Genomic DNA, 67,619 nt, shown 5'->3' with positions numbered 1-67,619 from the left:
CAGCATTTCTGGCAGCTTCTACCAAAACGTTAGAGTCCCTAAGCTCCCTCCTCGAGCAGATGAGCACCCACTTCCCTGCAGGCCCTACCACTTCCAGGCTCTTCTGGCAGAGCGCACTAGGTGTGCTGCCTCACCAGGCCGAACCAGGTCACCCCGGACCACCTCTGGGTGTTCATGGGATCCCACTGCCCCACGACAGTGAACAGCCATTGTGGTTCCTGCTTCCTTCTCTGAGTCCAATAAAGACTGTCAGTGCCTCCTGCGTGGCCTGGCCTGACCTCCTCCCATCCTGACCCTGGGATGCAGAGGACCCAGGGGTGCCTGTCCAGGTGTGCCAGGCCGCTTGGGACCTAGAAAGCTGGAGGCAGAGGAGGTGCCTTCTTCTGTTTAAGGAGTTCTTTCCATGAGGTCGCTTTAGCAGCCCTTCGCATAGTGCACGTGGAATTTACAACGAGCTGTTCCCACTGTAGGGGAGCCATAGAGTCGCCACACTCCAGCTGTCAGGCGGGAGGAGACACCCACTAACTCGTGCACCCTGGGAGGTGGCAGGCGCTGCCCCAGCTCTGTCCCCTAGTTTGTTACCAGGAACGATCATTTTTCTTGCCTTTTTAGGCCAGGCCTTACTATGTGGCCCAGGCTGGGCTTGCACGTGCTGGGAGCCTCCGGGGCTGGTCTTTCAGGTGTGTGCCATCCCAGCAGCATATTTCAGATATTAAGTAATTGATGATTTGATGTAAGGTTACAAATGGGGAGTGACAGAAAGCAATAGGGGACAGCCAGTGTGTAAAGACCCTGGAGCCCCATGGAGTTAAGTCTGGTGACCCAGGCATTGCAGAATTTGTAACTTCTGAATTATTTCCAGCTAAGTGCTCTGTGACAGGGTGGCTGGTGACTGCGTGCTTTCCTTTTTTTGTCTCATCTCCCCTCCTCTCCCCTCCCCTCCCCTCCTCTGCCCTCTCCCCCTCTCTCCCCTCCTCTTCCTTCTTCCCTCCTCCCCTCCCCTCTCCTCCCCTCCCCTCCCCTTTCTCCCCTCCCCTCTTTTCTTCTCTTGTCTTTTCATGCTTTTGTTCCTGTGCATTGAATCGTATTTGCCCCCAAAGAAATATTGATTCCTAAGACTCCAACTTTCCATACCTGGGAATGCGATTTTGTTTGGAAGTGAGGTTCTTTGCACCTATAAACAAGTTAAGATGGTCCTTCCAGATTAGGGTGGGCCCTGAATCCAATTACTGGTGTCCTAGAAGAAGAGGGACATTCGGATACAGAGGTATACAGAAGTCCAAGTGATGGAAGGGTGTGTCCAAGAAGGACCTGGAATCTGACTCCAGAAGGAGAAGCAAGCACCCCAAGCCCAGTGACATTTATTTGGTGAATCACTTTTGGAAGGTGCTACAAGCCAGAGAAGGACAAGGACGGAAGCACCAGGGCCTGCCAACACCCTGATAGGGGGTTTCTGTCCTCTAGCTGGAGCATAAACCTCTGTTCTTCCAAGCCACGCAACGTGAGGCCTTCGTGATGACCATGAAAACTAACACACTAACACACTCAGCCTCTGGCATTAGTGGCCACCAGAGTTGTACACATTTTCACATTCTTGCTATTTTGTTAAGCAGCCAGGGCTGAAAACCTGGACTTTAAAGGCACACAGATAGCCCGGCATGGCGGCAGACACCTGTAATTCCAGGACGCAGGAGGCTGAGGCAGGAGGATCACCAAAAGTTTGAGGCCAACCAGGGCTACATAGTGAGACTGTTTTAGATAAACAAGCAGAACGAAGAGCATGTATGTTTGATTTTCTCTTTACCCACAGCCTTTGAGGTCCAGCAACTGGGAAGCAAGAGAGAGACCTGGAAACCGTCACAGCCTGCCAAGTATGGCGGCACATGCCTGTAATCCTAGCATCCTGGGGCTAAGGCATGAGGGTCACAATTTAAGCCCCAGCCTGAGCAACTTAGTGTTTCACCAAGACCCTGTCTCAAAATAAAAAATAAGGGCTTGGGATGTAGCTCAGTGTAAAGACCATGGGTTCAATTTCCAGTACTGGAAATGTTTTTATTTTAAATCACACTGTACTTTGTTAGTGCCACCTGCTTGCAGCGCCACCTCCTGCTCCTACCCTGACATAGCAGCTCCAGCTGCCTGACCCCCAACTCATTGCTGCTGCCAACAGTTTTTACCTGTAACACGGCAGGCAGGCTCCGACAGCGAAGTACGGTCTGAACTTGATAGAGATTTGGATGATGCTGAAGTAGACGAAAAAGAAACTGGTGAAGAAACAGAACTCAAAGCGTGTCGGCTAACTATTCAAAGAATGCAGAATCCTCACATTCTTGAAGCCCTCAAGAAAGACTTGATGGTCTGGTGGACACACCAACAGGGCACACTGAAAGGGTCGCCCGGAGAAGAGCGCATGCTCTCGGCACCCTGCAACTTAAGCGTGCATGGAGAGAAGTGCATTCTGTGCGGAGGCTCACAGCCCTGCAACACACTGCTCCCCGTCAGCCTGTTGGTAAGTGACTGGAGGACATGAACGCAATGTATGAGCCCACAGAAGAAGGGTGTGAGTGGAAGCCACAGAGGAAGGTGACATTCTGGAGCTTAAAGAAAAGGCCAAAGTTGAAGTCCAGAAAAAGGACGCAGAAGATTCTTCAAGCAACTCCTGAATGTAGGTTGACTGTTTTTGAGCATGCTCAGTGGCTGGGAATGTAGGAACCGGTCCCATGGCACCAGAAGGACGTTGACGTGAGCTGCAGGCCGGCCTGGGCTCCATCTCGTACTTCGCTGTGAGCCCAGTGACTGTCTCACCAATGAAGCGCTGACAGAGGTGTGCAGGACGCGACCTGAGCCAGGTGATTCTGATTGCTTTCCACGCGATGGGCCAGAAACTGTGGGCTGTACAGAGTGCCAACTAGACTGGAAAAAGGGGAAGACAGTCCTCTGAAAGCCATTAAAAAGAAGCAGAAAGAGACATGGAACAGTTCATACTGTGACCAGAACAGTGGCCAACAATTCCTCTTCAGCGTTCGCTCCGCCTGAAGCTCCTGAAGCTCCTGAGCGTGGAGATGTGGACAGCGGCTGTCCCTGCCGGAGACTTCAGAATCAGCTACTTCGCATGCGCGCGCGTGGTCCCAGTATCGGTGCTAGACCTCGCAGGGGAAGCCACTGGAGAGATGACCACCGTGACTGCGATGAAGAAGGTGAAGAAGCGGGGGAGGAAGGGGAGGAAGGAGCTGAGAAGAACGATGCGGACTGACCATGACCTGAAGAAGGGTCAAGACACAGCGACGTGTGAGCATCCACGCAGGCCGTCCACGAAGCAGGAGGTCTCCTGCAGTCACAGCTTACACATGATGACTGATTACCCACAGCCTTGTTTCTGTTGTTTCTTGGTAGACTGCATAATTTCTTTAAAGGAATTAGTGTTTTAAAGACCAGTTTGCTCTAACTAGCGTTTGAGCTATAGTTTACTGTCAGACACACTGACCAAATCCACAGACGCTCTAAGCATACCCACTCATTGCTGCAATCTGGTTTTTCATATCATATAATTATTGGAGTGTATCTGTGAAAATTGACTAATTTTTTCTTGAAGAGCCAAAATAGTTTTCCTGCTAGTAGTAGAGTGGGTGTAAGTCACTTGCACCATCATGCTTTTCATTTTTTTGTTACAGAAATGCAGTGACTTGTACTAAGACAATTCATCACTTAAAATAAAAAAAAAACCTTGCAGTTAAGAATTTCCAAGAAGACCAAATCTAACTATTAGCTTATTAGTGGATTTTTATATTTTAGATCACAGTTAATTATAAGGAAGCCTACCGCATGTGGTTGTAGTTCCTAGAGGGAGGTGAATAAAATCTAGAATTTTCAGAAGTTAAACTGCTGCACTAATATTTTAGTGCACTTCTAAATTTAACATCTGTTAACTAAGTGTCTTCTCTGTGCTAGGGTCTACCTTCTGCTTTCCTGGAAAAGCCAACCTTACATCGCTTGATGAGCCTGTTTCGCATTTCTTGGTTTTTTATTTGCTTGTGTATGCAAGCTAAAATAAAAACGTTAAATACAAAACAAGTGCAGCCTGTTTCTAGCCACTTAGATTTGCTTGTTTGCTGTCTATCCAACCAGAGGTCGTTGATTTTGGTGAACAGGCAAAAGGTTGCCTCAAGGCCAGCTCTGAGGAGCTGCAAGGGCCCATTTCCCAGAAATCACCTTCTCACTCTGTCCGGGTCATGCGCAGAGCAGCAGAAGGGAGCACAGAGAAAAGACAGAGATGTGCAGGCTAACCCGTCCTCTCCTGGACGCAGACCTCCCTCCCAGTGGAAAGGAAGCTGGGCTTCGACATCCAGTTACCAGTGTACTCTGCCGGGTCTCTGGCTGCCTCCCGCCCCATCCTCTCTGCACTCAGAGCATGCGCAGTCCCTCCCAGAACTCTTGATGCTGCCCTTGATAGAGCCTTGGGCTAAAGCTGCAGCAGCTCCTATATGTGGGTACCTTATCTCCTTGTTCCCTAATATACAGTGGTGACACTGGGACAAGGTGACATCAGTGTAGAAGGGGTGCAATATGTGGACAAAGAAGGCCCTGGCCCAGAGTAACCAACCTCCCAGCCTAATGAGCAAATGTTGAGAGGACCTCACCTGGGTTTAGGGGATGTTCCTGTTATTCCACCCCCCCCCACCAGGTAACTCACTAAATTCTGCTGCAGAAAACCAGTTTCTGACCCACTCAGGGAGAAGGTGGAACTGCAGTGGATTTGCTGTGGCATGTTACTTGCTCAGAGGTAGGTGAGAACCACCTGTAATCTGAGCATTTGGGAGGCCGAGGCAGGAGGATCTCTACAAGTTTAAAGCCAGCACAGGCTACATAATTCAAGGCCAGCTTGGAATACATAGTGAGACCCTGTGTCAAAAAACTGAAAAAGGAAAAAAAGAGAACTCATGAGTGAAAGCCTTCCTTTCTCCCCTACCTGTGAAAGCCACATGCCCAGGCACCTCAGAAGGGGTTTTTGGGCTGAACACCAGAGGCTTCTTGCCCCACCAGTTTGGTAATGTGTCCCTCCAGCCCTGTTTTGACCCCTGGGCTACTTTCTCAACTGCACACTGTGCACAGCCTCTGTCTGCACAGGTGTGGAGGAACCCAACCAAAGCAAGTCCCACGGGCAAGGCCATGGCTCAGGGAGAACTGCGAGCCCACAGCGAAGGCAAGGCTGCCCAGCAACAGAGGCAAGGGGCTGCTGCGGCAGAAAAATGGCTTCTCGTTCTTTTTAGTTTGGCTGGTTTCCACCTCTGGTGAAAGCACAGATCTTTCACACTTGGGAGAGAGGACGTGAGCATCAGGCTGTGCCGTGGTCTCTGGCATCTCACCATGGACTGCTCATTCCAGCAAGCACATCTCCACCCAGTAGCTCCCTCCAGGACCCCTGCCCAGACGCTTCCACCAGGTGATGGCGCCTGAGAGATTAAGATTCCTCACACTACATTGTCCTGACTTTCTCTGTGGCGGCTCAGTTACTCTGAGCATTTACTTGGCCCCAATAAGGTGCCTGCATTTTAATGGCATTGGGGGACACCTGGAAGCTGCCCTGGTCAGCGTCTGTGGCCCCAGGTGGAGAGGATAGGCAAGGTGACTCACGTGTCCTATCATGAAGAAGTAGGCATCTGTCTACTCATGAATTGCTTCTCACCAAATAGTTTCATTGGACCGATCAGACCTTTCCAAGTTAGTGTCTAGCGTTGACACAATCCAACGTGCAAGGACTGAAGTTGACATAAGTATTCAGGAAAGAACAAGATGTGTTCTACATCAGAGACAGCCAGCCTACAGGATGATGGATGGAAAACCTCGAAAATAAAGCTGTCCTCATGAACTGCCCCAACCTTCTAATTATAAGTACCCGGCTGTATTGATGTGCCTGACGGACACATTTGCCTTTGGTTCTTACAGTGAAGAAATTTGGGGAAGGAAATTGTGTACTAGACGCATCGCCTTGTGCTTTGTAAGCATGTCACTTTGATTGGATGGGCCAGAGTTCTGGCGGCCAGGGAGGGGCAGCACACAGAGGGGCACCCGAGCGCTGGGCCTGGAGACTCCACAAATTGGGGCCCCTGCTTTCTGTAGGCGGGAGCCGCGGCTCCCTGCATGGTCAGGCAGCCCACCTCTGCCATTCAGTCACTCAGGCAGGCACCTGGCTTTCGGGGAGTCGGAACTTGCCCTCCTCAGATGCCTGTGTGAATGGCACAGGGCAGGAGAATGGTGCCAAGGCCATAGTGACCTGGAATTCCTAACCAGAGACCTGCTCGGACACTTCTGAGCTTAGAAGTGCAGTGTCCAATGGCAACGCAAGCATGCCTTTTTGCTCACCTGGCTGCTGCTGTGATCCTTTCCCCAGAGGTTCCAATTTTATGTCCAAGAGTTATGTTGACAAGGCGTGGCTACTGAGAGGAGCTCATTTGTAAAACACGTCTTCATCTGTTGGCTCACCCGCCAGTTAGTGGAGGTCTGAGCTGGAGTCTAGTGCTCGTCCTCACGGCGCTGACCAACATTTTAACAGTTTCCTCCAACTCAAGTGCCTGGTTGGCTACTCCTGCGTAAGTATATTTCCGTCTTCAAGGAGGCAGATTCAATTATACTTCTTTCTGGAAGATACAAAGAATGGGAGAAGTGAGACCCGCCTCATCCTAGTGGCTTGTCCACGATCACCTTTGCTGGCAGAGTTAGTGCTGAATTCACCTATCTTTTTGACTTTTCTGATTCATTCTTTAATGTTTCTCACAGGAAAAAGTTTTGATTTCATATGAAATAAGACTAGAAAAGAGGCAAACTCATAACATGAAGCCTCTGGAAGACAGCAGAGTGGTAAGTGGCGGAGAAACAGCCTCGCTGAGATTTCGTGTCCAGACCCTGGAACACAGCAAGGTGCAGAGGAGAAGGAGGGAAGTGCATCCCTGGGACCCCAGAAGGATCTGAAGGGAGAGCTGAAGCCCCCTGGGAGACTGCAGAGAGGGACTTCAGGGGAGCAGGAAGAGGCGGCAGCACTCTCCCTGAGCCCTGACTCACTGCGGGGGGTGGGGGGGACAGTTTCCAAACCCCAGACACAGTGACAGCTGGTGACCTGCACGGAGACACACACCATGGAACAGAGTGGTGGGCACAGCGGGCTGCGGTGACTGGTGTGTTACTCGGTTCAGCTGTCCCACGGGCAGAGGGCAGTCAGCTGGGAGCTGTCCTTGAGAGGGTTCAGCTGAGCTCGGAGCTCAGGTCAACTGCTGGCTTCATCCAGCGGCTGCCAGCCAGGTTCTAGCCCAGAGCAGGCGCACGGCGGCTGCGGCCTGAGCAGCTCTGCCCGGGCGGGCGTCATGGCCAGAAACCAGCCTGAACCTGGGTGGCCACAGAGGGGCGGGCTCTCCTGGCTGGCCTCCCAGCTGCCGTAGCCCCCCCGCGGCTGAGCTGGGCTCCATCCACACGGATCTGGGCTCTGCCCTGCCCATGGCAGCAGATGCGTCCCGGGGTGGACAGTTTTCTCTTTCTTCTTGCTTTTGGTTTTGCTTTGTTTTCTCTTCACTGCTTGATCTTGTTCTTATAGAAGTGTGAACATGATGTCCAGGGGTTTTGCTGTTCTGTTCTCGTTTTTGTTTCTCCTCTTTCCTTCCTCTCTTCCCCAAGTTGTGGAGGCCTCCTTTGTCCTCCAGCCCTGAGTCCAATCTTCTCCTCGTGTACTTCTCTGCTTTTCCCCTTAACAGCTTTTTGTTTTGCTGCCCTGAGGGTAAAACTGCCGTAAATTTCTGATTCATTTTGGATTTTGTTATATCTCAAAAAATATTCACACTACGAAAAGCTATTAGGCCAAAAGCAGTCCAGTGATTTATAATTTTTGTGGCTAATATGCAGTCTTCTTTTGAAACTGATTGAAGTGGAGGAGATATTGGTTAGATCTAAATTCAGAACTTCCTAATTTTAATGTCTTGCATCAGTTTTAATTTTCTGATTTAATTAGTTTCCTAATTAGAAGGGTTAAATTAATTAACCTCATTATTTACTATATATTTAATGATTTCTCCTCTATAGGGAGAGACTGAATTTCAATAATTGGAAAGCGTATGGCAAGAGGGAATTTTGCCACGTTACGCCCTAGCTGTATGGTCAGCAGCCAGCACAGGACGACTGAGGAGGATTACAGGTAAGATCGCAGCAAAGGCTGCTCTCCACTAGCTGTGAGACAGGGTGCTTGTGAGAAAGCAGACAGGTCGACCACTCCTGCCAGATTAGAACTCAGTGGATGTGGCCTTTGTTTAAGTATGTCCTGTAACACAGAACGCTTCTGTTATAAGAAATAACTAATATGCAATCTTAGTTTAGATAATCATCAAGCATTGAAGAGTAATCATGACCAAAGGAGAGTTTCTCAAGTCTAGTTTTCTGTAATCCATTTTGCATAGTACAATGTTTAGTGTTTTGCTCAGATTCTGTCAAGAGATAGAATGGATCACATTTTAGGAAGACATTAAGATAAGCTTAATATCCGTGGTTTCCAGAACTCAGGTTGACCTTGGTACTTCCCATCAATACTCTATAAATCCACATAGGTGACTGGTGGATCCAGTGTCTCAGTGGGGTGAAATGAGGCTGCACCTAGGGAGGCTGCTCCCTCTTCCCCGCCTACCTTGCAATAGCCTGCGTGTGAACTGGAGCAGCTGTTGCCCTGCAGACAAAGCCCCTGAAGCGCCGTGGTCCTGGGGTCGCTTTGGTGGCCATGTCCGTGACTCTGCCTCCTGGGGAGACCTCATCGTGCAGAGGTCACAGGATGAAAGTGTGGGCATAGCCACTGTTCAAAACTCCAGCCTGACATCCTCATTGAAATGAGTGGCCTGGTCATCAGAAGCCCATGTTAGCTGTACAAATGCTCGCGAGCAGACAGGAGCACAGCACGTGGTCCCTGCTTAGCTGTGAGCGGCACCCAGAAGCCACTGAGCTCCAGCCTCTCTGGGTCCCTGCCAATCTAAGTGGAGCAGGGTGGTGGATGTAGGGCTGGGAGATGCCACAGGGGCAGGGATGACCAAGAGGACATCCCACAGGCAAGGACAGCAGAGGACAGGAACAGTGACCTTTCCCATCAGAGGAGCCTCTTAGCAAAGGTATCCTCTCCCGCTGACTAGAGAAGGAGGTTGTGGTGCTCAGTGTGGAAACAGTAAGGTTGAAGCCCTTTAGGGCAGAGCTGGGAGGAAGGGAGCCCCACTGGTCACATTCCTGGTAGATGAAAACCCATACCAGGTGTTGTGGTGCCAACCAGAACTACACAGTAAGACCCTGTCTCAATAAATAAATACATTTATAAATAAATCCTGCACCAAACAATGGTAGCCAGGTGTGGTGATACACTCTTGTAATCCCAACACACAAATTTTAGTCCAGGCTGGACAACTTAGTGAAACTTACGTCAATAAAAAGTGAAAAACAGCTAGGGCTGTCGCTCAGTACCGAGGCCATGGGTTCAATCCCCAGTACTGAAACAAGCAAACAAACACATGTGGACAATATACAAGCTGAAGCTGAGACAGCAGAGACTGGCCTCTCATTGGAAACTGTCCCCATGGGCTTATGGCAGGTAAAAACCCTTTGTTCTGGGATAACATCTGGTGCCAAGGCCCCTCGGCTTCCCCTGCTCGCCTACTCCAGCCACCCTCAGAGAATCCTGTGGCCTCTTGTCTCTCCCCCTGCCTTCCTGCCAGAGAACCCAGGACCCAGTACCCAGCTCTTCTCCCACCAGACCGCGTGGACAGGCTTTGTCTACGACACCCAGTGCTGCCCCTACACATTTCTGACCTTGTCTTCCTATGGTCTCACTCGTGTCCTATTTCCTAACACATCGCCAGTGGCTTGAGACGGGCAGCTTTGGTCCCTTTCTGCTTGTCACCATGCGAAAGCATAAACACTGTCGAGCCAGAGCGCTCTGACACAGACCGAGTCTGAGCATCCACCCAGGGTGAACAGGGGACATGCCAACCCGTGTGGCAGCTGGTGTGTTTTTCTGGGGGTGCTCTGCAGTGCAGGGAGCACACACAAGCCCATAGGGGCCTCTAGGGTGGGAGGCTGCCCTCATCCTGACGCTTAGATTCAGACTACCAAGAGAAGTACTACTCTGGCCCTGTGCCCCTGAAAATGTCCTACACCTCTAACCCGCACTCCTCTGTGTGTGGTGGTGCTGGGTGTCCCGTGGATGACAACACTTGTTAAGGAGAGAATGGCATTTTGAATGAATTGCTGGGGTCACATGGTGGGATGTGAATGCGACCCCAGCACTCACTGGGCTGCAGCAGAAGTACCACCACAAGTTCAGGGCCAGCGGGGCTGCACAGTGAGTCCAGGCCAGCCTGAGCTACATAGCAAGGCACTGCATAGGGAGAACCTGTCCAAAAACAACTGCTAGGGATTTTCCACCTTAGTTTTAATGGAAACAGGTTCAGGAACAGATAGTTTCCAACGGAAAGATTCAGGTTCAAAGATCATTATACACAAATATAAAACTTGGCTCTTCTAATGATGTTGCTCTACTGCTGACTACCGCATTTTACTTTACAGGTGGGAAAATGACTTTAGAGAGGTTAGGTCGGGGGCCTTGGGCCTCCCCTTCTTTGCCCTCCCCTCACTTCTTTTCCTTCAAGGCCTAAACAGAAAATGCTTCGGGCTCTGTGGTCCCTGCCCCCGCCCCACTCTCGGTCTCCATCACCTGTGACAGTGTGCACGAAGCCCCTCAGCGCATGCGCACAGGCTCGCCATTGGTGCACACACAGGCAGGCAGGGAGCAGGCTTAGTGGGCGGACATCGGCTTGCTGACTCTGGGCTGAAGCTTCCAAGGTCAGAATCGGGCAAGGAGAGGAAGCGAAGACCAGCACCCAACAGCTGCTAACTAGCTGCCAGCCAGGGGACCCCAGGCGACGCTCCCCACATCCCCACATCCCCGGATGCGATGGCTGCACACACCTCGGAGGTCTGCCTGAAGGCTTGACCATCCAGAAAACCAGGGAATTCAGGCTAATTAATTAGTCAAGACTTTGAAATCCACGGAGAAAAGGGCCTCATATTAAGTGCAGACTGTCATCCTAAGTAATACATTTGTGGCACTTTCATTAAATTTTCTCTCAAATCTTGAAAAATATGCATCTCTGGTTGCCAAGCCTTCCGTCATAGTATAATTATGCAGCCTCCCCAAATAATCGTTTTTAGTTTACGATGCTCAGTGGGGCTCGGTGCCCGCTGCTGAGACTTGATGGAGCTGTTTAATTTGAGGCGACTAGCAGGGCACAGGTGAAAATGAAGAATCCCGAGATCCGCTGGCAGCGAGCGCGCAGGGTATGGATGCGCGTTGTTTAGGGGAGTGCGCGGGAAGGAGGGGGCGCTGATCTAAGAAGCGCTCAAGAACATGCGGAGATTCTGGGGACAAATATTAGCACAGTTTGTACCACAGAAAGGCAGACATCGCAGTGTGCCACCGCCACATTCATGCCCGGCAGACTAAGAGAAAACAGCCACAAAATTTGGCCATGTGACTCCTTAAAGAAATTGAATAAAAAATTTTAAGTCTTTAAACATAAACAAGAATTAGAGCTGCAAGCTTAGATTGTGTTGTTGCTGTTTGTTTCTTTCAGACAGAGTCTGGCTGTGTAGCTCAGGCTGCCCTTGAACTCCCCGCGCAGCGTCGCCCAGCCTCGGATTGGTGGCGATCCTCCTGCCCCCCAAGAGCTGGGATCACAGGCGTGCGCCCGCACCACAGGCGTGCAATCCGTTTAGGGGCTGTGAAGCTGCAAGGGCGTCTGTGAATCGGTGCTGTGTGGATTCCTGAGACGGCTCCAGCGCCACAAAAGCCCGACTTCTCGCAGGTCCTAGTGCTGTGCTGCGTTTCCTGAAGAAGGCTCAGCACAGTTCCGTCCTCGTGGCGCAGCCGTTCACGTTCATCGCTGAACAGCATGCTCCTTCTCGGAAAGACAAAGACGGGAGACAGCATCCTGCGCCTGCAGGGTGGATGCTGTGGGATGGGCTGAAAAGGAAACCCACCACGCCGGGCACAGTGGCTCGGGAGGCTGAGGCAGGACAGCTCTGTGAGTCTGGGCACACAGTGAACTGACAGGCAGCCAGAACTACCTAGTGAGACTGAAAAAAAGAGAAGCAGAAAGCTCAGCTGGAAACGCAAGCTTGAGAACAGAGTGAGAAAGAGCCAGGCGCCACAATGAGCGCGTCCAGTGAGGCGGGGAGAGTGTTGGCGCCAGGCCCGGCCGCTGCCACCGCGCTTGCAGCGTTGGGCTCCTGGAGGGCGCGTCTGGTCACCGGAAGCCGGCCACTGCCTCTCGATCCAGGCACCCAGGCTGGGCCGGGCTCAGAGCCTGCGCGTGTCTACAGGACGGGCGCCTCCGTTTGTTCCCCAGCACCATCCACAGCGGAAGAAGGTGGTTGTTCCTGACTACCTGAGCTTTGTCTCCAGCAAGAGGAGGGGACCATGGGAGAAAGAGCAGGGCCGATTCCTAGCCCTTCTCCCCTGCCTGCTGCTTCCACACAGGCAGAGCAGGGCGCGGGGGCTTCTGACTCTTCTCTTGCAAGCTGTGCTCAAACAGTTGTGCCCACTCGGGGCTGGGGGCTGCGGACCACTACCTCAAATGACTGTGGGCCCGAGGGAGGCTCCCACCCTGCCCCTGTGGCGGGTCTCTGGGAGCCAGCCGTCCAAGACGTAGCTGCTTAGGCCCAGGTGACCCTCCCCAAAGGAGACACACCCACACGGACATCTCCATGGGCCGGGGGCCTCCTGCTTGGCACACACCCACCTTGGCTAGACGTGCCGAGGAGCATGGTACCCCGATGCGGTGGTGAGCACCTGCGATCACTCTGGGAAGCTGAGGCAGAGGGCTTGCAAGTTCAAGCCCAGCCTGGGCAACTTAATGAGTTAAGTGAGACCTTGTATCAAAGTGAAAAGTTAAAACAGACTCCAGGTGTAGTTCAGTGGGAAGGCCTTGGGCTCTGTGCTCCGTACTAAGAGGATAAAAGATCCCAAGTGCTGGCTTCCCTCTGGCATACGCACATGCCAAGAGAATCATTCTATAAGCAAATATCTGTCCCTGGGACCATTCATTTCTCCAGAAATAAAATTATTTATTTATTTGTTCATTCATTTATTTACTTTTTATTTTATTATGCATTTATTTTTTCTCAGTTTGTGTGTTTTTGAGACAAATAACTCAGGGTGTCCTTGCACTCACAACGTGATCCTGGCTGGCCTCAAACTCTACTGCCTTGGCCTCCTGAGTGCCAGGGCAACAGCCCTGGGCCACCATGTCTGGCCTCTTTTCGTCTTTGATGATTGCGTGTTTGTAGTAGATAGTGTTTCTATTCTCGAGGGCCCCTTGGAATTGTCTGCGTTCCCCGCGTTCCCCACGTTCCCCTGCCCTGTAGCAAAGGGTGTTGAGCTGTGTCAGGGCAGGGGCGGTTGGACAACCACACGCCCATAACTTTCTCCTGCTGTGACTCTCTCCCTTGCACTTTAACAACCTGTATTCCTTTTCTGCTAGTTAGACTGTCCTCAGTTCTTCTCAGTGACCATAATTAATGGAACCGTTAGGCAGGTGTTAGACAGCAGGGAGCCTGTGGCGGGAGGGGCCAGTACCAACAGAACTATGCTTTTTCTTTCTTTTTTTATTTTTGTTTTTATTTTTTATTTATTTTTTAAATAATTTTATTGAGAAACAAATAGCAATGAGACAGATTCAAAACCGATTAATAGGACAGCTTCAATAATCAATACATTGCATATTGTTGTCTTCTTAGTGGTTATTCATAGTACAAGATGCAGACATGATATCCTGCCCAAACACTATTAGTACAAATCTTAAAGGATCTGCAAACTGTGGTGCAGGGTTTCAGGATAAATCCTGAGGGGATCTGACTGACCTTGTCAGATACAAAAGTTACATTTCTTGTTATATAGGTCTTGCTTTATTTTTGTCTTAATCATCCAGCAGAAAAGTACAAAAACAAGTTATAAAAAGTAAAGCCATATTAATATGCTGAGCTGTAAAAGGCTCAAGTCAACAACTTCTGACATTGCCAGTCCTGTGGATATCCCACTACTATTATGGACTACTGGACTATATTGGATTATTTCATTGAATTCATGCGCCTACAATATTTAAATGGCAATGGAATACCCATCTCCGACAAAACTAAACAAAAAAAGGGGAATATAAATGACCATTTTGTATCTGTATATTCAAAATAGTTAGGATAGACATACAGTTACTTTCTCTTAATTCAATGAATACAAAGATTTGTACCATGCTTTTCAAATGGGCTCTGCAGTCCCAAAATTCGGGAGGCTGAGGCAGGAGGATTGCTAAGAATTCAAGGCCATTCTTGGCTACATAGTGAGTTCTTTTTATTTATTTATTTATTTGTGTGTGTGTGGCCAGCTCAGCCCACCAGGGGGCGGGGCGGGCTGGCATGTGGTGCTGGGGGATTGAACGGTGGTCCCTGTGCTTTGCTAAGCTTGTTCTAAGTAGGTGCTTTAGACCACTGAGCCATCTTACCAACCCCTACATAGTGAGTTCAAAGCCAGCCTAAACTACATAGTGAGACCCTGTCACAGGAAAAAAAAAAAAAAAAAGCATGCTTTGCCTATTATGGGTAAGCAAGGACACAAAGGCTTCGATGTATGAGACACTGTCATCACCTGGTAGGTCTCAAGCTCACAGTGACCCCGCAGGGCGCAGCGACACATCAAGGTGGCACCTGTGCTCGTTCTGTTGGCTCCCCGCAGCTGAAGTGAACAAACACTTCTCAGGAGAAGCACAAACGGCAATAAGTCTGTGAGGAACCGGTCAGCCTCACTGGCTATTAGAGAATGCAAATTAGAATGGCCCTGAGACTCCACCTTACTCCTGAAAGAGTGGCCACCACCAAAAAGCTGGATCATAACAAACACTGGTGCGGCTGGGGGTGGGGTGGGACAGCGCTTGGCCGCTGCTGCTGGGAATGGCAACAAGTGCGGCCACCGTGGGAATCTGTGCAGAGAGGCCTTTCCCTGGAAACGCAGTGAGGGTTGGACCTGCAGGTGCCAACTCGCAGCCACAAGGTGGCAAACCAGGCTGCGGAGAAGGTGCAGGCAGAGACAGAGCCCTCCCCAGGGTGTCACCGGCTGCAGCCGCAAACCTTCGTGCGTTCCCCAGCCTGCGGTCAGCTGGGGTGATGTCGCCGGGATCACTGCCCAGCGGCCGCTCTGTGGCTTCCCACCAGCAGCGCTCCTGGTTACAGACTGCTGTAAAATGATACAGAAAGCAGCAGGCAGCTGCCACAGGCAAATGGCTGCTGATTTTAAATTATCGTTGTTATAATTTATGGTCGTATGGTAGCATTTAACATTTTCAGTGCGACTGCAATGTCTGGCATGCTTGGCATTTTCCTGCCTTCTTTTTATTAACTGGAACGTATTTGTGTTAGTACCTGTTTGTGGTACATGTTTACACTCATCGTGTGGAGCAGGCACATAGCCCATCTCTGTCCTTGCACTGCCCCCTCCCTCCTGCCCCCCAGTACTTTTAAATAAACAACTGCAGCGTGATCACAAGGTCTGTTTTGCTAGAGGTAGCTGTTGCCAGAGGAAGCCATTAACCTCAGAGGGTCATGTTTATATAGGAAAACACTGAACTTCATTTGTTTGTTAAAGTCTACTCTATAGCCGAGTGTGGTGGCACATGCCTATAGTAAGCACTTGTGAGGCTGAGGCAGGGGGATCGCTACAAGTTTGAGGCCAGCCTGGACTACATGATGAGCTCAAGGCCAGATGGAAACACATAGCACATAGTAAGGCCCTGTCTCAAAAAAAAAGAAAAGGCATAATCTATAATAGATAAAGCATTCTATTTAAGTCCAAAGCATCGTATATAATAAAATGCACTGGCCCCAATGGGACAAACTTCCTGACCTCTTATCCTATAGAGCTATTTTCCTCTTATTACGCTTGTATGTGTGCACGTGTATATATTAAGTACAACTTAAGCTCATTGAATCGCTAAGAGCATTTTTATAAAAGTATTCCAGCTAGGGCTAGGGAGAGAGCTCAGCAGCATAAGCCCCTGCCTGGTAGGCATAAGGTCCTGAGTTCAAGCCCTGGTACTAGAAAAACAACAACTCCAGCTACTGATTTAAGAGGAAATGTGGGATGTCACCACTTAGCAACCCAAAGTGAAACAAGGGGTCACAGAAATTATTTTTAGCCATTAGGTGAAAACCTGAGGTGAACCATTCTAAGGAGGTGGCAGGCATGCTAGGAGAGCCGGCCCTGATCGCTTTTCGTCCCTTATACAGAGCCTGCCGGGGGGTGCACTGGGTGGAAAGTGCTCCTGCCAGCCGAAACGTCTAGGCTTGACTGTGGCCAAGCTGTCAAACCCTGCTCAGAATTGGTGAGAAATGCATGTGACATATGGGGACTATGTGGCATGCTGCAGTTTGAGATGCAATCCGCTCAATGAAAAATTTAGCTGAGAGTGTAGTTCAGGAGTGCATCTAGCATGCACTAGGCCCTGGGTTCCATTTCAGCACTGAAAGGAAGAAAAACAGAAAGAAGGAAGGAAGGAAGAGAGGGAAGGAGGGAGGGAGAGAGGACAGAAAGGGGAGTATCGTCAGTGGACCCACCTCACAGACATCTTAGGGGAGCCAGGACACTCCCCCATCCCTTCAGTGTTCATTCCAGAGGATCCCAGGGCGACTTGCATCCACTAAAATCGGAGTCATGTGATGTACAAGCAGACCACCCATCCCCTTCAATATGGACAAGAGTAAAACACAAGCGGGGAGAACTCACTAAAAAGAGCTCCGGGACGGGCACCAAGTGCGGCGGGTGCACCTGCCTGGTTCCGGCCAGATCCAGCCCCCAGCCATGAGAAGCTGCCCAGCAGTGAGCAGCGCCCGGAGCTCTGATGCACTGTGGAAACAGGGTTACGCGAGGACCCTTGACGCAGTGTGCGACAGGCAGCGGCCAATATTAAGAAACCGGCACAAGAACACATCGAGGGAGTATCTTAGGCCCACATGACTTGTGGCGAGAGCCCCGACTGGCTTAAGGACAGATTTAAGCCAAGGCCAGAGCTGAGGCTGGCGTCCAGTCTGCAAAGTTCTGGGGCCTCAAAGCAAGAGGACTTGGCAGCTGAGGACCCGACTCGGAATCCTGTCTAGCTCAGTGAGCAGACTGTCAGGTTACCAGCTACCCAGATCTGTGCCGGGGTGCTTTGCCAAAAATGCATTGTTCCTCAACCCTCGAAGCTTGATCAAGCACATCAGCAGTTCACCCCCACTGGTTCTGGCAGCCACCAGCACCCCCTCCCCCTTCAAGCTGTGCACCTACTAAAGGCCAAGGACACTGTGCCTCATGTCCTAGCCTGTCACTGGGCTTCACTGCCTGGTGCCCCTTGTAACTAAAGCATGTTTTGTCTTGTGTTTTATTCTGTCGTCTGTATGTCTGCAAGGAGATCGGTGGTCTGAGGGCGGGCCCCAGTAGGGTTAAATGCTTTAGGTGCAATAATGCATGTGATTATGTTTTTAGTGTCCTTGCTTTGGCAGCATAAGCTAAAATATTTAGTGGATGTAATGCTATTGTGGAATTTGCTTCAAAAGAACCCAGTGAAGGGCCGGGGAGATGGCTCAGTGGAATAAGCACTTCCCTGGCAAGCACAAGGGCCTGAGTTCAATCCCCGGTTCTGCCAAAAAAATAAATAAATAACCCAACGAGCGTGTGGGGCACAGAGAAATAGTGTCTGGAGGCAGAGGTAAGGCAGCAGTGCACGAACTCATGGGTGGAAACCAGGTGGACATGTGTAGTTCTTTGCTTTTGTTTTTGTCTTATTCTTTTCGTACAGGGTCTCGCTACGCAGCTCAGACTCAGAGTGATCCTCCTGTCTCAGCCTCCCCAGCGCCGGGATTACAGGCGTGCGCCACCAGGCCTGGAGACCTGTGGTTTTGATACGTTGGTCGCTTTAGTTTATATAAAAGACATCTGTTTGAATAGTAGGAAGGATAAACAAACACATTGGAATTTCATTGTTAAGGGAGCCTTTTAGCATTTTGCAGATACGGGACCGAGAGCGAGTGGGACCCTTTCTGCCAGCACGTGGCTGTGGTGCCCCCTCAAAGGCCATGTGCTAGAGGCCTGGCCCCCAGGAGCTGCTAGGAGCGGGGGCCCTTTCCAAGGCTGGGCCTGCGGGCGCCTATGGGGCTTGTCCCATGCACTCTCACTTGCGACATGAGCAGCTCCGCCCTGTGTGCACAGCCAGTCAGGGCTGGCACCGCTCCCACTGGGCCGAGACGAGCCTGGCCTCTGTGATGTCTGCCTCCACGCTTGCTGTGGTGGTGGAAGCCACCACACTTGCCCAGAGAAGACGGGGGAAGAGGAAGAAGCTGAGGAAGAACCTGACGGCAGAGACGAGCCTAGGAACACGCATGTGCCCACACGGGGAGAGAGGGAGAACGCAAGTGTTTCTGCCACGGGATCCCGGGTGCTGGCTAATCCATCACGGTGTCTGTAAGAACGAAATGCACACACGGCCAGCTGAGCTGTCGCTTTAACAAGAGAATCCACGTGTAGCAGGCAGAAATCGGACTCCAGTTGCCACGTGGACTTTCAGGTCCCTCACCCGCCTCCCTCACCCTCCAGGACTTCTTCCTGAGGAGCCGGCCAGGTCCCTTCAGGACAGTCCTCGCCACATTGCTGGGCCATACAGGTCGGCCTTCTAGCCTCACTGGAGGCACCTTTGCGGGGGCCAGGACAACAGGGAGACTTTGGGCCTAGCTCCGGCTTCAGCCGCAGCCCTGCTCACGGCTGCCCACAGTGCACTGGGCAATGCAGCCACACTAAGGTCTCTCTGCCCTTTCTTCCAAACTGAGGGGACCTGAGAAGTCTGCCCAGGGAAGGCCCATGATTGCTCAAAAGGTTATGATAGTCCGTGAAGGAATGTCTCAGCTTCGTGTCCTTGCATGAGAAATCTTAAAGCGCACTCACTGCCCTCTTTGCTTACAGCGCTTGCCGGTCGTAAAGCATGCTTTGGATGGACCCTGCCCCTCTCGGTCTCTCTCTGTGCTCCCAGTCCCGCTGCCCAAGGTCTTCTCTCAAATCATCTCCTGTCCCCACGTGTCTGGTCTTTGTGCTGGTGGGGAGGGCAGCCCCTGCATCCGCCAGAGCCCTGAGCAGCGCACCACTGGGGTCCAGCAGTCAGCGTGGGAAGGATGGAGGGCGGAAGGTAAGGCCCCAGCCCATGGGCGGCAGGCACGCGGGCTCCAGCAGATCCTCGGCGCTGTGCTGAGCAGAGATGTTCACGTGTAGGTTGCAGAACATCCGCACGAGAGGTAAGCCCCTCGGGGCAGGGGGATGGGAAGGGAGAGCCGAGGGGGAGCTTGTGCTTTCCTGCTGCTCCGTGCGCATGCGGGGCTGTCAGAGAGTCCAGCTTCAGGGGCTTGTTCCTCTCCCACCGCTGTTTGAAGCCACATGTCCGTCTGGTTCAGAGGTGAAGGTGCGGGTCTCGATAATGAATGTGCGCTCCAGCTGCTGCAGCTCTGGCTCGCGTGTTGAGTTTTTAGTGGAGTGAACTAGCCCACACCCTGGACCTGTGTGAGGACCGGACCGGACTGTGGTGTCTCTTGGTAAAGGACGCCAGAAGCAGCCCCCTTCGCCTTGGCGTGAGCTGCAGCTCACCTGCACCTTCTAGCTTCTGCGCTTTGTCAACCCCGTGGCTCTCTTTATTTCAACTTAAGGAAACCTGGTCCCAGAGGACCCCAGCTGGCCTTGGACAGCAAGCAGCAAGCTGTGTCTGCGGAGCACAGACTACCTAACAGCACAGGGGCCCTAGTAGCTACCTGCCTGTCACATGGTGACAGCCAAAGGCCAACAGAGGAATGTCCCAAGCTCTGGGGTGTATTAGCCTCTACCACATGTGAGAAGAACTGTTTTGGAGAGAATGGCTGTAGAATCTGTTTTTGAGATGTTGTCTCCCTATGCAATCCAGGCTGACCTTGAACTCACAGAGATCCTCCTGCCTCAGCCTCCCGAGTACTGTCCCCAGAAGGAAGCTTTATTGGAGGGGGAGCAGGTTCGCCTGCCCCTGCCCAGCCAGCAGGCCCTTTACTTCTTCCAGATCTTTGCCCCCTTCTCCTTCCTGATTTCTTTGGTGGTCGGCTGGCCTGTCAGTCTCCAGGACTCATTGAACTTGAGGTCCGAGTCATGAATGACACTCAAACTCTTCATCTTATCACCTAGGGATCCCACATCCTTGAGCAGGTGCGGCCACTGCCGGGTGGCCAACTCCCAAAGCTTGTTGACGCTAAGGCTGCCCCTCTGACCCTCCCGTCCTGCAGAGCTAGAGAGAGTGGTGACCACTGTCTCCAGGGCTCTGTCAGTGGCTCCACTGCCATTAGGACCCAGGCAGGGGTTGCAGCTGATGTCCGCACGGGGCTGGCCTCCAGGTCAGGGAGCTTGGGCTCTGGAACACGTCAGTGTCACCTCAGGCTTCTGCAGAGAGGAGGGAGGGCCAGGAGGGAGGCATAGAGGTGGGCAGGGCTCGAGCACTGGGGTTGCGGGCTTGCATGAGCTCACCTGCCCAAGGACATTAGTTTTAAGTGAGGTACAAAAGGAGTGCGCTCACCCCCGGCCCAGGCTGCAGTGCAAGAGCCTCACTGGCCACTGTGAGCAGAGCGGGGGCCTCAGAGGTGGCCTCGAGTGCCGTGTGCACAGCAGCCCCACCGCGCTGAGAGTGGAGGCTGAGGAGATCTGGCACACGTGACTGGAGCTGGGCAGCCTCAGGTCTGACCATCACAGCAAGTCTGGCTGCTCGCCTTTCTGCCATCTCCAGCCTTTGATGGTGGCTCTAGGTCCCATGGGGCCCAGCATGTGCTACCAGCAGTGTCCCAGTCTCCTTCCCCTGGGAGACTGGCCTCTCTCTAGCCAGTAGCCATGGGCCTCCGAGTTGAGCGCCCAGAGAGAGTGGCTCCTTGTCGGACTGATCACCAGCCTCTGTGTCTCTGGCCTAGGCTTTTCTGTGTGGGCTGCAGGTGTTAGCCTCCTTGCTGGCTGCCTGCCTATTTGGTCCCTGGGGCCAGTATGGTCTCCCCACCATGCTGAGGCTCACGCACCCCCAAACACCCCTCCCTGGTCCTAATGGCAATTGTGAGCTTGGGCCTCTGCTGCCCAGGTGGACGCACCCGTGGCTTGGCGCTCTGTCATGCGCAGGGGGCGTGAGCCTTGCTCTGTCGTCTGCCTCTCTTACTGTTACTCCTGGCCTCTGGAGAGAACTTTTTACTAGGTTATTTCTTTTAAAAAAGAAAAGAAAAACCTAATGATTAAATCCAGAGTCTTTGCACTAAGCTGTATCCCCAGCCCTTACTTGATTTTTATTTTTGAGGCAAGATCTCACTAAGTCACTAAGCTGCCCGGCTGAGCTTGGACTTATAGTCCAACCGCCTTCGCCCTCAGAGGACTGGGATTGTAGGTGCGCCCTACCACGCCCGCCCCCACAGCGCCCCCGGGCGGCCCTATGAAGGGGTCTCTCTGAGTCCTGCCTAGACAGCCCCTGCCTGCTCCAGCTTTGCATTGCACGCGTGTATCTTTGTACTAACGCACCCAGGGCAGAGTGCTTTGTGTGGCTAGAGGTCTGAGGAGCGCCTTCCTGCTGGGTGGTCAAATAGAGAGACAGGGCAGTGAGGCCCCATGGCTTCTCTTCTTCTGCTTCTAAAGCCACTGCTGTCATCATGAGGAGCCAGTGTCATGACCTCATCTAACTCTAATTCCCTCCTGAAGTCCTCACCTCCAAATACCACCACCTCGGAATATAGGGAGTCAGTCCCCAAAGCTGGGCATGGTGGTGCACACCTGGAATCCCAGCACTTGGGAGGCTGGGGCAGGAGGGTGGTCCTGACTCAGAGGCCAGCCAGGACTACATAGTAAGTTCAAGGCCAGCTTGAACTCTACAGCCAGCCCCTGCCTCCACAAAGCAGAAAACAAAATAAATTGATAACAATAGCAATAACAACACAAGAGCACCCAGACCATGGTGGCTCCCCGCCCTTCTCCTGGGGGCTGTGTTCTCTTGCATTTGTTCTGGTGTCTGAAGAATGCGAAGGAGAAAAAAGCAAACCAAGAGTAACTGTGACTTTTCTGCCCCTGCCCCAAAAAGGACAACAGCTGTCACTTATCCTGCCAGTAGAAACCTCCAGAGACAATAATATAACGTCACCACCAGTGTAATGGTGACCTGAGGGTTCACAGCTGACCCCCTTACATCATAGAAAATGTCAAGGCAAAGCAAGTGAGAATCAGCCTCTTCTTCTAGTATGAGATCTTTAAATTCTCCACACCTCAATAATCCCACTGGAGTAACCTCATCCAACAGAACTATTACTAAGAGCCAGGGCTTTTCTTCGGGGGAAAGTCAGCTACCCTGGGCCTGGCGCCTCATGGTCATCTCGGCACGCGCATGTGCTGAGTGCTGACAGACACGAGCAGGATGTGAGGGTCCATCTCTCAAAAAGACCTTTATTTGTCCACGTTGGCAGGACATCACCGTCACAGTCCCCGTGGGGAGTCAGTGCACGCACATAACACGTTTTAATCCTTTTTATTTCCCCCTTTGCCTGTCCCTTTCCTATAGCTGAGACACGATGCCCAACACCCACAGCATAAGGAAGGAGGGCTTCCTTTGGGCTCACATTTTGGTTCATGGTCAGCTGACTCTGAGTTAGAGTGGCACAGCAGAAGGGCCTGGCGGAGAAGTGCTGCTCACAGCATGGGGGACAAGGAGCAGGAGAGGAGAGGGCCAGGAGCATGAGACGGACTCCTCCAGGCCAAGCCACCGGTGGCTGCCTCTGCCAGCAGGGCCCCACCTTCTAACAGCAGTCGCTTTCCATCCAGCCACCTCCCTCCACCCCCCAAGCACCTATGAGGACTCAAGGAGGCGGCCATCTAGATACAGTCACTTCAGCCCTTTCCTCCGTCGTTCGGCATAGTTTTGCCCGCTCCACACAGGTGCTGGGCTTGCTGTCTTCGCTCATGTGCTCTGGAAAGGTGCTCTGAGGCAGAGGGTGGTGTGCGGGTGTTCAGGATGCACATCCAAAGTCAAACTCTAACACGAGAACCAACTTCATTACATCCTTCAAGGCACTCTGAAGTGATCCTGCAGCTCTCTTTTTCTCCCGTGAATGCAGGGCAGTGAAGGATGCCAGCATCCACAGCCTGTGTTCATGGCCCTGGCCTGCGTGCGGGCCTCCCCAGGGATGCTCACTGCCACTTTTGCACCATCAGCACAAAGTTGACACAATGAAGAAGCAATCTCTTAGCATGAAGACAATCTCTTAGCATCATTGTGGAAATGACGACCTTTCCCAACCCACAGCAAGGGGCTGGGAGCCTCTGCAGAGCATAGAACCCACTGTGAAGACCTCTGGTCTAAGTGAGCCATTCCTTCTGATTTGACAGCAGAGAGAGAGACAGTGGGCTTAGGATCAGAGCAAGAACACAGTGCTTTCATTGGCTATTCTGAGGAAACTGCATTCATTCTCCTACTGAGAGGCATGTAGTGACTCACAGCCAGGTCAATGGCTGAGCGTCCCACACCGCAGGCAGTAGCAAATGCACTCGAGCAGATGCACCCACCCCCTCATCCTGCTCAGCTGGCCATGTAGCTGTCCTTGGGCTTGTCTGTGGTAGATCACTGTCCCGTTATAACCAGTTTTTGTAAAGACCAACTAAATGACATGCGGCTAGGACAGGAGGCAAAATTCTCTGCCATCAGATGCCCTCCTGAAGGACTGTTGTTACTTACTATCTGAGCTCCAGTAGGGGGAGAAATTCTAGAGACTCCTCCTGGCCTGTCCTTTATAGTAGTTCTCCAAAGGGCAAGGCACAAGCACGGGATTCTGTCAGTGACCACGATGTGCCCTGATGATGCCCCTGGGAAGTGGAGGGAGCACCATGGAGCAGGTGCAGTGGCCCAGTGCATCATCTGCAAGCCGGACCTGGGCCAGGCTCTGCTATTAACTGGCTTCCACCTGCCACTTCTCTGAGGGAGGCTGGCTGTGGCGCGTTCCAAATGTCAAGGTCTCTTCACCCTCTGCCTCCAGCAGCCTGGGTGTCGCCTCTTCCTGGTGCACAGTGACCTGTGCAGATAGCTGCAGGTTGCTGGAGAGGAGGGACGAGGAGATTCCTGAAGACAGTCGCTGTTGCTGCACTGCAGAGCCCTTGCTCACAGCCGCCTGGCCCTGCTTTGGGTCTGAGAGGAAGTGTGGGCCTGGTCACTGGCCTCCTTCGTGGGCTGTCGGCTTCCTGGTCATCCACCCTTGGTTTGTTTTGAGTGATGAATTGAGCAGTCTCTCGGTGACTGCCCACACACTGAGTCTAGGACTGCTCTTCTGTCGGACACCATTCCATTCTTGTTACATATGTCAATAATGAAGGATCACCATCTTGGCCACTGTCTCACAACTTCCAAAATCATGTCCTAATCCTCTCCATAGAAGGCTTCTAAAACAAATTAAAATGTCTCCACTCTCAATGTTTTGCCCTCATAAGAATAGCTATACTTCTAAGAATACAGCGTGTCACTCTGAAGATTAACTTCTCAGCACATTCTAGTGACATTTGTTTTACTCTGTGACAAATAGAATCTTGTAAAACAGTATGTTTCCTATTTTATATATACACATTTAGTCTAGAGTCTCACTACATAGATCAGACTCATAACGATTCTTCTGTTTTCAGCCTCCCAAGCGCTGGGATTACAGGTGTGTGCCACCACACCCAGTCCCAATCGAGTCTCAGTGCGCCCTGGGGATGGGGCCAGCACAGCACATGAGGGATTGAACCCCGTTCCCTGTGTCTGCCTAAGCAGGCACTTTGATCCACTGAGCTATCTGGCCAGCCCTTGTTTCTTATTTTTAAATAATCAAAAATCTTCTGGCCAAATTTACTTGTATGTACAGAACTTAATGATACCCATTGCATGTACTTTTTCAAAAACTAAACTGTACTTTTAACTATATTACCCTACTTTCCTTATTACTTATTTTTTTCCTTATTACCTTATTACCTAATTTACCTAAATATATTACCCTAGTTTTCCTTATTTCAATTTCTTTCATCTTACTCTGTTGTATGTCTCTGTGAGGTGCTATAAACCATGATTTCTGGGGCTGGAGATACAGCTAAATGTTAATGTGGTGCCAGGCATGGTGGCATACATCTCTGCTATAGTTTGGGTCTAGATAGCCCCCCAAGCCTCATGTAGTCATGGGGTGGCCTTCTAGATTTTGTGGTTAATTCATGATCCAATTCTGGGATGATGAGTGTGAGTGCTGCTGGGATTATGGGTGTGCGTGCTACGCCCACCCTGGGGCAGACAGCCTGAATGTAATGTAAGGGAGGGAGAGAGGCTTGCTCTCCATTACTATATGCTGTAGGGGTAGTGATGACTGTGATCGGAGCCTGGAAAATCAGAGTGTGGCTGGAAATCCTACCAATTAAGATGATGCTCATGAAGCTTCAACTGAGAGGAACTGCATTGGCTGCTGGACCAAGGGAGTGCAGTATGCTTTGGCAGAGATTTGATCTGCATTTTGCTTATGTTTAAAGATATTGCCTGGGTGGGTAAAGACAAACTAGAGGGGGAAATGACATGCTGCCTTGTGGAGAAGCTCATCACATTGGCTTTCCTGATAGGAACTCAGCATTCCTCATTGCTGGAGGACCTCAGGGCCTCATGTTGCTGAGGACGGCTGTGGTACCTTTGGGGGAGCTCTGGTGCTTACCTTAAGCATCACTTCCTGGCTCCAGTGCAGATCCCCTCAGCCTGCTAGCCCAGATCCTTCATCCCACTGGCATAGACTTCTAGCTTCCACCACTGACCTTTGGGCCATTCCACTGCAGATCTGTGACACAGGCCTGCATGAGACTTTGCTGTGGGCTCTAGGCCTCCAATTAGACTTGTGGGAGACACTGTTATGAGTTCTAGGTTTTCAGCTGGACTCATGCAGGATATCAGGATCTAGGTCCTCAGCTGGGATTTTTGGTCTTTACTATGTGGGCAGATTTACTGCACTCTTTGTATACGATTCTTTGGGTGATTCATTATAAAATAATCTTATAAAATGTGTATTGGTCCCCTTGCAAAACCCCTAAGTTTGACACCTGTCTTCTATGATCTCTAATCCCAACACTCAGGAAGCTGAGGCAGGAGGATTACCATGTGCTCAAGACAAGTCCTGACTACATAAGTGAGTTCAAGGCCAGCCTGCACTCCATGAGCCCAGTCTCAAAACTCTAATCAATCAATCAATCAATCCAATCAATCAATGTTAGAGGACTTGTCTAGCATGCACAGGCCCTGGCTTGGATCCCAAGCACTAGCTAATAATAGATTAAAACTTCTGGATAGTATCTTTTAATCCATTTTCAATTTATGAGGATGTGTATCTTGTTTCTGTTTTGCTGGATTTAAATAGCCCTCTTCTTTTCATGCCATAGAGCATGTACAACATACCTTGTATCCAACGGTGCCTGTCACAGCAGCAGATTTGCTGTAGTGTGCAGAAAAATGCTGTTGCTTCTTTCTAGGATGTGCCTTCTAGCTCCAATATGTGCACATATTTGAGAATAGAAGGAAATAGCATCAAACCTTTTCACCTGTAGGAAAGCGAACGCTTTAAGGGAAGCAACAAAAAGTCATGTTCAAAGAAACGTTCAGGTACTCTAATCTGGATGAGAATAATCAGCGCAACATCCCAGACTGCAGCTAGGAGAAGTAGAAGATAGGGCTTAAGGTCTCAGGCCACCTTCAGAAGGACAAGTACGGAAAGTTCATTGGCCAACTCGGTCCACGAGAGCACCTATTTCAGGCAAAGCGGCAGGACCTCGGACAGCACCCACGCGGTCGGCAGGCGGTGTCAGCACCGCGGACAGCGACTGACGCAGGGTCTGCCCCTGCATGTTTTGCTGGGTTCTGCGCGGAACGCGGGGAACGCGCGGCACCGCGGACAGCGCCACAGCCGCGCGCGGAGTCAGGCGGGGACGGGCGGCTCTATCAGCTGACACCTTACGTAGGGCTGGGTCCCACTTTGATAAGGCAGGTCTGGTGGGCGCGCCAGCGTCGCCTCCCTGGAGCTGCAGCCCCAGACAGAGAGCGGAAGGGACGTGGCCGGATCAAGAGGCAGTTTCTGGGAGCAGGTCCTACGTGGCTTTCCCCCATGAGAAGCTGAGCTGCGGGCAGCTGCCTGGAGAGGGGCTGGCGGCGGGAGCTACGCGGCGGAGAGTTCGGCTCTGACGCATGGCGATTGCCAGGCACCCGCTCGCCGCAAGGCCAAGCCCAGGATGTTAGACTGTAGAGCTACCGGACAGCCATCTCCGCCGAGGTGAGGAACCCGCGGCATGTGACCCAGCTCTTTGACCCTGCCGTCCTGGCCTCTGGGGGCTCCAGACTTCCTGGCTTGAGCCCAGCGCCCTCCTCCAGGGCACCCCATCTCTCTGGACGTTCAGGTGGGAAGCGGGGGCCACCTTCGTTCCCAAGACGCCCCACCCCTGGCCAGAGACCGGAACAGCCACGCTGCTTCTGAGTGCAAGGGGTCAGCCAGAGTCCTGAGCGCCCTTGCAGCAGGCGTGCGTGCGGCGTGCGTCCGCCGCTGGTGGCCGGCCCCAGCGATGGATCCGCTCGTGAACTTCTCCTTCGCCTTCTCCACCCCATCCTCTCTGGAGCCCAACCGCACCCTGGGCGCTGAGGACCTGCGCCCCGGCCCACCCCTGCTCTCCGTCTTCAGCATGCTTGTTCTGACCTTGCTGGGTCTTCTGGTGGCAGCCACGTTCGCCTGGAACCTGCTGGTGCTGGCCACCATCCTCCGCGTGCGCACCTTCCACCGTGTCCCACACAACCTGGTGGCCTCCATGGCTGTCTCCGATGTGCTAGTGGCCGCACTGGTCATGCCACTGAGCCTGGTGCACGAGCTGTCCGGGCGCCGCTGGCAGCTGGGTCGGCGGCTGTGCCAGCTGTGGGTGGCATGCGACGTGCTGTGCTGCACGGCCAGCATCTGGAACGTGACGGCCATAGCCCTGGACCGCTACTGGTCCCTCGCTCGCCACCTGGATTACACCACCCGCGCCCGCAAGCGCGCGTCCAACGTGATGATCGCGCTCACCTGGGCGCTGTCCGCTATCATCTCGCTGGCTCCGTTGCTGTTCGGTTGGGGTGAGACCTACTCAGAGCACCGAGAGGAGTGCCAGGTGAGCCGCGAGCCCTCCTACGCCGTGTTCTCCACCGTGGGGGCCTTCTACCTGCCACTCTGCGTGGTCCTCTTCGTGTACTGGAAGATCTACAAGGCCGCCAAGCTCCGTGTGGGCGCCAGGAAGACCAACAGTGTCTCGCCCTTGCCTGAAGCCATGGAGGTGGGTGCACAGCGATCCTTATCAGAGCTCCTCTCACATCTTCCCGGGTTGCACCCATGATGGCGGCCACGACGTTGGCAGAAAGCAGAACTCTGGGGCTTAGGGAGGGACAGGCTGGGGGGAAATCAAGGGCCAGAGAGTTCGCTCTGACAAACTTCAGTCACAGAGCTACTCACCTTATGGGCATCTCCAGTGGATTCTTTCCCTAGCTGTGAAGTGAGGAGTTTGCTTTCTGTTCTGCTTCATCTCCTGGGCTACTTGTCACATCCTTTAAGGCATGAGAAGTAGGTGCCTAGCACTCCCAGGGTCACACCTCTGAAATGCCTGCAGCTTTCTACACTGAGAAGCTGGGGCTTCAGGGAGAGGAGGTGCCCAGGTTCCACAGGAGATGGCCACACTTCTGGCCCAGCACCTTAGTGTTTTGTCCCCATCCATTTTTCTTGCAAATTACAGTGGCCAATGTGGTGTCACCTAGGTTACTGTCACTCGGCAGCATCCTTCCCTCCTGATGCCAGGTTGCAAATATTGTTTCCTCGGGTCTCAGTGCCTGTGTTTGTACCCACCATGTGCCTTGTGGTCTTGCTGGCTGTGTTCCCTGTGGCCCCATCGGCCGTGAGCCATCGGAGGACCATCTCTTTGCTCTCCTGACCATGAGGGAAGCTATGGCAGGAAATTAAAGACCCATGATGGACGACTCCCCAGACCCCCATGAGTGGTGGCATTTAATGTGCAACAGCCACTCCAGCAGCCGTAAGGCTCATATCGTATTTCCTCCCCACCTACATTTTCCTGGAGTTAATTCTTAATAACCTGAGCCTATTATGTGAGATTCTGTAGCCTCATCATCGACTCTGCTGGATGCAGGGACCTCTCCCCCACCCTCCCCACTCCTTATCAAGGCTCGTTCCAAATCTCACTCGCATCCTGAAGCCAGTTCAGAAACACACACAGGCCCCAGGGATAGCAAAGCACATCACTTGAGTAGACCGTACCAAATGGACAAGTCTTGGCTGTGACGCTGTCCTGTCCTAGCAGCCCTGGTCTCTGCAGGCTGTGGGCTTGAGGAAAGCAGCAACAGAATGACAGGCTTTGCCCCTGCAGAGCTGGGTCAGGCCAGGGAGGTAGACGCCCTTGTGAGTTCTGCAGCGCACTTGCATTTTCTATAGCTGGTAAGCATACCCCATTGCCAAAGCTGAGAGAGACTAGAGATGTAGCTAGGAAAGTGGGGGGGTTCTAGGAGAAAGGGGAGAAAGGGTTCAGAGGCCTCCTGTCCTTTTCCCTATGGCAGCAGTCCTCAGCTAAGGGTGGCACTGCTTCCCAGGGCTCACTGACACAGTCTGAACACATTTCTGGAAATCCAGACTTGGGAACAGTGTGCTAGTGACATCTAGCATGCAGAGAACAGAGGCACTAGGACAGGACAGTCTCACAGCCAAGACTTGTTCAGACCAAAGTGCCCAGAACAGCAACTGTTGGGAACTCTAAAATGTTAGATTTCTGCACTGACCGAGGGGGGCAATGAGCGGAGATGCCAGGTGTCCCATCAGAGCGTCTGGTGCTGCCTACGGTCGGCGTGCGAGCGAGCATGCACTCGCGTTCCAGGTCACCTCCGGGGCCCTCCTCACAGGAGCCCTGTGCAGCTGGATGCCATCTGGGCACACCAGGTGACAGTCAACTCTAACCCCAACTTCAAGAGCAAAGTCACTCCCAGCTCTCTCTCTGCTTATCGGGAAAGGATGAGGGCACCCCCGTGCCTTTGTCTTGACCTTAGCAGAAGCAAAGTATTAAGAGACCTACACACACGCACATGCACACGCACTGCTTCCTTTCTCTGTCTCTCCCAGCTCACTTTTGAAAACGTGTCCTGTGCCTTTCTGAGACTGCTGCATGATCCAGGGCTCTGTGTGTAAGTGGGGGTGCCTCTGTCCTTCTGTTCTGCTGAGGAATAACTGCAAGCCAGGCTTCCTGACTGCCCTTGATAGTGGGTGTCAGGGTTTCTAAATACAGCCTCCTGCCAGTTGGCTGTTACCTAGGGAAACCACAACGCGTCTTCCCAGCTTCTTTATCTGCTGAGTCTTCCTTGGATGTGTTGCACAGCCCTAACCTACATGGGGCACTGGGATGGGAGCCAGAAGTGGGAGACACAGTGGCCTTGAGCTTGTTTGCCACAGGACCATGAACCACCACAGAAGACCTGCAATGAAATGATGGAGAGAAGGCTGCCACTGCCGGGCGGCCTGAGGAAGCCACACGGGACTGGTCAGGCACTGTCCTGTGCAGAAAGCAAAAAGCTGGTCTCCACAGTACATCTGGAGGGTGTGGTCTGGAGCTCAGACCATGAGATGCAAGCGCGTTGTCTCTGTCTGTGTGAATTAGACATTGCCTGGCTGTTGCCCTGATGGGAATTTATCAGAGCAAGTGCATTGTTGGCGGGCTGACTCTTAGAAGCCAAGGGCCGGCACCAGTAGGTTGGCTTGTGAAGACCACTTCACTAAGATGAGTCGTCCCAACCAAGGAGCTGGTCAGAGCCAGCCATGGGGCCCAGTCTTGCCCTGTATGTGTGGAAGCTTAGTTCTCAGACTCCTGCTTATTGTCCTAATTCAGCCAAAGCTTCAGGGACACTACCAAGGACTCTTGGCCTTCTCACTGCTGTGGTCAGCTCTCGCTAAAGGTGAAATTTCTTCTGTGGAGACCTGAGCTTAAGAGTGCTCACTGAGGCTGAGGTAGCTCTGGTAGAGCCCTTGTCTAGCGTGCGTGAGACCTTAGGTTTGGTCCCCAGCCTGTGGGGGAGAGGGGGAGGGAAAGGGAGGTGTAGTGGATAGCTAACTGGTGGTCGACTTGTTCCACCCAGCTGAACTGAGCCAGCGTGGTGCTGGGTGTGGCGGCCCACCTGAGGGTCATGCCAGCAGCATAAAAGGCAGAACTGGAGAAGCTGCCGAGAGGCTGTTAGGGAAGCTGTTTGCAAAAGCTGTTGGAGCTGCTGGAAGCTGCTGGTTCTCTGGGCCGTTCTTCTGGAGGACCTTGTCATGCTGGCTTTCCTGATGAGCTTGGCTGTTCTCGTCGCTGGAGGAGCTTGGGACCTTCGTTGTTGCTGAGAATGGCTATGGTTCATTTCAGTGGAACTCTGGTCCCCCATCTTGAGCATCACTTCCTGGCTCTGGAGGGGAAACGGATGCACTGCTCAGCTTCATGGGGAAGCTTGTTGCGATGGCTTTCCTGATGGGAACTCAACTGTCCTCATTGCTGGAGGCGCTCGGACCTCACTGCTGCTGCTGATGGCTGTGGTACCTTTTGAGGGCACTCCGGTGCTTACCTTGAGCTTTGCTTCCTGGCTCCAGTTCAGATCCCTCAGCCTGCTGGCAGAGGTCCTTCATCCTCCTGGCAGACTTCCTAGCTTCCACCACTGACCTTTGGTCCTTTCCAGCTCAGATCCATAAAGCAGGCCTGCATAAGACATTGTCGTGGGCTCTAGGCCTCCAACTGGACTTGTGGGAGGTAGTGTTGAGTGCTAGGTCTTGATCTGGACTCATGCAGGGTGTTAGGATCTAGGCCCTCAGGTAGATTCTTTGGTCTTTAGTGTGTGGACAGATTTTTTGCAGTCTTTGTATATGATTCTTTGGGTGATTCATTGTAAAATATTATAAAATGTGTCCTATATTGAATTGTTTCCCTTACAAAAACCCAAAACCATGATAGGAGGGGAGAGAAGGGAAAGGGAGGGAAAGGGAGAGGAGGGGAGAGAGAGATTGCACACTGATTCACATGCTTTTATCCTGCTCTTTCAATCATTCTAAATCATCTCTCTGAATATGTTGCGCATGTAAACTTGTGGGCAACAGACACTGAGCAAGTGTGACACAAACAGGCATAACTTGAAGCAGAGTGTGGGTGACCCCCAAATCATGACCCCGAGTCTCCCAGGTCGGATCAAGAAAGTGAGTCTCAAAGCTTCTGCGTGTCTTTCTTAGGGATCCAAGCGTCACCTTTTCTTCTAGTTCATGTATAACTGTAGCTACAATAGGAAGTATTAACTGTGAGTAGAGTCTTCTGTGGCTGACCAGAGGGGAACTTCAGGCTACGTGGTCAGCCGTGGCTACGTGGGTTGCGGTGTTATTTGGGGCAGAGAGCAGTGACTGTAATTTCCTTGAAAGCCCACGTAGGCATTATTACTGTGACAATCATTAAACAATAAGGAAAACTTCTATTTATCCAGTTATTATGAGTGGAGTCACTGTCCTCAGGAGCTTTTCCCTGAAAGAGTTCTGCCTCTCTGTGCACTGTGACAGGAGGTGATGGCACAGAGATCTCATTGCTGACTTGGCTTCTGTCCTACAGCGTGGAGTGCTGCAGACCATGCTCTTCAACACTTATCTTCTTTTCAGTTGCTCAACACCTCATATTCTCCTGCCTTTCCAATAAATGCTGCCAAGGTTATCATACAAAATCAATAATTCATAAATTGGCTATGCTATCTCAACTCTAGCATCCTTACTACCACCTGGTTGTTGTTGTTGTTGTTGTTTTACAACAAGTCCAATCCACTACTCTAAAGATACAGCTGTCGGCCTATTCCATGGTTTGAATTAACAGGACTTTCCCACCACATCTAGCACCAAGAAGATTGTGTGCTGCTGGCGAGCGAGCTGCGGAGCTCCCTGAGTGATGGGAGGCTGGGGTCAGAGGACCAAGGTGACAGTCAGGGCAGGGTCACCCGTGAGAATGACCTGCCGGTCAGGCAACTGTCCTGGGGCTTGGCTGGATGGGTTCCTCCTCTAACTCAGTTACCACATCCAGTGAAGCTGCTTCCTTCCTATTTAGGCTGTGAATCATCAGCCACCTGTGGCTCCCGGGGTCCTAAGAGCTAAACACAATTCTGGGCTGGCAGGGCACGTTTTTTTCAGGGAGAAGGAAATGCAGGCAGAGGCCACCCTGCAGGAAGCTCTCCCGTGGATGACACAGATGTCGAGAGAAGGTTGTGGTGTGTTGTCCCTGCTTAAGGCGGCAGCAGTGGCCAGTGGGGAGATACCCGACAGGAGCCTAGAGAGACACACCTCCCAACCAGCACACTGCCACGTTAGAAGAGATACACAGCAATCTAGAACACCATAAAGACTAGAAATCTGGTCCTAGGTTTACAGATGACTCAACACACGTTTATTTTTCCAGTATTGGTGACAGGACCTAGAGAGTGCTGAGCTATATCAACAGCCCTTTTAAAAATTATTAGAAAAAAAAATTATTAGAAGTTTGATTTTCCTCGATAGCAGGACCCTCTGTCCTGAGGCTCAGTAGTGGTAGTGTCACTCTGCCATCACAGAGGCCATGTCCTGACCTCTATGGCAGACTCCGCTGCAGAGCCAGCATGCTTGGCAGAGTGTTGAGTGCTTATGCTGTTTTCAGCTTGTGATGGGTCCACTGGGACAGAACCCACCGTGAGTGAGGGCACCTGTGAGCAGTGCCTTTGCTGCTGAACCCCATGTGCCCCAGGCCTTATTGTTGCTGTTGTCCCCTCTGCTGAGCAAACAGGGCTGTTAGCATCACACTCACACGCCCTTGGGGTGCATAGGCACACCCCGGCCTCGTCGACCCCTTTCCTGTCTGTGCTCAAGTCCTGTAGCCCTCGGCTCCTGCACCAGCACAGCCTGCTTTGCCTCAGAGCAGCTGTGCGGGGCCTGGGCCGACAGCACCCGGGCTCCACCTGCAGGTGCAGGAGCTGGGTCTTCACAGTGCTGCTGCTTGTGTCTTGCAGGTGAAGGATTCCACACATCAGTCACAGATGGTGTTCACGGTCCGCCCCACCACGGTGACCTTCCAGACAGAAGGGGACACGTGGCGGGAGCAGAAGGAGCAGAGGGCAGCGCTCATGGTGGGCATCCTCATCGGGGTATTCGTGCTCTGCTGGATCCCCTTCTTTGTCACTGAGCTGGTCGGGCCCCTCTGCTCCTGGGATGTCCCGGCCATCTGGAAGAGCATCTTCCTGTGGCTTGGCTACTCCAACTCCTTTTTCAACCCTCTCATCTACACAGCCTTCAACAAGAACTACAGCAGTGCCTTCAAGAACTTCTTTTCCAGGCAGCACTGACCAGAGCTGAGGGCACACACGCCTTTGTCCTGGGTCTCTGTGGAGACTTGGTGTCATGCGCTTCCACATGCGCTCTGCAGCCCCCCAGGTGGAAGAGCTCTGCAAGCCCCACGTGGCCACCTCAGAGCCCTGCTCGCCACCTCCCCGCTCGCCCACAGGGAGACGTCTCCACAGGGCTCCAGTGGCCTGTGCATCCCAGCTATCTCCTGTCCTCTGCACCAGTGGCCAGAGACTTGGTCCACCGCATCCACTCCAGCAGGGACATTGGCATGGCCTGGAGAAGTCCCAGCATGCAGATAAGAGAAAGGAGTCAGAGCGTAGGGCAAGTGAAGAAGGGTGGAAAGCCCCAAGAAGATTCAAGGAGACCAAAATCCCAGGCCTCCTGGAGTGATGCTCATGTGGTCCTAGTAACTGTATCCTAACTCTTATTGGTTACTTCCAATGTCCCACCACAACATGTTGTCTACAAGAACACTAAAGTACCCAGCCCCACCGATGAAGACAGTGACTATTGGCATAGCGGTTTTGTTTGTCACACCTACACACACACACACACACACACACACACACACACAATGGAAAAGGCAGCTGCTCCAATTGGCTAGTTTACTCCAACACATAACCCATCCACTTCAACCATGTATCAAAAGCCAAATGAAATATATCCTCCTGTTCTAAAGCAACAACTAACAATAGAACAATCTGCTCATTTCATAGACTCTCCCAAACTTGCTTGTTTGCTGTGGGTTTCATGTGTATGGAATTTACTGAAATGTTTCGGGGTGAAAGCCTTTATCCTCAGATCATGGTATTTGGGTAAAATGACTGTTGTGAAGTTGTTGGCTTCTTAAATACAGTCTCATGGCCAGTGACCATAAGGGCGTGCTCACCGGAGCCACGCACTCCGGTAGGGTCGTCGATTGCTCTGCAGTTGCTCGGCTACCAGCATGTGAAGGCCTCCAGAGACAGACACAGCCACGTAACGAGCAAGCAGAGCAAGAGCCAAGCGTGGTCTTAGTCCTCTGCAGACTGGCAGTGCAGTTGGTGAGGTGAGACAGGGGATGACACAGTGTGTATAGCCCCAAGGGACTATCACAGCCCATCTCCAGAGGCCAAGCCATCCTCTGTTCTCAGTGAGAAGTCAGAATGCACAGAATTCTGGAAAGACAGCTGTCTTGTCTCTGGTAATTATTGTTGCATCTTTCTGAGAACAGAGGATGGCCCAGCTCACCCCAAGAATCTTCAGACCAGAAGAGTTCTGTAGCCGTCTCCAAATGCTTGCTTGCTGGCAGAACCCTGATGTGTTGGTTGGTGTCTTTTCTTCACACCATCCATAAGGACCATTACCTTGGGTTGCAGAGATGTATGGGCCAGAGCTGTTTCTTGGGAAGTCACTTGGCAAGTTGCCTTTCTAGTAAACTCGCCTTCAGCAGGAAAGAGACCAGGAAGTGCTGCCAAGATCCTCAGAGCCCTACGCATCCACGGATCCCTTCAGTTGGCTAAGGGTGCAGCTCGTGCCACTGCAAGAGCTCTGGCCTCTGAGTGAAGGCGAATTTCCCCCAAACCCAGGAGCAGCAGCCTCAAGCACCCTGTGTCACCCATCAGGTACTCAGCCGACTGTGGTCTTTGTGTCCACACCAGACTGAGGAGAAACCTGGGGTCACATTTTAACTCTAAGGAGGAACCCACAAAGTCACGAGTGTTTTGTAGAATGCAGTATTGCTGAAGTTAATTAAGAGCTTTTTAAAAACCTTGATCAAATTGATAAATATAAAAAGGTCCCCATCGCCTGAGTCCGAATCTTACGAACACACTTACAAAGTGCTCAGACATGTAGGTTCTGCCTTCCTGCTGATCGTCACCCTGGGGTAGCAGCTCAGGGCGAGGAAGCTTTTTTTATTATTAATTTTATTGAGAAACAAATAGCAATGAGACAGTTTCAAAGCAGGTTATTTAGGGCAGTTTCAATAATTAATACATTGCATATTGTTGTCTTCGTAGTATTCATAGTACAAGGTGCAGACATGATATCCTGTCCAAACACTATTAGTACAAATTTTTCTTCTCATTGAATTAAGAGAAAGTAGCTGTATATCTATCCTATTTTGAATACAAAATGGTCCTTCATTTATATTCCCCTTTTTTGTTTAGTTTTGTCGGAGATGGGTATTCCATTGCCATTTAAATATTGTAGGTGCATGAATTCAGCAAAATAATCCAATATAGTCCAGTAGCCCATAATAGTAGGGGGTTATCTAGAGGACTGGCAATGTCAGAAGTTGTTGACTTGAGCCTTTTACAGCTCAGCATATTAATATGGCTTTACTTTTTGTACCTCATTTTTATACTTTCCTACTGGATGGTTAAGACCAAGATAAAGCAAGACCTATGTACCAAGAAATGAAACTTTTGTATCTGCCAAGGTCAGTCAAATCCCCTCAGGATTTACCCTGAAACCCTGTACTATAGTTTATAGATCGTTTGTCAGTGTCAGCCATGTGGATGAGTCACGGCCATTGCTGGGCCAATGTGCTCTCTGTGGAAGCCTGAGAGAATGTTTTCTCTCCACGTGACTCTCCTTAGGCTCACTCTACATCGTTGATCACTTTCCTCTGTGGCCCCATAATCTCCTTGAGCAGAAAATTTGGAACACCTCTGAGTTACGGGATGTTACAGTCCAGGTTCTCCTATGTCCTGAGTCCTCACCGACTTTGAAAGGCTAGGACCAAAATGTTGGCTGTCCTTGCAGCCCTTCTTTTTCTCAAATTTTTGGTCTGCAAACTTAAGTTGTTAACCCTCCAAAAGAGAAGCTTAATGATATTAATACCCTACAACATAGGCAGTTAAGCTTAACCTCACCATCCGTCTGAATATCAAACATCTTAGACATAACATAGAACAGGTATTTTCCATCAAGTATTGATATGTTAAACTTTAAATCCCTACAGAATGTAAAGAAAAAAGATTAAAAAAATTTTAAAATTTAAAAAATGGGAATAAACAATTACATATTTTTACACCGAAATTTAGAAATCTAACCATATACAGCATTGTAGCAGGACAGTCCTGTGACTTTTTTTTCTTGTCTCTTGTTTTCATTTATTACTTTTTTTTTTTTTTTTAGAAAAACACTTGCTAGGAATCTTTAGAGCAGGAAGAAAGAGAAGAGAGAAAGTGCAGCTACTGCTCTTCTAGTCCTACTTGGCGACTCTGAGTATAAATTAACCCGCCCAGCAGTAAGTGCCTACCAGGGTCCCTGCTACATGTTTACCTGAACTACTATCTTACTCTCTCAGTCACAAAAGCTCCTGGCCCCCCTTCGTACCACTCTTCTCACAAGATTTGGTGACTTTGCTTGTAGACAGCCAGTCAAAAACAACAAAGCAAGAAACCCTGGACATTAATGAGATTTAGGAAGCTCTTAGGCAATAAAACTCCCTGTTTTCTACGAAAGTCTCTCATTCTTTAAACACACACATTTAAAAATTATGTATTATAGTACTATCTAAATGATTGTAATGGATGAAACTATAGATCATAGTGTACATAAGAAATTGTGTCAACTAGGATTTCCAAGTAGGAGACCCGTGGCAGCTTCTCTGTGGCTCCGACTTGAAGGTCGCCTCCTTACGGTCATCTTGCATGCAGCTCGTGGGTGGTAAGGAAGCACAGGACACCAGGAGTCACGGCCGGTGTCCCACGCCGGCTCCTCCGACGTGTGCCCGAGCAGATTCCCTGGAGACTTACTCCCAGACAGCCTTCCATCAAAAGTTCAGGCCCAGCCTGAACAACTTGCTGACTTACTGAGACTTTGTCTCAAATAAAATATATAAAAGGGCTTAGAATACAGCTCAATATGAAAACCTGGCTTTAGTCCAGTACTGAAAAAAAAATCTGTCTGCTCTAACTGCTGTGGGAAGGAAGAACTGTCCTGGGTGGTGCTTTCTCCCTGGTGTAGCCTAGCTACTTTAAAATGATAAGCCGGTCTTGCTCCCTGCCCCAGCCCCCAGCTATGCCTCTGCCCTGCCGGAAGGCTTAGGGCCGCCACAAGTTATTTCCCTCCTTGGAAGGTCAGGAGGCAACTCCACAGGAAAATCTTGTTGTGCCGGACGAATGTCTAGGAGAAGGGGCTGCTTCCCGCGGACCCTCTGCTGCTTCCCTTCCCACTTGCGAGGAAGCCCCACACGGCACTTCCTGCTGCACTGGGTAAGGGAGTGAAGGCAGGATCTGAAAGCGGCCCCCCAAACCAGCAGGGGCTGCTGTGGCTGAGGAAACAGAAACGGCAGGATGGGTGTTACCGGCACGCAGAGGATGGCTCTGTGCAATCTGCTCTGGGGTGAGGGCACCAGGACTTCACACCCCCGCCCCCCGGGGCGGCAACCAGCTAGATGCCCACGCATGCTCACTGATGGAGGCCAGGTTCCCAGTCCCTGTGTTTCCCCCTGTGGATGACCCGACAGACGCTAAGACAGTGGCAGCTTGTTTATTCCGAAAGCACCGGACCTTAGATAATGTTATCCCAAAACCAGAGCGTCCGTGCTGGCGGAGGTCCTCATTAGAGACTGGGACCTGGCGACAGATCTGTTATCCTAACGAACGCTGGCCAGCGGCCTGTTCACCGTGTCTGCAGAACTGCATGAACTCTTAATTAACCAGCAAATTTACCACACTGAGTCTTTGTTTTAAAAATGATGGGTTTGCTGTTTTGAATGAATCACATTTTCATGTGGGTCTTTAGAACAATAAAAAGCAATCTTTTCTTTTTGAAATAGTTGTTTAAAAGCCCTCCATCTAGGAGATTCAACAACGGATTGAAAACTGCTTTCCACGGGGGTCTCAAGTGCTGAGGGCACAGAAAGAACTGAAGGGCACTTGCTGAGGGAAACCCTACCTTACAAGGACAGGAAGAGGTCCCCAAACGTGAAACACACGCAGGCTCGTCTCCGAAAGGACCTGTGCTTTGGATGAAGCAGGACCAGTGGACTCTTGAAGGCGGAGGGGACCCCGTTTTAGGGAAGTCCCATCGGAGGAAGGCTGAGCCTTCTGAACTGTGCCAGGGACCCCACACCTGGGTGGCTGTGACCTGGGAGCAAAGAGCAGGGCAGTCCCTGGAGGACATCAGGTGGACAGAGGAGTTTCCTGGGAGAGACCTGGGTCATAGCGCAGGTCCTGGAGAAAAGCAGGTGACAAAGATGTCCCTGGGGGCCAGCGCGCACGGCCAAAGGACAATGCCTTTGTGGAGGCTCTTCGGGAGCTCTAACACTCCCCTTGTCTTACCTCCCAGAGGGAACAATCTAAATCCCTCCCCTTCCTGCAAGGAAACCCCAGGCTCATTTCACCCTGACATCAAGGGTAGTGGGCGAGGCCCTCTAGCTCCCAAGACCCCAGAAGTGACTGCTCCAGCTCCCTGCAAGCAGGGAGGTGGATTTCCTGACTAACTGCTGCTTCCTGCAGGACTCGGACCTCACAGCAAGAGGGTCTGGGTGTGGCCAGCAGGCCGCCACTTCCTGCTGCCTCTGCCTGGGTTTCAACATGACTGCAGGTGAAGGCTCCAAGCCGCTGCAGCCATTGCCCTGCACGGAGCAGGGGGAGGCGAGGTGATGAGAACGACAAGGCTGTTGGCACTGACCTTTGCCTGGTAAGACAGGAACAGAAGGGGTAGGGAGCAGGAAAGATTTAGATGTCACAGAATAACGGGGACAACAGAGAAGTCATTGCCATGGAGGGGGTGTGTGTGTCTGTGTGTGTGTGTGTGTGCACACATGCACGCATGTGTGAATTTCATAAAAGAGGGCTGCAATGTATCTGTACTGGAAGAACGTTATGGAGCAAGAACTTGAGTCCCACCTTGCTTTTGCTTTTGTATAGCTAGGCATCAGGCCCGCGCCCTGGGCACCTGAGGCAAGCTCGTCCCGAGCCACACCCTGACCCCGATGCCATCCGTGCAAGCGCACACTTCACATGTGTGTGGCCTCATTTATTCTAGAAGTTTATAATGCAACACAGGAATGATGCCTAGCTCTGTGCAAAGTTACAGGTGACTTCGCCTTCAATTTGTAATATTTTCTGACACTTAAAATGCATATAATTTTAATCACAAACAAAAACATCTATAGCAGCTGAAGACAAAGCTGTCTTTGGGAAGCAAAGGGCTTTTTATGTGTTTCAAATGGACTAGCTTAGCAACAAGTTCTAGCCCCACAGTAACAAAAGCAGCCAAACGGCCCCCTTGGAAGTCGCGGAGAGCAGAGCGTCCCGCTGACGAGTCCCCCTGTGGTTTATTAAGGTAATCACGGCTTGTTACAGAAAATTCCAACACAGCGCGCTTTATTATCTTTCACAGGGTGGTGCGACATGGCATGTGGCTGCCCATCTGTCTGGTAAGGGCACGGGGACCTGGGGGGACGTTCCCGTCCCTTGCCTTGCTGGCTTGCAGGCCTTGTTGATGGGTAGACATGAAGGCAAGTGATGAATTATTAATAGAAGAAGCTGCGAGACCATAAATATTCAGGGGGACACATCTGGTTTCCCCGATGTTTCATGTAAGGCAGAATGCGTGCGTTTTTCTTGAATAGAACTCCTTGTCACCCCCGAAGCTCGTGTTTGCCCAGACCGGAGCACTACAAGGACAAGAAGCTCCTGTGACACTTCACATACCCATCCAGCTGAGACACCCCGGCGTGCGAAGCCACGTGCTGAGCTTACCCTGGAGCAGATGACGAGAACCAAGATGTCACCACAGCCCTTCAGGGGAAGGGAGGCTGCCTGTGGGGCCTGGGGTGGGGGCTGGGCAGGAGCAGACTCTTCCCACACGTTTGCACAGGTGAAATGTGACATTTAAGACGGCCATTTGAAGCCTTGTTATCAGACAGAGGAGGAAGCGTTCCTAGGGCGCTCGCAGCGTGAGGAGGCTAAGAGCACGTGGCAGGCGCGGGGACCCACCAGGACACTGACAGGATGACTTCCCGCCACAGTTTCCACCTGTTATTGTTTAAATGTGCGGCAGCCCCCAAGCGCACCCGTGGGAGGGCCTACAGTGCAGCACGCGCAGCACGTCGCGGTGTGAACCTCGCAGAGGGCTTCATCCGCTGGCGGCAGCTGAGCGGGCTGGCAGGAGGCAGGAGACGGAGCCCCTCGCTGGAGGAAACGGACCGCACGGAGCGAGACCCCGGGGCGCGTCTGTCCCTTCCCCCTCCGCGCTGCTTCTTTCCCCTCTCTCCATTTTCCGGCTGCCACATGGTGAGCAGCATTTCTCTACCAGGCCTTCCACCATGACGGCCGTGCCCCAGAGCGGACGGACCGCGCACTGGACTCTCAGAGTCCACGAGGCGCAGGGCACCTCCCCTCCTTTAGGTGCAGCGCCAGGCACCGTGCCCCAGCCGTGCGAGCTGCCCGGGCCATGCTCCCCGGGGCGCTTGCGCAGAGAGGCGCATTTCCTTTCCGGTCTGCTCGCCACGTGGGGGTGGGGGAGAGAGGGGAGTGGGGAGGGGGCTCCAGGGTGCCGGAATTCCTCCAGTTCTGTGATGATGTAGTTGGTATTTTGATTGGGGTTGCGCCGATGTTACAGATTGCTCTGGGCAGTGTGGACATTTTTTTTTTTCTTTTGAGACAGGGTTTAGCTACATAACTCAGTCTGAACTCACTCTGTAGCCCAGGCTAGCTTTGAACTCATGGCCATCGTCCTGCCTCTGCCTCCCAAGGGCTGGGATTACAGACCTGCACCATGCCCACCTGGCAATGTAGACATTTTAATAATTGAGATTTTTCAGTCCCTGAACATGGGATAGTTCATTTCTATGTGTTCTCTTCAGTTTCTTTCATCAAAGAGGAGTATTTCTGAAGCCAGCCTTCTCCAGGAGAGCCCTGGGTACAAGGAGTGCTGGTACATCACGGTTAGGTAACTGTTAGTGTTCTGTAGCCAAGTAGGCTGGGGAGATGCTAAGTGAGGCAATCAATCTTTCTGAGTTTCTAGAAAGATCAGTAGCAATTCATCTTCAGAGCTGGAGACTCTAGGAAGACCCTAAGGGCATCCCCAACCCTTCTAGGGGACACTTGAAATGGCTAGTGAGGCTTGGAGTGGTCAGAGTTGGGGTGGCTGGGAGGGGCAGTGGTGGGGTGATTCATCGGCATTAGGTGGACAGAAACCAGCAACAGTGCTAAACGCAACAGAGACCGTCCCCCTCAGAGGTTAGTGGTGCAGAGCTGACAGATGCTGGACAGGCCTGCGCTCAGGGCCCTTGAGGGGAGTGTGGGCCCTCCCAGCCCTGCTGTCCTGGCTTCTCAGATGTCTTGAGGTGGACGGACCCTGTGCCAGGTGCCCCATCATGATATGCTCTGTCACCACAAGCCCGAAGTGGCAGAGCCAAGCAACCGTGCACCAAAGGCTCTGAAACTGCACCACAAGAATGCTTCTTCCTTTTCTGTGTTGTCACAGCGATGGAAAGCCGGCCGGTGCAACCCGCCACCCTGCCCCGTATCTCCCATGTCCCTGAGGACAAGTTAGTCTCCTGTGGTGACAGGTGAGGCCAGGCTGCGTTCCTGTCCACCTCTACAGGTGACGTGCGTATGCCGGGTGGATGTGAACTCAAGAGGATCCCACACGGAGGGTCCAACTGCCTGCCCAGGCCACGCAGATGGGCGGCGCATCCTGCAAGCCCCTCTCTGGACCTTTCTCGGTCACTCTGGCTGGGGCGCAGCACCCAGCACCCACAGCTTCCTGGGGAGAGGTCTACTTTGGCTCCCGGCTTCAGAGTGGTAGTCTGTCCAGTGTTAGTGCCGAGGGAAAAGCCGTGCAGCGGAAGGGAAGCTGCTCCTGCCATAGCGGCCGGCAGGCAGGGAGAAGGTAGGAGCCAGGAGAAGCGCGCCTCGCACTGCAGGGGAGAGGAGCCGACAGTGAGGGGGCGCGAGGACCAGGTTCAGGGGAGCTTGGCAAGAACACAGGGCAGCCTGGGACAGCAGTCAGTGGACCAGAAGTGACTCTCTTTGGAAGGGAAGCAGAGCCCCGTGGCAGAGAAGTCTGTGCATGGCATTCACTTCATCTTCTGTGAACGAGTTCACTTGGTGACAGCACTGGGAAGGGGCAGGGACAGCAGCATCTTCATTGGTGGCTTGGCCAGGAGAAAAGGGCACTGCACAGAGGCTCCTCTGGGCCCTGCAAGGGGGGCCAGGGCTGGTTGGTGTGGCCTTGACAGTGACCGGAGGCTATGGCCTCATGCCACTGGGGCATGAGAGCTGGGCTTCTCCTGTCACGTCCGTAAGAAGAAATAAGGCAACTTGGGGCAAAACTCCAGGTGTCTGTGGGGAACCCCAGCACCTCTGATGGTGATCATGGGCCGTGAGGTCTGTGACCAACAGACACGCCACAGCTAAGCTGTCATCTCTGGGGAACAGGGAGCTGGGTCCCACAGTGTCCCTGATCACGTTTTGTCACCGAAACGCCTTCTGTTATCCAGGTTTGTTTCCCAGCATTCTTGTAAAGAAGGGTCCGTGATGGAAACTCGTGTGTCAGGTGTCTCTCTTTACTGGGAGCTAAGCGTTCACCTCTAAGTTTACTCTTTGTAGTTGACTTTTGAGCTGGTGTGAGGCAGGGGACCAGCTTGCATGTGAATAGCAGTTGTTCCCACAGCTTGGGAATGGATTTTTTTTCTATACTTTAGAGAAGGGTCTACAGGGTGTTCAGGGTCTCACTACTAGATCAGACTCATAGTGATCTGCCTGTTTACAGGCTCCCAAGAGCTGGGATTACCACCACGCCATCTCAATTGCATCTCAGCATGCCCTGGGGGTGGGCCCCACATGGCATATCTGGGGATAGAACAAACTGACACCCAGTCACCCTCAACTCACTGTTTCAGGGTGTGAGCTCTTCCGCCACGTGTGATGCCAGCCACCACGAAGCCCCCACCAGCCCAAGCCAGTGCTGCTTCCAGGGCCTCAAACCTCCACAACTAAGGAAACTTCTTTTTTTTACAAAGCTAGCCTTCCCCAGGTATGTCATTATAGCAGCACAGAAGGGCCCAATACGCTGATTTCCCACGCTGGGACTGCTAGTCCCTGGAAGAGATAACAGAGGTGAATGCCCCGTAGAGTTGGTCATCTGTTGCTGCCAGCTCAGGAGGAGGACATGCACCTTGGACAAGCAGTCAGTCAGAGGGGACGTTGCAGCAAAAGTGGTGTCACCTGCCGGGACAGCAAAGGAAATGCCTCAAGCATCCGCATCCCTTGCCTCTGCTTACCCCAGGTACCTCAGCGGGTGGAGCAGCAGCGTCGTGTCAGTGTACAGCTGGAAACTTGTTCCAGCAGCCCCTCTTGGTTTCCAGCTTCAGGTGGCAGTGTGGACTCTGTCTCGCTTGCTGCCTGCCAGTGCTTCTTGGGGGCTTCCTCTCATGCAGTGCCTGGAGGGCCTGGGGCCGAGTCCCCAGCCCCTCGGGCTGTTTCCTGACAGGCCGCAGGCCGCAGTGTCCCTCTCCTGTTTGCTGCCTACTTCCTCTTTGGGGTCACTTGCTCTGTGAACCCAATCTATTTCTGCTTTCCCCTAAGTGTAAGAGTCTTGGGCTGCAGGCAGGTGGATGACAGGATCAGTTATTCCTCTGGTCACGCAGCATTCGCTGACATTTCGGGGAGCTGCTGCTCAATCCTGAGGGAGCAATTAAAATTTGAGAGTGTCTTCCTGGGGCTGAGCACCCCACTTTCCTAGAGAAGGTGCTGCTGCCTCCTTGGGGAGAGGCCAAGGAAGGAAGCTCCTGCCACAGAGTCGGTAGGGAGGCCCGGTGTGGGCTCCACGCAGCAGCCCTGACAGAATTCCGGATACCTCAGAGGCGGAGTCTCTGAATTATGACCAGCTTCAGGGCACCACCATTCCTGCTTCCGCGATGGCACCCATCAAGGCAGGTCTGGGAGTGGCGCTGGCACTTAGGAGCCTGGGCCCCTCCCCGGAAAGTGGCTGAGTTGGGGCAGAGCCAGGGACGAGGCAGAAAACGTGCAACAAGGAGGTCCGACCCTGTGTGCTGGCCTTGGCCTTGGTGCCTCGGGGCTCCCTGGCCAAGAGGTACGTGATAAAGCGGGGTAGGCCGCGCACCTGGAGCTGAGGCTGAGGCTGCGAGAGCCCGCGGGCGCAGGAAGTGAGCGCGACCCTGCAGGAGAGACGCGGCAGGAGTTCCAGAGCTCCCCAAGCTGCAATTTGCTGCTTTCTCAACCTTGTCCTAAAGATGCCCTTAAACAGGTTCAACAGCACAGGAATTCGGGGCTCCGATCAGCTACAGTGATTCCATCCTGAGCCTCGCGGGGCCCTGTGACGAGAGAAGGAGGTGCTGACTCCGGTTTTGCCCTTGATGACCCGGGCCTGGGCACGTCCCTTCCCTCCCAGTGGCCCTGACCCTCCTGTGTGCGGTGCAGGAGAAATGTGGTCATGGTGGCTTCCCCAGTGCCCGCCTAGTGTGCGGCGCGGTACACGGAGACGACAGGCACTCCCCCAAAAGCTCCCACTCGCGCAGTATTTGTGCCAGTGGCTCCCCTGGACGCCCGACTCCCCCGGGCACCTGACTCCCCGGGCACCCGACTCCCCCCGGCACCCGACTCCCCGGGCACCCGACTCCCCCGGGCACCCGACTCCCCCTGGCACCCGACTCCCCCCGGCACCCGACTCCCCCCGGCACCCGACTCCCAGGGCACCCAACCGCCCCAGGGACCCGACTCCCCCGGACACCTGACTCACCCTGGCACCCGACACGCTGCACTGTGGCACTTGCTGGCTCCTATGAGTACATAAGGAACGTGACCAAGCCTTCTCATTTGGGAGAAGGGGCATTGGAGGAAGGTGCAAGAACTGGAAATGTAACGTGGGCTCTGTTCCTGTCCCTGCAGGGCCACACGCACCCGCAGCCAGCCTGGGAGCTGAGGATCGGCCCATGAATCCTGAAGGGTCGGGGCTGGCACTACCTCAGGCTTCTTCCTCGTGTTCTGTCACTCATCCATCCCTCCTGTGACCCAGGGTCCCCTCAGTCCCAGAAGTGGGGGTGTGGAGTGTATAAGGACAGAATGCTGGCTGTCACCCATGATTTCCTTTATTCCTGTTTACTGACACGTGTATGTTGCATGTGGCAGATTTTGGCATGAGCTTTTTGTTTTCCTTACAGAGGGGTGGGGTGTGGGGAAGGGCTGGCTGTCCCCCTCACCAAAAATTATGAGAGTCCCACTGACCCATGGGATGCCCGGGTCGTGGCTTCTGTCTCGTGGCCCCTTAAGGCCTCTGTGATCCTAGGCAGTGCTTCTTGAAGGAGGTGGAGGACTATGGGAGTGGGACAGTTGACTCGCTGTTAGGAGGAGAGGTCCAGCGTGAGACGGGTCAGGGGTGTGGCCCTGAAGTCTGCGCCTCCCTCCACAGGTCCTGGGGATCATTCTGCTTCCTGCACCCATGCCAGGAGCCAGGAGCCGTTCCTCCTTCGCGATGCCCCCTGCTGTGCCACCCCCCTTGGAGCCCCCTGCCATGGACTGAAGCCACCACAGACTGGGACCTAATAAACCTCTGCTCCTTGAACTTGTGGGTGTCAGCTATTGTGTTCCAGCAATGAAGAAAGTGACTAAGACCGGCCCTGGCGCCGCAGTCCTGAGTCCCCACCCCTCCTCCCCAGCGTCCTGGAACTGTGTGCTGGAATAAACCTTCCCTCTTGGAGGCTGATTTCCTCCCCTATTTTGTCATGGTAGCAGAAGGCTAAACAGTCCCACAAGAAGTAAAATTTCCATTTTGACACACACAATAAAAATGTCTCAAGCCTGCGGATGGACAACTGACAAAACCTCACAGCACTTTACGTAAATAATTCCAGGACTTTCTACACAGCTGACTCCAGTGTTAAACAGCCCTCCCTGCCTGCACCGGTGCCCCCATCACCCAGGGCGGCGGTGGGCGGGACTGGCCCACGCGGGCCGCTCTATTGTGTGCCCCTCGTGCCAGCTCAGGCTTTGGGGTGGGGGCACCACGGGAAGTCCTCTGGAAATTCTTGACTGGGGTTTCATTTTATTCTATTTTACTTTAAACAATTTATTTAACTGAAATGGACTTACATTTGTTTCTGAAGGGACTTCCATTTATTTTGATAGATCTTTCCCCCATGATGATTTACAGGATCTTCGAGCCAATATAAATATTTTATAAAGATTTTAATATTTGGGTACACACCTGCACAATACCTCAGCAATATCTTTCAGCAAGAAAAACTTTGAAGAGTAAAAGCTAGACACAACTGCCAGGTACAGTGAAAGTCTGCTGCAAATATTTCTGAGGTAAGAAGGCACCACATACCTGTTCAACCAAGAAAAACCACCCTTACAACACAGGATGATTTTATTTTTACGTAGGACCTAGAATACTTAAGCTGCCGATTGGGTGCTGAATGGCAGAGCAACGTCCCCAGTTTATGCCATGAATTCATAGGGAATGGGTTCCAACAGCTCGGGTTCCTTTCCATTGGTCCTCACAGAGTGTGCTTCTCTGGGAGGGGCAGGCTGGCGTTTCGGCTGAACCCAGGTACCTTTCTCTCTGGCTTCCTTCTTTTTCTGATCATTTTCCTTGACACGTTTCAGGAAGCTATCATGACTTTTTGAGTGTTTAATATGCTCAATACGCACGCTAATCCTCTTGGCAAGATCTTGCCCTAACTTGCTTGTTTACAACAATGCCAACAGCATGCTGGGTAACGTTGTAGACTCTTCCCGATTTGCCATGTAACATTTGTGAGGCATTTCTTTTTGCACAGTACCCATTCCCTTGATGTCTACAATATCACCCTTTTTGTAGATTCTCATGTATGTGGCCAAAGGAACAACCCCATGTTTTCTAAAAGGCCTGGAAAACATGTACTGGGTTCCCTTCCTCTTGCCCTTTGTGTTAGTCATTTTGGCAAATTACTGGAAGATGGCGGTTCCGGCTGGAAAGGGTAGGGTTCATTTTTAAATGACTGTCCCTCTTAATTTCCCAAAAAGACCACAGCGACAGCCAGCGTGCCCTTATCTTGCTTACACAGAGGAACCCGGTGGGTGCACGCGGCGCCTTCCTTCCGCCCCTTCAGGGCTGCGCTGCCAGCTCTGTCGCTGCAGCCGAGACCTCGAGGCCTCGTCTCGCACTCCTCCTCAGCAGCAAGGCCTCACAGACCCGCCCAGGTGGTGCTGCTTAGCCAGCAGGGGCGCTCATTCAGCGTTTATTTGGGGACACTTAAGGGATTCTTTCTGTAAGTAATACTGGGATGAAGATCTCACTGCACACTTTTTCAGAAATTCTTCCTGTGTTCTCAGGATCTATGATACGAAGAGAAAATTACTAGGCCAAAGAGCAACTATGTTTAATTCATCTGACTTTATGAAAGGGAAAAATAATTCAAGTAAAAATATTTTGAATTGGGTGTGCAGTTTTAGTAGAAAAAGAAGTTCAACTGTGCTGTAGTAGAACAAAGACAAAATAAATTCTCTCTTTCTGCAGTGAGGTCTTATGCTGTTCAGGCGGGTCTGGAACCCAGGAGCTTAGGCAGTCCTCCTGCCCCAGCCTCCTGGCTAGGAGCCAGGCATGCACCACCACACCCAGCTTTATTTTTCCTAATACCATGAAGATAGATAGATTTTTGCATAGACCTTGAAAACTATTTACAAAAACTTAGGGTTACCCATTTTTTAATTATTATTTAGTTTTTGTTTTTTTTTTTTTTTTTATTTCTTTTTTGGCAGAACTGGGGATTGAACTCAGGCCGTTGCGCTTGTCAGGGAAGTGTTTATTCCACTGAGCCATCTCCCCAGCCCCTTTTTAATTATTATTAACCAGTAATTTTCTTTTTTGGTACTGGGGATTGAGCTCAGGACCTTGCCCTGGCCAGGCAGGCACTCATGCCCCTGATCTATCTCCCCAGCCCAATTTTTAAATCGCCAGTTAATTGAGCATTAACATTAATGCTTAACTTCGTGACATATTAAATATATGAGCCGTATTTTAAGCTAGTGTTCTTTTTTTAAAATATATTTAGTACAGGGTCTATAGGGCCTCACTGCACCAATAGGACCCGTAGTGATCCTCCTGTTTTCAGCCTCCCAAGCACTGGGATTACAGGCGCGCGCCATCATGCGGTCTCATTTGCCATCTCAGCGTGCCCTGGGGGGCGGGGCTGGCATGGCTTGAGCTGCCATCAAACCCCAGCCCCTGCGCTTTGCAGTGAGCCATATTTTAAAATACTTGAAATAACTAAAAGACCTGTGCTCTTCAGCACCTGTAACCAGGAGAATTATTCCTTACTAGAAAAAGCGAAATCAGAGAAGGCTGGTCAGCAAGGGCCCCAACCTCTTGCACCCCCTCCAGCAGGGGACCTGGGGGAGTTCGGGGTGCGGAAAGGCCTCACCCAGACTGGTTGCCGCTCTGAGGGAGGCCGGAGGGAATCCTGGGGATTGTACGGCCAGGCCAGGCAGCCTGTCTCGGGTGCCAGCAGTTAAGGGGCTGCCTGGGCTGACAGCCACTCAGCCCCCGGGCTGGGGCCCAGGGGAGGTGCAGGTCCCCTCCAGGAGGAAGGGCCTGTGGTCAGCTTGGGGAAGCAGAGTGACCCTGGCGCTGGGCTGCAGATACTTCCGCAACATCCCTCTCTCAAGTGAGGAGAGCCGGGCTCCTCACTCCAGCACCCCCTCCACCTGTCCTGTGACTCCTGACACCACACATGGGGAGCCCCTTCCTGAGAAGAAAATGAACCTGCACAGAAGTGGGTGACACCATCTGGCCAGAGCTGCAGGAGCCAACAGATGGGAAAAACGAGAAATAGGCCAGACCCCAGGGAGCCGGGGGAGGCGGCCCTCCCGGGCCAGGCCTTCAGATTTCGGTCAGCTGGTTCGAGACAGCGGGTCACAGCCCCGCCTCTGCGCCCCCTCCCTCGGCGGCCTTGAGCAGGAGATTTCACCTTGGAAGGCATAGCACTTTGTCTGTCAACTATTAACAAAAACACTTTCTTCTCCTAAGGTGGCAAAGGCTCAAAGTCACACAAGAAGCAGGTAGTGCTGTGGCCAGTTCCACTCCAAGCGGGCTGGCCTGTGGTTGTCCCCACTGGGGGGCTCTCAGCCAGGCCGGGAGCCTTTCCCGGTTACAGGGCTGAGTCAACAGAAGCTTGTGTGGCCCACGGCACAGGCTCCTGGGCTTGTGAGGCTGCACCCCCTAACTGCCCTGTAAGTTGGAAAGGCTGGAAGCCAGAAATGTATTTTGTAAGCCAGACATGGAAAGTGGCTTCTCTTACAGGAGAGATAACATATAATCTAACTAAAGAATAACGTAAAGGAGCGGTTGTAAGAGGCGGGGAGGGCAACCTTGTGGAGAGCGGGACGAAGATGGGGACAGGGGACACAGAGGCGTAAAAGGTCAGAAGTTATTTGCATCTGTGTGTACACATCTGTTTGTTCTGCAAAACTGATACGTATCCCAGACATGTACTAGTGACAATGTGCTTCCTGCACACACTGACACCCGGCCTGGAGCGTGGAGAGCAGGCGGGCGCACCAGCCCACAGCTGGAATCCCCCGCCGAGCCGCCTAGCTTACAACGTAGTGCTGAACATCTACTGAGTGCCGCCCTGCCGTGGAGGAAGGGTGGCTGGGGCGGCACTGCAGGCGGTGGGAACCCACAGTCCAACCATGGGACATAAGGCCAGGACCATCTGCCCATGGGAAATCCAGCCGTTTCTAAAGCCTGGCCCCTAACCCTGTGCATGGGAATGCCAGGCAAGGTGCCCACAGGCTTCCTCTGGGCCTGTGATGAGTGCCCTACCAACCCGGGCCCACATGGTATGAAGCCGTGGGCACTCACCTCAGCATCCACTGAGGAGCTCAGCTAGGATGAGTCCACATGCGGAGTTGGGGTACCAAATAGGAAAGTCTCCTTATTAAGGAAAGCTGTCCTCTGCACTCTCCCCCATATATTTCTTAGGCTTTCTTGTGTAAACAATCATACTGGGGCCCTGAAATCTTTTGCATTCCACCTTAAAAGCTCCGTGGGACTTGGGGTGCCCTGTGGCAGGAAGACAAGGGCCTGGCTTTGCCTCTGCTCTCCCAGCACCCCACCCCATAGCATTGGGCCCCTGACCCCCAGTAGACCTGGGTCCACTTCCTTACACAAAATGTACTTAGTCCATCTCGGTCGCCAAAGTCTTAACACTTTTAGATAAGTGCTAAAAAGTCCAAGTCCAAAGTCTCCTCTGAGACTCAAGGCAAACTCTTAGCTGTGAGCCCCGATGAAAATAAAAAAGAAAGTTGAGTACTTCCAATATCAGTGACACAGGGTAGCATTTCCTTTCCTTTCCACAGTGGAGGAACAGGGACTAGAAAGGAATCAGACCAACGCAGGCTGGAAACCAGCAGGGCAAACGCAAGGTCTTGGGGCTCTGCATGCCACACCCGCGTGCAGCGAGCTGTGAACCTCGAAGGGCTTGGGAAGCGCTGCCCCTCAGCCTCGCTGCTTGCCGCCCTCGTGGGGTCTTGCTTGGGCCAGCTCCTCCGACGCCTGCGGCCTTCCTCAGCAGACGCTCCATGTTGCTGGCACCTCCGCTTCCTGACGTGTCTCTGCACCTTTGCTTCCCTCTCGCCGCTTCAGGCGTCGTCCTCCTCAGTCACACATCTGGCCTCTGAGGCCTTCCATTGAAATCTGGGTGGAAGCTTCCATGAGCCCTCAATTCTTACATTTAAAAAGACAACAAACTGAGCTAAATTCAGATCAGATACTTCTAGGAATAGAAAGACAACCTAAGAGTGCAAAGGGAGGCCTCGAGTGAAAGAAGGCCGTGCAATGTGAAAAGACCTGATATCAAACACGTAAGAGATTAGTTAGGGCTCTGTGGAGGAGCAGAATCAGTAGAAAATGTAGGTGTAGCTTCACAAGGGGACAGATGAGGCAGCCTGCGGGGTCAGAGGCTGAAGAGTCCACAATGGCCGTTCCTGAGCCGGAGCATCCAGTAGCAGCTTGGCCCAGGCAGATGGAAGCGGCAGAGCACGAGGGACTGGATGAGGCACAGGCCAAGGCAAGGCTGAAGGCCCGCAGTCTCGCTGTGACGCCACTGCGCAGGACGCTGAAGGAACTGTTAGAGAAAGCCACGAAGGACGCATCCACTCTGGAAGCAGGCCGATTCCCTCTTCTTTCCTTTTTCATCCCATTCAGGCTGCAAGTCTATTGGTGGATGCCACCAGCATTCAGGGCAGATCTCGCCCTCAGTTTGCTGGCCTACCTGTCAATCATCCAGACACGCAGCCCTGTGCCCGCACAGTGATTCTTACGCCAGTGAAGCTGACAAATCACAACAGTCACATGTGTGTATTTACTATGCATTCATAATTAATTAATGTTTATGTATGTATGAATTGGATTCATCTATATGTATGTGCTAGTATATGTACTTTACATTAGTATACATTGGGTATACATAAACATATATTTTAAATATGCATATGTATTTAACAGTCTGTAAATAAACAATGAGCAAACTCAAAAGACAGAATCAGAATGTTCACCAACGGCTACACTCTACTGGCCAATACACCCAGGAGCAAGCATTCCACTTCAGTAGCCAAAAGAGAAACAAAATTAGCAGCCGCCATGAGAAGAAATTCCATACCCAGCAGAGGAACGAAATGAACAGGCAGAATAAGGGTTAGCACAGATGTGAGGAATCAGCACGTTCGCACCCTGCTGGGGCTCTAAGTCAGCACGACCTCCTGGAGCGGCTGCTGAAGCATCCACGCACGCACGCTCTTCCTGGGCAGGAGACCTCCCAGGTATGGGCGGTGCAAAGGCTGACAAGTGTGTGCACGAAGCACATGCCTCAGAGTGTCCCAGTGGCAGCACCTGTGGTCACCTCTGGTGGTGACACACAGAGGAGTCTATTTCACTGGACACGCCACAGGCCAGTGTAGGCCCTGCAGATGGATGACAGCCGGCACACCCCTCAGCATGGATGAACTCACAGAGCCAGTAGGCCGCAGTAGGTTAGGCTGCAGAAAGCCAGGACGGGGTCTGTCTAGGCCAGAGATGACCGGAAGGGCCCCTGTGGCCTTGGAGATGCCGGCAGGGTTCGCTTCCCAGGCCAGGCCGCTGGTGACCGTGTGAAATGCGCCGAGCTCTGAGCTTAGGGCAAATGTATTTCTCCATCCATGTGCTACATGGCCATTAAATTTAGCAGTCTGCTCCCTCTGATACTCTCCACTTTTCACAACCAGTATGAACAGGAGGAGATGGGGACATTGGTGCACGAGGCAAAGAGAAACAGAAAACAATAGAGACTGGTGCGTTCTGTGAATGTAGCGGAACCCTGCAGGACCCGAAAAGAAAGGGGAGACAGGCTGCGGCCCAGCTCCGATCACCATCAATTAAGCTTGTGCAGGCAGGGCTGGGAATGTCTCACGCTCATTGTGTTTCACATTTGGGCCATGAAATTGCCCTTCCAGGACACGGGATGGGAAGTAAATTGGAATTATTTTTAGGCTTCATAATAGCACTAACCTCAAACGGAACAAAATGTCAAGTGTGACGGTTCCTTCAAGCACTAAGTTAGAAATCAATTTTTAACTCATTCCTTGTGTTGTAGCAGGGTCGCCCCAAGACAGCTAGGAGCTCACTTTCCAATTTCCTGTGCAAACTCTACCAGTCTTTTCCCAGAGAAAAGTAACTTCATCCATGAGAAGAAAAATCTGTCCCTAAGAATAAATTGAGAAATTAAGGTGTAAGTAATGTCATGAATCTAAATGGGTTCTTCTGGAGTAAAGGAAAACTGGATTGCTGAAATGACAGGAAAATCTAGGGGCAAGTGCTGGCACTTGGGAGGAATTTCAGAATACCTTTGTGACCTTGGAGGTAGGAAAGGACTTCTTTCACAAAACTTCTAAGTCAAAAGCTGGGAGGCTCGTGAGCTCGCACGCACACCCTCACGCGCGCACGCGCACACTCACGCGCACAACACATGCGGCTGCACCAGCACAAGGTTTTCCGTATGATGGAGACTGTCATTGGTCAAGTTACAGAAGACAAAGAAATGGAGGCGGACGTCATCACGCTGCGAGCTGGTGACGAGAAGTCCTGCAAGCCAGGGAGGAAAGGACAGCAGACCCAGCAGCAGAAGAAAGGTGGGTGAAGGGTCTGCACAGACACATTTGCAGAGCAGGGAGCCCACGCGCTGAATAAAGCAAAGCACGAGCGAGCGGCAGGCAACTGAGAAACGCCCATGCTCGCGTGCGCACCGGTCGGTGGGTCGCCGAAGCTGAAGTCCGGGATGCCTGGAGCTGGCGGCCCGCAGAGACCCTGTGCAGCTGGCGGCGAGGCGAGGCGGCGGGCTGCCGCGGCCGACCTTCACTCGGCCCGCTGGCCGCACACTCGGTGGCTGCAGGGACCCTGCTGAGGGTGCGCCCTGCGCCCACCTCCCCTCCCCGCTGCAGGCCTACACCATCATCTGAGTCCCCCGCGGCGCAGCCCCTCCCCCACCCGTGTTGGGGTGTTGGGCTCTTCTTGGTAGGAAACGTCATGACTTCCCGCTAGCTCTGGCCAGCGGAATGTGAGGAACGAGGTGACTCAGAGGTCTTCAGGGAGCGGGTGTATTTTGTCTTCCCCCCTGAGCCCAGAAATGCAATTGATTTCAGGATGTCCCCAGGTCCCGGGCGCGACCCTGCACTGCCAGAAACGGCCGCTGGGGGGCACTCACACCCGGCAGCGTCTGCGTGGCTGGGAGACCGTAACCCATATTTTTATTTCTGGTGGATTTAAATGGTGTCAGTTATTTTTCCTTTAAAAGCACCTTCTTTGTTTGGGTGCACTACCTTCACGTTTGTCGGTGCTGAGCGCGTGATTGAGAGGTACTGTGACAGTAAAACACACGTGGATTTTGAAGAAAGACTTGGCATTCAGAAGCTAATGGGCCACTATGTGCAGCGGTCACGCGTGGGAATGACAGCGTGTGGTGCCACAGCCGGGGTGAAGCATTATTAATCAGCCTAATGCAGCAAGCAGGGTGTGCGAGGTGCGCCTTCAGGGTGGCCCCAGTGGGAGCCCTGAGTTCGCTTTCTCCCCTTGTCCCTGGGCTCTGGTCCCAGAGGTGTAGTCCTTCACTGGTGGCAGAGTAGGGATACACAGCCATGAAGGCTACCTGTGAGAGGAGGGGAGAGGACACTGGCCAGGGAAGGGCAGCGTGTGCCCGGGGCTGGGGCTTCCTGCGCCCACATCTCTGATGGAGCTCCCAGCCAGGCCTGCCAAGTAGGGGCTGGAAATATGGGGTGACACTGGGCACGTGGGGCGAGCCCCCTAGAGACCCTGCGGACCACCTGCTGCCCCAGTCTCAGCCTCAGCTCCCCTCCAGGACATGGGGGGTGGGCACTCAGGAGCCCCTAGGCCAGTGCTTCCCAAATTCAAGGGCCCAAGCGCATTTGTGTGGGGGCTGGTGCCTAACACTACTCTAGACATCCAAACAGATCCCCCGAGGAAACAGACCACTGCTTTTCAAGTAACCATATGAAGTCAAATAACTATTTTTCAAAACAAGAAAAACCACCGAGAATAAAGAAGCTGCTGCACCGTCTCACAGACCTTATTGACCTGCGGCTCCCAGAGCTCTGTGCCCTACCTCTCCAACATTCCTGGACAGCTCTTCACCATCGGGCACAACACTGGCTCTAGGCCTGTAATTCCAGCACTCTGGGAGGCTGAAGCAAGAGGATCCCGAGCTCCAGCTCAGCCTGGGCAATTTAGTAACCCAGTGAGACAATGTTTCAAAATAACAAGTAGAGAAGGGGTGGGCTGGAGCTCAGTGGGAAGGGCCTATGCAGACAGACACCAGCCCTTGGGATGAGAGCAAGAGCGAGCTGACTCCCACTTGCAGGGCTGCAAGGCAGAGGCCCGCAGGGAAGGCTGGCAGAGCAGGCTGCAGATGCAGTGGCCCGGCTGGCGTCTGGAGCCCCTTCTGGGTTGCTGGTCCCCTTGTGCAGAGGTTGGCTCTTCTTTCTCAGGGCCTTCAGCTGATTGGACAGGAGCCCCACCTGGAGCAGGACGATTTGCGGTTCTCTCCTGACTTGTGCCTCCTGACATAAGCGTCAATTTCATCTTCACAGCAACTGGCCCAATCTGTACTCCAGCGAGCGCTTTGAGCAGCGTACGCGAGGAGCTGCATCACTTGTCAGGGGTGTCGCTTCACTACTCACCAGAGGCTCAGGCTTCTCTCTGGGGGCTAGAAACGGCCTGGGAAGTTAGCCGCCACCTGTGCTCTCCAGCATTAGGGAGGAGACCAAGCACCGCCCCTAGACACAGAGGGCTGGTGAGAGTACTTGGTCAAGGATAGCGGCAGGAAGTCGACTCCTCGAGGGGCAAGCTAGCGTTGCTCCTGGAAGCTGCACAGGCCAAGAAGCAGCCCTGCCAGGACCAGAGGGCCGGGCAGACTTTCTGAGCATGCTGCTGGCCGTAGGCTTCAAATGCGTCCTTTCTAGCCTGGCATGGAAGGTAGCCCTGTAGTCCCAGCACTCTAGGAGGCTGAGGCAGGAGAGCACAAGTTCACACTCATCCTAGGGAACTTAACCACTTAGCAAAACCCTGTCTCTAGCAAGACCCTTCTCGGAATAAAAAGGGCTGAGGTCTAGCTCATTGTGGGGGAAAGAAAGTCATCTTCCTGACTCTTTGCTGCAGTATTTGGAAGCAGGAAGCCTCAGAACTCTCACAGAGGAGCAACTTGGACCCAGGGACAGAAAGGGAAGCAGGAGTCCACAGACCTTCCCCAGACAGCGCAGGCTGTGTGCGCATGCGGGCAGGAGCAGCAGGCGCATCGCTCTCTCCCTAGCCTGACCCAAACCAGCTTTAATTGAGGCATCACCATAGCAACCTCATCACCATGGTAACCAGAAACCAGTCTAATCAGTCATCTTTATGGTACAACAGAGTGGGAAGGGACTGGAGGTCACTGGGTACCAGCGCGCTTCACACCGCAGCGGGAGTCCACAGAGGCATCGCCGGGCTTACCACAGCTCCTGGCGGTCAGCAACGCTGACATGATGACGAAATCGCCGTCACTACAGGAGTCCGGCATTCAGGCAGGGCGGCAGGCAGTTTGTATTCAACCCCATTGAGGCAGCGCTCTCTTATCCTGTGCTATGGACCAGGAAAATAGCTGGTTCAAAAGCTGACCTGAGGCAGCTGACCTGAGCCACGCCTGAGGGGCGGCCAGGACGCTGAGGCCCCACACAGGGAGACACACGTTCCTCACCACAGCCCAGGAACGGTCCCACCAAGTCCTGTGTGGACTGCCTCCCTCCCTGGGCTTCACGCCACCCTTGTATCACCTCCTGGACAGCTGGGCTGTGACGGCCAAGCTGTGCTGCCAACCAGCTCCTAGAACTCTGCCACCTGTGTGCAGGACTCGCTTGCAACTACCGTAGCTGCTGCTAATTTCCACAGGTATTTCCTCCTTGCACGAGTGTGTGCACACAGGCGCACAGACACACCACAAACATGCCTACCACGTGGCCACAGCCCCACCTTCCCTGGTGGGTACTTCCTGCTGGCCCAAGCGTGCACACAGCCACAGGAAGAGGTGGCCCTGCCCCAGGTAACCAATGTCTCCCTCTTCCCCAGAGACTGGGACAGGGCATCCTGGGGACAGGATCACTGCAGAGCTGAGAAGAGCCCTCAGTGATGTGGGTCGCCCCCTCAGTGCCCACCCTGGATGGTTCCCCAGCTCCAGCACCTTTGGGCCACCATCACCACTCCTTACCTCCATTCCCGGCAGTGTCCCTGGTTCCTGCCCTGGCTGTGGGTGTGATGACACCCCAGTGGCTGCACCTGTGTCCCCCAAAATCCCCTGGGCCCTCTCCCAATCCCCGGGCCCTCTCTGGCTGTGGGACCTTGGGGTTCTGATCATATTACTGAGAAGGAAAAGATGAGTGGAACGCACTGAATAACTCTTTTAAAGGTCCCAGGTTCACACAGAATGGGCACCTTTCCCTCTTCTTACCAACCCACTAATTACTTCCTTGATTCACTCCTAAAGGCAACTGCAGACCCTGTAGTGCCAAGCAGCAGAGGGGCTCCTACACTACCTGCCCACTCCTTCCTCTCCCTGGAGACCCTTTCTCGTACCTGTCTGAGTGTGGGCAGCAGCCTGTGTGGGACTCAGAGAGAGGGGCTCCGGGGCTCCTGGCAACCCCAGGAACAGGAGGGAGCCAGCATGAGGGTGCGGGGGGAGCTGGGCAGCAGGAGGCCCGGAGGCAGGGGCGCAGCTCAGTAGGCTCCCCCGCAGGGCATGACTTCGGGCGGGGCAGCAACTCGCACCGAGGACAGCTGCAAGGAGAGGTGGATGCCGGCGAGTGGCCAGCAGGGGAAGCACCCAGCCCTGCCCAGCCCCTGGCTGCTGCCCTTTGGGCTGCAGCCTGGGGACCCACGGTGAGCACGAATCTCTGGGAGCTGAAGGGTCAAGGTCCAGCCACTCCTGGAAGGACCTCCTTGCTGTGAGAAAACCTGTGCGAATGTAGGCAGAGACGGGCCCAACCCCACCCTGTGGCATGGCACCCTCGCCCAAGATAACAGCCCGACCCAGGGACAGGGCAGGACCTCGTGGCTCGTGGTCCAGTCATCTCGTAAATGTCCCATCCTCTACTGCTGTGCTGGTGCCATTTCTAACGTGTAGATCTGGGGGGCGCGTTCAGACCACAGCAGCGCCCCCCGAACACACTAGGGTGGGCTGCCTTCCGGACACTAAGGAGGCCCCGCCCACCCCTGGGGTCTCCCACGGAGATCAGGCGGCCCGTGCTTAGGGGTCATCGAAGACCTCCCATAGAACCCTTTACCCATAAAGCTACAGAACCCTGCAAGCCACCAGGCCCATCCCACAGGAGTCTGGGCCTCGTGGACAGAGTGGGCCCAGCCGGTCCCCAGGTGCACACATTCTGGGGAGTGTGTGCGGCGGCGGCCACCATGGGCTTAGCCTGCATCCGGCTTGTGCCTGGCCAGGAGGAATTCAAGGCTCCCGAGAGCACATGCAGACCAGAAACCCCAGGACCCGGGCAGGACAGCTCCCCAAGCTCCGCCCTCACCCATCGGATGGGGGCTGGGCGGGGCGGGGCCCATGGACGCAGCAGGGGCTGCTGGGGGCAGGTGCAGCCCCTGTTGACGCCAAACGTGTCCTTCTTTTCCCAGTTCACGAGACTTGGTGGGTAGAATCACCCACTTTCGCAGTTTCTTTGCCCTGGTCATCCTCCCTTAAGCCTCTGCACCTGCCGTGTCTCCGGTCCAGGCAGTGGGCGTGACCTTCATGCGGAGCAGGTCAGCCCTGCAGGGAGTGCTGCTGGCGGAGCGGGGGCCTGACCTCCCCGGGCGAGCCGGAGCCAGCCCTGGGCGCTGAGGCTCCGCACACACGAAGCCACGGTCACAACCCGGGACAGAGGAACGGACATCTGAGCACGTGGTGCGGCTCCCCGCCACCCACCTCCCGGGAGCGGGCTGGAATGGGAGACGAGGGAGCCTGGCTGTCCTGTCCCTTGAGGTAGCTATTGATTAGCGGTTGAAGCCCTGTCAATATTTACCTCAACATCAGGAAAGCCCACGGCCCTCAGCTGACTGTCACGTCCGCTCAGCTTCTCACTGGTGACCTTGGGGCCCCTGGCAGCAGGTGGGGTGAGGTGAGGGAGGGAGGAGTCTACGGAGCAGCGTTCCTCCTCCAGGCCTTGCGTCCCCGGCCACCGTGGGCTCCTTCCCTGCTGACCCTGGGAGGCTCCTTCAGGTACTGGGAAGCGCAGCGGGCCGGGTACCTGAGGTCTACAAGAGGCAAGGCCTGCAAAGGGAGGCCTGCAAAGGGAGCCCCGCTTCCCATGTGGGTGGACTGCAGGCCTCGCAATGACCTTTCCTGGAAATACATATTATATACACGGTCATGCGCTGCACGGTGACGTCTTGGTTAGTGACAGATCACATGTATGACAACGTGCTCATCACACTGTGATGGTGCTGAAGGTCTCCTGTCCCCAGTGACGTCATAGCTGATGTGTGGCAAGCTCCAGAAGAGGGTGAGTCCTCCAAGCAATGTCCTTATTGCCCGGAAGCAAACTGGGGGGCAAAGCTGCAACTGTAGCATCCAGTAGCCTTAAAACTGGGACGGAGGGTTGAGCCTTGGTCCATGCAGGAGGGCGGGGCTGAGGAGCAGGGGGGCCGGCCGCACCTCCTCAGCTGCTGCAGGGGCTGTGCCTGGAGGACCCGGAGCACTTGGGAACCAGTGTCTTTAGTGGGTGCAATCCAAGCCTGGTGGGTGAGCTGCTGAGTGCCCTCCAGTGGAAAGACAGGCTTGTGGAAACGTTACTGTGCATCTATATTTTATTTATTTATTTATTTATTTATTTATTTAATGCATTTGCTACAGGGTCTCACTACCCAGCTCAGGCTCATGGTAATTCTTGTTTCGGCTGCCCCAGCAGGGATTATAGGCATGTGCCGCCACCACACCCCATCCCAGTGGCCCACTCAGTGCACCTGGGGGCGGGCCAGCACAGCATGTGGTGCCAGGAATCAAACTCCAGTCCCTGGGCTTGCCTAAGCAGGCACTTGGGCTGCTGAGCTATCTCACTGGCCCTCCTGCATCTTCGCTGACCTTAGTCACTGGATCTGGCACTGTGTGACTGCTGACTCTTCCCCAAAGTCAGAATGAGCATGAAAGGGAAATGTCTTGAATCAATTCAGGACATCGAGGCAGCCGTAGCCACGTAACTGAAGACCCCCAGGAAAGAGGATTTGCAGACCTGCTTCGGAAAGTGGCAGAAATGATGGGACAAACCCCCAGCAGGTTTGAAGTGAGGGGGAAGATTTTGAGAGGGATTCCTGGCCATGTGTCTTTTCCAGCAGTACATTTAAAAAATGTAAGCCCTGTTTTTCAATCATACCTTTTAGACATCTCCTTAAGATCCTGATGCTTCTGCCCCCTGAGAACCCAACCTACCGAGCAGTAGCTCACAGTCCAAAGCTCTAGGCCCTAACATCTGGCCGTGGAGGAGGCTTCCAGATGTAAGCCTGCACCTCGGGGCCCCTGGTGGCTGCCAAGGTCGGAGTACCAAGGGTCTGGCACAGGCAGCCACCTGTACCAGGGCCTGCAGCCATTGGCACAGCAGGTCAGGGGCCAGGGCCCTGCAGGAGAGGACCATGGGAGGCGCTGGGGAGGAAACAAACAGAAAACAGGTGCTGGTCTGGCAGCTCCAAGCTGGTAGGAGGCGCCAAGGAGGTGACAGGAGTCGGGATCTCAGTGGCGCCCAGTGAAGGCAAAGGCAGAGATCCTGCGGCCAAGGACCAGGGAGAGGAGAGGGCAAGAGGGGGCCGGCACCCAGCACCCAGCAGGCTACATCTGGCCCTGCTGTGCCCCCAGCAGGCAGGAGGGTCGTTCCTGCCAATTCTGAGGACAGAGAGCTTGGCTGTGCCCTCCTGCTGCTTGGAGCAAACCTCGGGTTAGGCTCCTGCAGAGGCTTCCAGGCCCCGTGGGGTGGCCCAGGTGTGCACAGAGGAGGCACATGTGGGGCAACGTGTCTGGGCTGGCACTGCCTGTGTGCACCCTCTCCTGTGGTGCTGCCAACCCCTTACCCCGTAGGGCTCGGCGCCCCAGGCTCCATGCCGCAGCCTGGAGAAGCAGCTTGCGGGTAGGGCATATTTCACCCCAGCAACCCTGGCCGGGCCCACTAGCCCCCCTCTCCAAGATCCCCAAGAGTGTCCTCTGTGTCCCTCCCTGGGCTTTGCAGACCGGTGCCCCTGCAGCGCCTGCATCCAGCTGTCCTTCGTCTCTACATCGTCTACCCAGAATCCCAGGAAGGAGCCCAATGGCACTGATCTGAGGGAGGATGGAGAGCCCCCCACCTCCCGCCCTGCTCCCCAAAATCCAGGGCTCTGCTGAGCACCTCCCAAGCCCTACGCCTGGGGTGCAAAGTGGGCCTCTGGACGCTGTGCCCTGAGCCCTCTCTGGGGACCCGTAGTACCCTGTCTGTCCCGTTCGCATCATTGTCATGAAACATCTTTCTCTTCAACCAAAATGACAGGCAGCAAAGGTTGGACGGGTGCCAAGCAAACAGACACCCACTAGGTGTGACAGGAAAGAGATTTGCAAAATGGGAAACAGCTGCTAATTCCAGCACTCTGGGAAGCTGAGTCAGGAGGATCGAGAGTTCAAGCACAGCCTGGCAACTTAGACTTTGTCTCAAAAGGAAAAATAAAAAGGGCCGGAGACGTAGCTCTGTGCGAGGCCCCAGGCTCAATCCCAAATGCTCCAGCGAAGGAAAGGCAAACTATACTACTTTTCTCAGTAAAGTTGATTTTTGTTTTGGAAAACATAACTGTCACAAAATACTTATGTCACCTCTGTAAGGTCTGTCCTTGTTATTTTTAAGTGAATTAGTGAACAGCTCTAAGTGTCCTCAATGTTACTCTCTAATAAGTTTCTAACTGGTAATTCCTAGGTGGGGAGATGGAGCCGCACAAGCCACAAAGGCAAGGAGAGTGACGGCTGCTCTGTCAGAACTCGAGAGTGGTGGCAGTGGCCCTGTGACAGCTCTGCACCCCTCCCAGAAAGCCCCAGCCCTGTGTCCCCAGGCTCCCGTGGGCGCAGAAGGGCCACCACCATGCTCTGCTTTCCAGGAACAGCTGGAGCCCTCGGCAGATATCGATGCATCGGGGCCCCTTCCCACACTACCAGCCGGCATCGCCCTCCTCGCTCACAGATGCAGCGTGGAGAGGTGGGGACACTGGCTTGCAGCCTCTCGGCCAGGAAACGGGGTCGGGAGCTCTGACCCAGGGTGCAGAACCTCGCCCTGCTGACCCTGCCGCTGCGTCAGCCAGCTCACTCTGTGGCTGTTCTGGCCCACCGGTTCTCAGGCTCCTGTGCTCCGAGTGTGTGTGCCCGTGTGGGTGCATGTGCACCTCTGTGTGTGTGTACATGAGCGTTCCAAAGAAGCCACCTCTGGGGAGCCACCCCGTACCCTCCTGGCTCCATCCATCCTGTGCTCTGGTGCCCACATCCTGGGCAGGGCCCACACAGGGGCGTGCTGCTCCCCACACCCCAGCTGCAGGATGAGACTGTCCTACTGTGGCCCCCACACAGGAATTTGGGACACACATATAGCCCATTACAGGCAGCACTTGGGGATCGCACTGGTTGGGGTGCTCCTGGATCTGCTGGAGGTGAGCTTGGGGGCTCTGCATTGCCATCCAATGGGTGGGACCCCTCAGTAGAGAAGTGCAGCCGGAAGCCAGGAACTGCCCTGCTCGAGTCTTCGTGACAGGACAGACGGCAGATGCAGAGAGACCTGGAGTGTAAGGGGCAGTGGCCCCAGGAAAGGGGGTCCCTGTCCCAGCTTCAGTCACTGTGGTCCTGAGATCACTGTAAGCTCCCGGCTGAGGCATCGACCTGGCCGGGGACACAGATTGTGGTGTCCACTATTGTCACTGAGGCCCTTTCCTGACCCTTCCGGGAGGAAGCAGCATGCACCCCCAAGCCCTGGGCTCCTGTGAGGGTGGGCAGACGGGTGTTTGCTGGTGCATGGCTCCCGTACACTCTAGCGCCCTTTCTGGGAAGGACCCTGCTGCAGCAAGTGCGCTGCAATTCCTGCAGTGACAGCAGTCACCAGGCCTCCCCAGGGAGAAACCAGAGATGACTTGCACCCAAAGAGACTGAAACCCCAGCCCCTGTAGCTTCTGGTCCCAGGAGGGTCGCCACCCCATGCCGAAGAGCAGACTCAGAACCAAGGACCCGGTTTTTCCATCAAGTATTGATATGCTGAACTTTAAATCCCTACAGAATGTGAAGAAAACATAAATAAATAAAAAATAAAAATAAATTTTAAAAAATAGGATTGGTGTCCCAAGTTTTCTACTCAAGGAGATTATGGGGCCACAGAGGAAAGTGATCAATGATGTAGAGTGTGCCTAAGGAGAGTCACATGGAGAGAAAACATTCTCTCAGGCTTTCACAGAGAGCAAATTGGTCAAGCAATGGCCGTGACTCACCCTCATTGCTGACACTGACAAAGGATCTACAAAGTGCAGTACAGGGTTACAGAATAAATCCCGAGGGGACTTGATTGACCTTATCAGATACAAAAGTTACATTTCTTGTCATATAGGTCTTGCTTTATCTTGGTCTTAACCATCCAGCAGAAAGGTATAAAAACGAGGTATATAAAGTAAAGGCATATTAATATGCTGAGCTGTAAAATGCTCAAGTCAACAACTTCTGACATTGCCAGTCCTACGGACAACGCACTACTATTATGGACTGCTGGACTATTTTGCTGAATTCACACACCTACTATATTTAAATAGCAATGGAATACCCACTTCTGACAAAACTAAACCAAAAAAGGGGATATAAATGAAGGACCATTTTGTATCTGTATATACAAACTAGTTAGGATAGATATACAGCTACTTTCTCTTAATCCAATGAGAAGAAAGATTTGTACTAATAGTGTTTGGACAGGAGGATATCATGTCTGTATCTTGTACTATGAATAACTACTACGAAGACAACAATATGCAATGTATTAATTATTGTAACTGTCCTACTAACCTGTTTTGAAACTGTCTCATTGCTATTTGTTTCTCAATAAAATTAAAAAAAAAAAAAGAACCAAGGTCTCCTCTCCGCTCCTCAGCCCCAGGGCCTTAAGGACCCCATACCCCTCAGCATCTGCCCGGACTTGAGGTCAGGGTCCCAAACATGGATGGGGACCAGCATCAGAAGGTGACCTTGAGGCCACATTCTACTTCCCATCGCCTTGATTACCTGCTTCTGAAAAATGACATCTTTAGAAAGGCTTCGACCTTTGTCACCCTGCATAACGCACCTGACTGACGTGTCCTCCCAGCTTCCAGCATGGTGGGTTTGGTGCTCTCTGAAGGCTTCTTCTGGGACAGACGAGGTGACAGTGTCGACAGTGAGGCGACACCTGGCCTCATGTGCCACCCTGTCACCTGCTCCTGGTGCTAACTCTTGATTGGGCCACCTGCCTGGACTGACTTGATGTCATCTTTGGTGACCCCCAGGCTGCTTCATGAGTCACAGCACAGAAACCCCGAAAGGACCTTGAACTCCTGCTGCACTGCTGGTGGGCGTGGGTGTGGGAAGTGCCACCCCAGGAGGGCAGGGCAGCGCCCCCAGGAGGCTGTATTGGGAGACTTCAGTGCTGGTGTCAGTTATCCCAGAAGGTCCCAGTTCCCCCAGAGCTGGGTGTTCAACAATCAGTAGGCTTCTCAGGAGGGGCAACAGCCTAGATCCAGAGCCCCCAGGGCCTTGCCGGCTCTGTGGCAGCTTCCTCCATGCCGAGAGTTGGGACAATGGAAGAATAAAAATTTATTTTGATCTAGACCGCGTGTGAAGCCACAGTGGCGGCACACACCTGCAGCCCCAGCACTCTGGAGGTTGAGGCAAGAGGATCACAAGCTTCCACTCTAGGACTGAAAACATAAAATCACTTCAGTGTTTTTCCTGCTTTTCCTGGGCACAAGCAGAGCTTTCCTTGCAGACAGCATCAGCCCCGAGTCCGGGGTGTGGGGCGCTCAAGGGAGTGGCTACTCGGTGACCAGCCCACAGGAGGACACAGAGGAGGGGACCTGTGTGGCAGCTGATGAGTGCTGCGCCTCCCTGGGCTTGGTTCTTGGACACTTGGTGGCCCCACCACCCACAGACAGAGGGAGAAGAGAGACGCTCAGAGAGAGAGGAGGGTGGAGAGCGCCAGCAGACGGAGAGACGGACAGATGGACGGACACTCCTGAGCCCTGGGCTCCGCACTCTCTCCCTCACTGTCGCTTGCTCTTCCTTCCTAAGTTCCCACTGGGAGCTGTGCAGGGACAGCCCCACCCTGGCGAGTCGCCGAGGTTATGGGGAGCCTCTGACACCGAGGCAGGGGACCCTTGAAGCCACCACAGCCTGCTCGCCACGCTCCTGTCCAGCATACGTGGGGCAGAAGGAGCACAGCAAGAGCAGAGGCAGTACCCAGACCAGCGGCCAGGAGCTCACAGGGGGAGGCTCCATGTGGCTGACCCATGTCTCAGTTTCTGGACACGGCCTGGCCAGCCTGGGGAGGCAGCTGCCTCCTCCCCCAGGGCACGTGCGGCCCTCTGCTACCTGGGTGAGCTCTGATGTTATTTGTTTGGAGTAACTTGTGCGATCACACACTGACTAGGCCAGAGAGTGACACTGTGTCACCCTCACAGGCTAATTAGCACCTCCTGTCTTATGGGCAATACTTACCATGACTACTGGTAAAAAGGAAATGTTCATATGCCCATTTAACAGGTGGATAAACTGAGGCGGAGAATGACTCAGCAAGGTTACTTCATAGTTTAACCCTAAAAATTGGGAAGGGGCGAAGAGAGAATTTATGACTGTGAATAGGGAATTTATGGCAAGTGGGGCCTCTACCGGCATTGTTTTTCTAAATGAATGAACAAACTTGAAATATTATGGTTCATGCATATAAGAACTGAGGGGTGACTGCTAGTGGAAGATTTCCTGAGAGCTCTGGGCCTGAGCTGAGCCCCCAGGCTGTGGTGTCCTAGCGCATCAGAGCTTCTCCAGGGAGCCTGGCTAGGCCCGGGGCCTGGCAGGACCCAAATGCTTCCCAAGGGGAGCCCCGCTTGTTCCTAAAATAGAATTGTGCCCTCAGGCAATGAAACACATGGCTGAAATGGGGCAAAGGAAAGCGAGTCTTGCTTCTGTGGAGACTAAGCTGGAGGCCGCTGTGCTCGGGCCAGCGTGGCTGCGCGGCGTGGACAGTGCAGGAGCCGCAGCCGCCGGGGCGGCCTCTGTGTCTTCAGCTCTCAGCGCTGTGTCTTTAGAAATGTCTTCTTTTTTTTTTTTTTTTTGCCAGTTAAACAGTTTTAATCCATAGCTTAACAAAGAAGGGTCATACACTGAAGTCAACACATTATCTAGCTTTTCAGTCTAAGCTTGTCCATGTATACAACTGAAATCTATCATAAGGCATGGTCTAACAGACACCAGGGTTAGGTACTTTTTACAGGCATGAAACTTCATCTTGCACACTGAAGTCATCATACATACAGAGCAAAGTCGGACCTTTGTGTTTATTCTTCATTTAACTTTTAAA

General features: G+C 53.0%; 1 protein-coding gene and 1 pseudogene across 1 annotated transcript; one reads left to right on the top strand and one right to left on the bottom strand.

Annotated features, from left to right (window-relative positions):
• Positions 1-20,143: 20,143 nt before the first annotated feature.
• On the bottom strand, positions 20,144-20,433 carry LOC101562961 (annotated as a pseudogene).
• Positions 20,434-27,689: 7,256 nt separating this feature from the next.
• Positions 27,690-34,520, top strand: Htr5a (5-hydroxytryptamine receptor 5A). The gene is made up of 2 exons (XM_004628970.1): positions 27,690-28,438; positions 34,188-34,520. Exons 1-2 carry the CDS (start codon positions 27,701-27,703, stop codon positions 34,518-34,520), a joined length of 1,071 nt encoding a protein of 356 aa, XP_004629027.1. The 5' UTR covers positions 27,690-27,700.
• The last annotated feature ends 33,099 nt before the right edge of the window (positions 34,521-67,619 follow it).

The sequence above is a fragment of the Octodon degus genome, unplaced genomic scaffold (genome assembly GCF_000260255.1).
Source record: "Octodon degus isolate 3935 unplaced genomic scaffold, OctDeg1.0 scaffold00027, whole genome shotgun sequence".
Classification (NCBI taxonomy): Eukaryota; Metazoa; Chordata; class Mammalia; order Rodentia; family Octodontidae; genus Octodon; species Octodon degus.
The sequence above is the reverse complement of the archived record's forward strand: the minus strand, read 5'-3'. Positions and strand labels throughout refer to the sequence as shown.

What these genes read in the sequence shown, in the direction of transcription:
- Htr5a (XM_004628970.1), top strand. Translation starts at nt 27,701, where the DNA reads ATGGATCCGCTCGTGAACTTCTCCTTCGCCTTCTCCACCCCATCCTCT. An exon ending in CCTTGCCTGAAGCCATGGAG is followed by an intron (nt 28,439 to 34,187) that starts GTGGGTGCACAG and finishes TGTGTCTTGCAG; the next exon opens with GTGAAGGATTCCACACATCA.